The 61265-nt window shown below is 37.3% G+C and overlaps 6 protein-coding genes across 6 annotated transcripts; 1 reads left to right on the top strand and 5 right to left on the bottom strand.

The window, feature by feature from the left end:
• Positions 1–766: 766 nt before the first annotated feature.
• LOC310717088 (GTPase IMAP family member 8-like) lies at positions 767–6985 on the bottom strand (the record flags this gene model as incomplete). The annotated part of the gene is made up of 2 exons (XM_083524765.1): positions 5716–6985; positions 767–2518 (listed from the first exon to the last, which is right to left on the bottom strand). Exons 1-2 carry the CDS (start codon positions 6949–6951, stop codon positions 767–769), a joined length of 2988 nt encoding a protein of 995 aa, XP_083380891.1. The 5' UTR covers positions 6952–6985.
• A 1918-nt stretch (positions 6986–8903) lies between these two features.
• LOC310717373 (GTPase IMAP family member 8-like) lies at positions 8904–15208 on the bottom strand. Its single transcript, XM_083525295.1, has 2 exons — positions 15086–15208; positions 8904–11402 (listed from the first exon to the last, which is right to left on the bottom strand). Exon 2 carries the CDS (start codon positions 11391–11393, stop codon positions 9480–9482), a length of 1914 nt encoding a protein of 637 aa, XP_083381421.1. The 5' UTR covers positions 11394–11402; positions 15086–15208; the 3' UTR covers positions 8904–9479.
• A 975-nt stretch (positions 15209–16183) lies between these two features.
• On the bottom strand, positions 16184–19194 carry LOC310717384 (GTPase IMAP family member 4-like). The gene is made up of 2 exons (XM_083525321.1): positions 19140–19194; positions 16184–18211 (listed from the first exon to the last, which is right to left on the bottom strand). Exon 2 carries the CDS (start codon positions 18200–18202, stop codon positions 16877–16879), a length of 1326 nt encoding a protein of 441 aa, XP_083381447.1. The 5' UTR covers positions 18203–18211; positions 19140–19194; the 3' UTR covers positions 16184–16876.
• A 4136-nt stretch (positions 19195–23330) lies between these two features.
• On the bottom strand, positions 23331–28576 carry LOC310717223 (purine nucleoside phosphorylase-like). Its single transcript, XM_083524950.1, has 6 exons — positions 28424–28576; positions 25717–25886; positions 25490–25593; positions 25015–25190; positions 24694–24884; positions 23331–24032 (listed from the first exon to the last, which is right to left on the bottom strand). The coding sequence occupies exons 1-6, from the start codon at positions 28444–28446 to the stop codon at positions 23818–23820; spliced, it is 879 nt and encodes a 292-aa protein (XP_083381076.1). The 5' UTR covers positions 28447–28576; the 3' UTR covers positions 23331–23817.
• A 13334-nt stretch (positions 28577–41910) lies between these two features.
• Positions 41911–49050, top strand: kcnj10b (potassium inwardly rectifying channel subfamily J member 10b). Its single transcript, XM_083524949.1, has 6 exons — positions 41911–42153; positions 46015–46336; positions 46537–46748; positions 46874–47005; positions 47579–47756; positions 48171–49050. Exons 2-6 carry the CDS (start codon positions 46015–46017, stop codon positions 48557–48559), a joined length of 1233 nt encoding a protein of 410 aa, XP_083381075.1. The 5' UTR covers positions 41911–42153; the 3' UTR covers positions 48560–49050.
• Positions 49051–55529: 6479 nt separating this feature from the next.
• On the bottom strand, positions 55530–57535 carry foxl2b (forkhead box L2b). The gene is made up of 2 exons (XM_083525338.1): positions 57300–57535; positions 55530–57182 (listed from the first exon to the last, which is right to left on the bottom strand). The coding sequence occupies exon 2, from the start codon at positions 57175–57177 to the stop codon at positions 56266–56268; it is 912 nt and encodes a 303-aa protein (XP_083381464.1). The 5' UTR covers positions 57178–57182; positions 57300–57535; the 3' UTR covers positions 55530–56265.
• Positions 57536–61265: the final 3730 nt, after the last annotated feature.

The following is a 61265-nucleotide window of genomic DNA, read 5'->3' as shown; positions in this document are numbered from 1 at the left end:
TATGTTGTCAAGGAAACCAAAAGTGACATTCAATTAATAAAAAATATTGTTTCTTTTATTTTTCATGCTTAAGATATATCAAAACCATTGAAGCCATTTCTACTAAAACATTACATTATATCACACAATATGGTAAAAAGATATGCGAATAAATGTAAATGAGACACAAATGGATTTAAAAAAAGGCCTTTTATTTCAAATTATACGTCTATAAACACATTGAAACACACTTTTGTATCTGATTACTGCAAATATGTACTGATAATAGTAGTATATAAACATAGTATATACTGTAGTATTATATAAACATTAAAGTAATAGGATTACAGTTCTAGTTAATGTAATTTTTTTATGTTAGGAATAAAATGTAAAGTAACTGCTGCATTTAAAAAAAGGCATGTACTAGAGGGTAGAGAATGCAAGCGGTACACTGACTGTGACTAGTACATGCAAAAATGACTAATGAAACATGTTATGAGTATTGATTCTGTATATGCGATATTACCGTCACATAGACTAGAGCAGAGGTGTTAAACTCATTGTACTGTAGGGAACACGCAACATTACATTTAGTCCATTGTGAGGTGGACCAGATTTACTCTCACATACAGAACAAAAGAAATGAAAAACTACTTTGCCCTCTAGAAGAACATGGATTCTACATTATTCGTCTGTGCCGGCTTGACAATCCTGGACTACAATACAGTGACGTTATAAATTCTTCCGAACTTACAGGATGAGAGAGATACATGTATTTGTTTGTGTTTTATTGAATGGAACAGAGGCTAGTCACCAGTGCTGCTTTTGCAATGAGGTACTTCAGAATAGTGAAATATTTGTCATCCAAATACCATTTGCTTTCATCCTCATTGGAAGCTTTTTCTCTCTCCTCTTGCTCTCTCCTTTGCTCTTCTTCTATGATCCATTTTTTTACATCATTTATCTTCAAATCACTTTCCTTTATCCTCATGTCTTTCTCTTCCTCCAGCTTTGTGAGTTGGTTTTCTGCACTCTGTAGAGTTTTCTGCAGTAACTGCAGCCTGTGTTGACTTTCATAATGGTTTTCAGATTCCTTATTCATTTCTGCTGTTAAACGGAGGATTTCACTCTGGGTGTGATGCCTTTGCTGTTCTATCTTTTGCTTGTCCATCTCCAGTGCTTTGTTGATGTCAGCCCTGCGTCGTTCACCGATTTGACTTACTTCCTGCTTGGCCTTCTCAATTGATTTTTCCAGATTTTTCTCTTTCAGCATTAATAGTGCTTTCTCTACAGCTTCTGTTTCCTGGTTGGTGAAGTGACGGTACTCATTCTGTTTGAGCAACTCATCCAGCTTCGTCAGAAGCTGTTTCACCTGGTCCCGATTCTCTGGGTCTTTGTTGTTAAAAGCCAAGAAACGCCCACCAAATCGTGCAATAAGATCCTGGATTTTTTCGCCCTGTCTGGATATAAAATGCTCAATTGTCTCTCTTTCAAGTTCATCTGCTCGGGTAAAGATGATGATTGTGTGACGATTTATGTTCTCCTTGAATACTGCTGTAATCATATCAACAGTCTGCTGCTGCTCCTTTGTGAAGCGAGCGATTGGTATGATGAGCAGAAATGCATGTGGTCCAGGTGAACACATGGCCAGACCTCTTAGCACTTCCTGGTTTATCTCACTTTGCTGTAGTGAAGTGTCAAACCAGCCTGGAGTGTCAATCACTGCTAGGTTCTGCCCCTCAACTACCCCACATTCCTTCTGGCATTGCTTTGTCACTGTGTTCATGCTCAGATTAGATTGGAAACATTTTGTACCCAAGATGGTGTTTCCAGCAGCACTTGTACCTGAACCTGTTCTTCCCACCAGCACCAACCGCATCTGAGTTTTCTGGTAAGTGAAGTGATGGTACTCATTCTGTTTGAGCAACTCATCCAGCTTCTTCAGTAGCTGTTTTACCTGGTCTCGATTCTCTGGGTCCTTGTTGTTGAAAGCCAAGAAACGGCCACCAAATCGTGCAATAAGATCCTGGATTTTTTCGCCCTGTCTGGACATAAACTGCTCAATTGTCTCTCCTTCAAGTTCATCTGCTCGGGTAAAGATGATGATTGTGTGACGATTGATGTTCTCCTTGAATACTGCTGTAATCATTTCAACAGTCTGCTGCTGCTCCTCTGTGAAGCGAGCGATTGGTATGATGAGCAGAAATGCATGTGGTCCAGGTGAACACATGGCCAGACCTCTTAGCACTTCCTGGTTTATCTCGCTTTGCTGTAGGGATGTGTCAAACCAGCCTGGAGTGTCAATCACTGCCAGACTCTGTCCCTGAACATTTCCACATTCCTTCTGGCATTGATTTGTCACTGAGCTCATGCTCAGATTAGATTGGAAACATTTTGTACCCAAGATGGTGTTTCCAGTGGCACTTTTACCTGAACCAGTTCTTCCCAACAGCACCAACCGCAGCGGAGTAACTGGTGGCTGAATGGCTCTGTGTAGCCTGGTGGAGTTTTTGATTTGAGAACGGAACATCTTTGGATGCTGTTTTGAAGAGAAATAAAAAATTTTTTGGAGAATATATGTACATACATACACAGACTTTCTCCCTCAATGTTTTTCTTTATTTTTATTATTTCCAACATTAAAACATCTAAAATATGAAAGAACATGTGTATGGAATTATGTAGTGAACAGAAAAGTGTTAAACATCTCAGAATGTTTTATATTTGGGATTGTCCAAAGTAGATACATTTAGCTTTGATGACAGCTTGGCACACTCATTGCATTCTCTCATCAGATTCACAAGGTGTCACCTGGAATGGTTTTCATTTCACAGGTGTATATTGTTAAGAGTTTATTTATAATATTTCTTTCCTTCTTAATGTGCTTTAGACCACCATTTTCTTGGGCAGAGGAAGAGGTGATACAGAGTCAATATAGCCTTATTAGTGCTACTGCAGCTACAGTACAAATCCATATTATGGACAGAAATGATGCATTCGCCAAAGCCATCAAACACTTTGATGAAGCACACTCTCATAAGAACCGTCCTAGTAAAGGGAGACCAAGAGCTACCTCTGCTGCAGAGGACAAGTTTATTAGAATTCCCAGCTTCACAAACTGCTGATTAAAGCACCTCAGATTAGAGCATAGGTGGCAAAAGTATACACATCCTTCACTTAAGTAGAAGTGCAGATACTCATGTTTTAAAATACTCAGGTAAAAGTTGAAGTATTGACCACACTTTTTTACTCAAGTTAAAGTAAAGAAGTTTGGGCTCTGACATGCACTTATATAAAAAGTAACCTTTATTACTACCAGTTTTAGAACAATTCTGGTAACTGGACGTTACTTTGAATTAATATCAGGGCTGTCAATCGATTTAAAATATTTTAGCGCGATTATTGGCTTGTCACGCGTTAACTCAACATTAAACAAAACTTTATCGTAGATTTTTATCTGTTCTAAATGTAACTTAAATTAATAATTTTCAAGTATAAATATTCTAATCAATATCGGCATGGACAAACATGGATGCTTTATGCAAATGTATGTTTTAATATTAGTAAAACTATTCCCAATATAAAGCACTATGCTCAATATAGAGCAATTTAGAGCAAAACAGTTGAAAATTCCCTTTCAAAATGGTCAAATTCTTGATGGCCTTAATTAATGTAATTAATAGAAAATGCATATAAGTTACTGTAATCATTAAGGTTATAACATGTAACATTTAAGCATCAATTATTTATTTTGCTGTATAGCTGCTTTTCCTTCCTCGAATGCCTTGGTGCTAGGATATGCTCATACTTACCATAAGAAGCAGATACTAACTGTGAAAACTATTTTATATTTAGAACATATACCAGGAAACACCTTAATTAAAAATCCAGTCTGACTAGTCAGTAGGTTACAAAACACATCTCAGGTACAATACGTGACGTTTCTTTTTCATAAGGCCATCTAAGTTGATGTTTGTTGTCTGACTCAGGACAGTTTCTCAGTAAGACTCCGACCAGTTTGACTGAATGGCATGTGGTTTACAGTGGGGGATTTGCTTCAACTTCAACTCGGCTGATTTGATTTATCATTAAACATTAAACAGATTTTAAAAAATCACAGAAAAGAAACTCACCAACTGATTCGTGGAGTATCAGTACTCTGTTTCATCTGCCAGTAGCTCTGGGTTTGGTATCAGCAATTACAAACCTCAACCTGCTATAACGTGACTGGGTAGGGTAGGACTGGGACTGGGCAGTTTTATTTACATCATATTTACATATTTACATTTACTTATGTTTTTAATATGTAGCCAAGGAAACAAAAAGTGACATTCAATTAATAAAAACCTTATGCCGAATAATTTTTCTTTCATTTTTCATGCTTAAGATATATTAAAACCATTGAAGCCATTTCTACTAAAACATTATATCACACAATATGATAAAAATATATGCAAATAAATGTAAATGAGACACAAATGGTTATAATCGAAAAAATCCTTTTATTTCAAATGATACATGTCTATAAACACATTGTAACATTAAAACACACTTTTGTATCTGATTACTGCAAATATGTACTGATAGTAGTATATACTGTAGTAGTATAAAAACATTAATGTAATAGGATTACAGTTCTAGTTAATTTAATGGCTTTTTTTATGTTAGGAATAATATGTAAAGTAACTGCAGCATTTAAAAAAAGGCATGTACTAGAGGGTAGAGAATGCAAGCGGTACACTGACTGTGACTAGTACATGCAAAAATGACTAATAAAACATGTTATGAGAATTGTTTCTGTATATGCGATATTACCGTCACATAGACTAGAGCAGAGGTGTTAAACTCATTATACTGTAGGGAACACGCAACATTACATTTAGTCCATTGTGAGGTGGACCAGATTTACTCTCACATACAAAACTAAAGAAATTAAAAACTACTTGCCCTCTAGGAAAACATTGTTTCTACATTGAAAAATGCTGGACTACAATACAGTGACGTTATAGATACGTCCAAACACACAGGATGAGACAGATACATGTATTTGTTTGTGTTTTACTGAATGGAACAGAGGCTAGTCACCAGTGGAGCTACCTTTGTTGCCACACCCACTATAGGAGCTGCTTTTGTAGCTGCTGCCATCACTGTGGCTGCAAGCTCTGGTCCGAGCAGTGCAGTTAACTCGGCTAACAGACCTACAGGTGCTGCAGGGGCTAGGAAAATTGCAGGTCCCAACAGAAGCCCAGCTCCAGCACCTCCCGCAAAGAAGATGAGGTACTTCAGAATAGTGAAATATTTTTCATCCAAATACCATTTGCTTTCATCCTCATTGGAAGCGTTTTCTCTCTCCTCTTGCTCTCTCTTTTGCTCTTCTTCTATGATCCATGTTTTTACATCATTTATCTTCAAATCACTTTCCTTTATCCTCATGTCTTTCTCTTCCTCCAGCTTTGTGAGTTGGTTTTCTGCACTCTGTAGAGATTTCTGCAGTAACTGCAGCCTGTGTTGACTTTCATAAAGGTTTTCAGATTCCTTATTCATTTCTGCTGTTAAACGGAGGATTTCACTCTGGGTGTGATGCCTTTGCTGTTCTATCTTTTGCTTGTCCATCTCCAGGGCTTTGTTGATGTCAGCCCTGCGTCTTTCACCGATCTGACTTACTTCCTGCTTGGCCTTCTCAATTGATTTTTCTAGATTTTTCTCTTTCAGCATTAATAGTGCTTTCTCTACAGCTTCTGTTTCCTGGTTGGTGAAGTGACGGTACTCATTCTGTTCGAGCAACTCATCCAGCTTCGTCAGAAGCTGTTTCACCTGGTCCCGATTCTCTGGGTCTTTGTTGTTAAAAGCCAAGAAACGGCCACCAAATCGTGCAATAAGATCCTGGATTTTTTCGCCCTGTCTGGATATAAACTGCTCAATTGTCTCTCTTTCAAGCTCATCTGCTCGGGTAAAGATGATGATTGTGTGACGATTTATGTTCTCCTTGAATACTGCTGTAATTATATCAACAGTCTGCTGCTGCTCCTCTGTGAAGCGAGCGATTGGTATGATGAGCAGAAATGCATGTGGTCCAGGTGAACACATGGCCAGACCTCTTAGCACTTCCTGGTTTATCTCACTTTGCTGTAGGGATGTGTCAAACCAGCCTGGAGTGTCAATCACTGCCAGACTCTGTCCCTGAACATCTCCACATTCCTTCTGGCATTGATTTGTCACTGAGTTCATGCTCAGTTTAGATTGGAAACATTTTGTACCCAAGATGGTGTTTCCAGCAGCACTTTTACCTGAACCTGTTCTTCCTACCAGCACCAACCGCATCTGAGTTTTCTGGTAAGTGAAGTGATGGTACTCATTCTGTTTGAGCAACTCATCCAGCTTCTTCAGTAGCTGTTTTACCTGGTCTCGATTCTCTGGGTCCTTGTTGTTGAAAGCCAAGAAACGCCCACCAAATCGTGCAATAAGATCCTGGATTTTTTCGCCCTGTCTAGACATAAACTGCTCAATTGTCTCTCCTTCAAGTTCATCTGCTCGGGTAAAGATGATGATTGTGTGACGATTGATGTTCTCCTTGAATACTGCTGTAATCATTTCAACAGTCTGCTGCTGCTCCTCTGTGAAGCGAGCGATTGGTATGATGAGCAGAAATGCATGTGGTCCAGGTGAACACATGGCCAGACCTCTTAGCACTTCCTGGTTTATCTCGCTTTGCTGTAGGGATGTGTCAAACCAGCCTGGAGTGTCAATCACTGCCAGACTCTGTCCCTGAACATTTCCACATTCCTTCTGGCATTGATTTGTCACTGAGCTCATGCTCAGATTAGATTGGAAACATTTTGTACCCAAGATGGTGTTTCCAGTGGCACTTTTACCTGAACCAGTTCTTCCCAACAGCACCAACCGCAGCGGAGTAACTGGTGGCTGAATGGCTCTGTGTAGCCTGGTGGAGTTTTTGATTTGAGAACGGAACATCTTTGGATGCTGTTTTGAAGAGAAATAAAAAAAAATTTGGAGAATATATGTACATACATACACAGACTTTCTCCCTCAATGTTTTTCTTTATTTTTATTATTTCCAACATTAAAACATCTAAAATATGAAAGAACATGTGTATGGAATTATGTAGTGAACAGAAAAGTGTTAAACATCTCAGAATGTTTTATATTTGGGATTGTCCAAAGTAGATACATTTAGCTTTGATGACAGCTTGGCACACTCATTGCATTCTCTCATCAGATTCACAAGGTGTCACCTGGAATGGTTTTCATTTCACAGGTGTATATTGTTAAGAGTTTATTTATAATATTTCTTTCCTTCTTAATGTGCTTTAGACCACCATTTTCTTGGGCAGAGGAAGAGGTGATACAGAGTCAATATAGCCTTATTAGTGCTACTGCAGCTACAGTACAAATCCATATTATGGACAGAAATGATGCATTCGCCAAAGCCATCAAACACTTTGATGAAGCACACTCTCATAAGAACCGTCCTAGTAAAGGGAGACCAAGAGCTACCTCTGCTGCAGAGGACAAGTTTATTAGAATTCCCAGCTTCACAAACTGCTGATTAAAGCACCTCAGATTAGAGCATAGGTGGCAAAAGTATACACATCCTTCACTTAAGTAGAAGTGCAGATACTCATGTTTTAAAATACTCAGGTAAAAGTTGAAGTATTGACCACACTTTTTTACTCAAGTTAAAGTAAAGAAGTTTGGGCTCTGACATGCACTTATATAAAAAGTAGCCTTTATTACTACCAGTTTTAGAACAATTCTGGTAACTGGACGTTACTTTGAATTAATATCAGGGCTGTCAATCGATTTAAAATATTTTAGCGCGATTATTGGCTTGTCACGCGTTAACTCAACATTAAACAAAACTTTATCGTAGATTTTTATCTGTTCTAAATGTAACTTAAATTAATAATTTTCAAGTATAAATATTCTAATCAATATCGGCATGGACAAACATGGATGCTTTATGCAAATGTATGTTTTAATATTAGTAAAACTATTCCCAATATAAAGCACTATGCTCAATATAGAGCAATTTAGAGCAAAACAGTTGAAAATTCCCTTTCAAAATGGTCAAATTCTTGATGGCCTTAATTAATGTAATTAATAGAAAATGCATATAAGTTACTGTAATCATTAAGGTTATAACATGTAACGTTTAAGCATCAATTATTTATTTTGCTGTATAGCTGCTTTTCCTTCCTCGAATGCCTTGGTGCTAGGATATGCTCATACTTACCATAAGAAGCAGATACTAACTGTGAAAACTATTTTATATTTAGAACATATACCAGGAAACACCTTAATTAAAAATCCAGTCTGACTAGTCAGTAGGTTACAAAACACATCTCAGGTACAATACGTGACGTTTCTTTTTCATAAGGCAATCTAAGTTGATGTTTGTTGTCTGACTCAGGACAGTTTCTCAGTAAGACTCTGACCAGTTTGACTGAATGGCATGTGGTTTACAGTGGGGGATTTGCTTCAACTTCAACTCCGCTGATTTGATTTATCATTAAACATTAAACAGATTTTAAAAAATCACAGAAAAGAAACTCACCAACTGATTCGTGGAGTATCAGTACTCTGTTTCATCTGCCAGTAGCTCTGGGTTTGGTATCAGCAATTACAAACCTCAACCTGCTATAACGTGACTGGGTAGGGTAGGACTGGGACTGGGCAGTTTGATTTACATCATATTTACATATTTACATTTACTTATGTTTTTAATATGTAGCCAAGGAAACAAAAAGTGACATTCAATTAATAAAAACCTTATGCCGAATAATTTTTCTTTCATTTTTCATGCTTAAGATATATTAAAACCATTGAAGCCATTTCTACTAAAACATTATATCACACAATATGATAAAAATATATGCAAATAAATGTAAATGAGACACAAATGGTTATAATCGAAAAAATCCTTTTATTTCAAATGATACATGTCTATAAACACATTGTAACATTAAAACACACTTTTGTATCTGATTACTGCAAATATGTACTGATAGTAGTATATACTGTAGTAGTATAAAAACATTAATGTAATAGGATTACAGTTCTAGTTAATGTAATGGCTTTTTTATGTTAGGAATAATATGTAAAGTAACTGCAGCATTTAAAAAAAGGAATATACTAGAGGGTAGAGAATGCAAGCGGTACACTGACTGTGACTAGTACATGCAAAAATTACTAATAAAACTTGTTATGAGTATTGTTTCTGTATATGCGATATTACCGTCACATAGACTAGAGCAGAGGTGTTAAACTCATTATACTGTAGGGAACACGCAACATTACATTTAGTCCATTGTGAGGTGGACCAGATTTACTCTCACATACAAAACTAAAGAAATTAAAAACTACTTTGCCCTCTAGGAAAACATTGTTTCTACATTGAAAAATGCTGGACTACAATACAGTGACGTTATAGATACGTCCAAACACACAGGATGAGACAGATACATGTATTTGTTTGTGTTTTACTGAATGGAACAGAGGCTAGTCACCAGTGGAGCTACCTTTGTTGCCACACCCACTATAGGAGCTGCTTTTGTAGCTGCTGCCATCACTGTGGCTGCAAGCTCTGGTCCGAGCAGTGCAGTTAACTCGGTTAACAGACCTACAGGTGCTGCAGGGGCTAGGAAAATTGCAGGTCCCAACAGAAGCCCAGCTCCAGCACCTCCCGCAAAGAAGATGAGGTACTTCAGAATAGTGAAATATTTTTCATCCAAATACCATTTGCTTTCATCCTCATTGGAAGCGTTTTCTCTCTCCTCTTGCTCTCTCTTTTGCTCTTCTTCTATGATCCATGTTTTTACATCATTTATCTTCAAATCACTTTCCTTTATCCTCATGTCTTTCTCTTCCTCCAGCTTTGTGAGTTGGTTTTCTGCACTCTGTAGAGATTTCTGCAGTAACTGCAGCCTGTGTTGACTTTCATAAAGGTTTTCAGATTCCTTATTCATTTCTGCTGTTAAACGGAGGATTTCACTCTGGGTGTGATGCCTTTGCTGTTCTATCTTTTGCTTGTCCATCTCCAGGGCTTTGTTGATGTCAGCCCTGCGTCTTTCACCGATCTGACTTACTTCCTGCTTGGCCTTCTCAATTGATTTTTCTAGATTTTTCTCTTTCAGCATTAATAGTGCTTTCTCTACAGCTTCTGTTTCCTGGTTGGTGAAGTGACGGTACTCATTCTGTTCGAGCAACTCATCCAGCTTCGTCAGAAGCTGTTTCACCTGGTCCCGATTCTCTGGGTCTTTGTTGTTAAAAGCCAAGAAACGGCCACCAAATCGTGCAATAAGATCCTGGATTTTTTCGCCCTGTCTGGATATAAACTGCTCAATTGTCTCTCTTTCAAGCTCATCTGCTCGGGTAAAGATGATGATTGTGTGACGATTTATGTTCTCCTTGAATACTGCTGTAATTATATCAACAGTCTGCTGCTGCTCCTCTGTGAAGCGAGCGATTGGTATGATGAGCAGAAATGCATGTGGTCCAGGTGAACACATGGCCAGACCTCTTAGCACTTCCTGGTTTATCTCACTTTGCTGTAGGGATGTGTCAAACCAGCCTGGAGTGTCAATCACTGCCAGACTCTGTCCCTGAACATCTCCACATTCCTTCTGGCATTGATTTGTCACTGAGTTCATGCTCAGTTTAGATTGGAAACATTTTGTACCCAAGATGGTGTTTCCAGCAGCACTTTTACCTGAACCTGTTCTTCCTACCAGCACCAACCGCATCTGAGTTTTCTGGTAAGTGAAGTGATGGTACTCATTCTGTTTGAGCAACTCATCCAGCTTCTTCAGTAGCTGTTTTACCTGGTCTCGATTCTCTGGGTCCTTGTTGTTGAAAGCCAAGAAACGCCCACCAAATCGTGCAATAAGATCCTGGATTTTTTCGCCCTGTCTAGACATAAACTGCTCAATTGTCTCTCCTTCAAGTTCATCTGCTCGGGTAAAGATGATGATTGTGTGACGATTGATGTTCTCCTTGAATACTGCTGTAATCATTTCAACAGTCTGCTGCTGCTCCTCTGTGAAGCGAGCGATTGGTATGATGAGCAGAAATGCATGTGGTCCAGGTGAACACATGGCCAGACCTTTTAGCACTTCCTGGTTTATCTCGCTATGCTGTAGGGATGTGTCAAACCAGCCTGGAGTGTCAATCACTGCCAGACTCTGTCCCTGAACATCTCCACATTCCTTCTGGCATTGATTTGTCACTGAGCTCATGCTCAGATTAGATTGGAAACATTTTGTACCCAAGATGGTGTTTCCAGTGGCACTTTTACCTGAACCTGTTCTTCCCAACAGCACTAACTGCAGCGGAGTTACTGGTGGCTGAATGGCTCTGTGTAGCCTGGTGGAGTTTTTGATTTGAGAACGGAACATCTTTGGATGCTGTTTTGAAGAGAAATAAATTTTTTTTGGAGAATATATGTACATACATACATACACAGACTTTCTCCCTCAATGTTTTTCTTTATTTTTATTATTTCCAACATTAAAACATCTAAAATATGAAAGAACATGTGTATGAAATTATGTAGTGAACAGAAAAGTGTTAAAAATCTTAGAATATGTTCTATATTTGGGATTGTCCAAAGTAGATACATTTAGCTTTGATGACAGCTTGGCACACTCATTGCATTCTCTCATCAGATTCACAAGGTGTCACCTGGAATGGTTTTCATTTCACAGGTGTATCTTGTTAAGAGTTTATTTATAATATTTCTTTCCTTCTTGATGTGCTTCAGACCACCATTTTTCTTGGGCAGAGAAGGAGGGGGTACAGAGTCAATATAGCCTTATTAGTGCTACTGCAGCTACAGTACAAATCCATATAATTGACAGAAATGATGCATTCGCCAAAGCCATCAAACACTTTGATGAAGCACACTCTCATGAGAACCGTCCCAGTAAAGGGAGACCAAGAGCTACCTCTGCTGCAGAGGACAAGTTTATTAGAATTCCCAGCTTCACAAACTGCTGATTAGAGCACCTCAGATTAGAGCATAGGTGGCAAAGTATACACATCCTACACTTAAGTAGAAGTGCAGATACTCATGTTTTAAAATACTCAGGTAAAAGTTGAAGTATTGACCACACTTTTTTACTCAAGTTAAAGTAAAGAAGTTTGGGCTCTGACATGCATTTATATAAAAAGTAACCTTTATTACTACCAGTTTTAGAGCAATTCTGGTAACTGGACGTTACTTCGAATTAATATCAGGGTTGTCAATCGGTTAAAAATATTTTAGCGCGATTAATGGCTTGTCACGAGTTAACTCAACATTAAACAAAACTTTATCGTAGATTTTTATCTGTTCTTAATGTACCTTAAATTTATAATTTTCAAGTATAAATGTTCTAATCAATATCGGCATGGACAAACATGGATGCTTCTTCAAATGTATGTTTTAATATTAGTTAAACTATTCCCAATATTGAGCATGAAGACATGCAAATGTTTTAAAGTAATGTGGTGTTTTTATTTTTACATAAATCATCAGGACATCAAAGGGAACCTTTGATACGGGAGAAACTGTACATCTTCTAACTTTCATAGGGATTTGGTTATTTTAATGACTTTTATTTATGTGTCTATGAGTGTATACAAATAAAAGAAGACTCTTTACCGATTCGAATGATGTATTGCTCTTAGATGTACGTATGATCAAAAAAGTCACAGTAATTTCAGTTCGTTTTGGTGTTATGAGGAAATAATGCCACAAAATGACCCCCAGAGTGTTAATTGTATGCATCGTGGCAGATTTTGGCGATGATTTGAGACTTGCCGCGTCAGTAAAACAAATTTTTACTCAATATAATATTTTATATATATATATATATATATATATATATATATATAATTTAATAAAAATTGTCAAACTGAAATGCATGCGTTAATAAAATTTATGCCGTTTAAATGAATTTGCGTTAACACGTTATTAACGCGTTAATTTTGACAGCTCTAATTAATGTGTTACCTAATGAATGTATCCAGGTTGAACATTCACCATATAAAACACAAGCAGAGAAAATGATGATCAGGTGATCAGGAATGTCTCTGTTCTCAGTTATGTTTACATCACTGACTCGTTCTGTCTAATTCACGTTAAACCCCAGATTTCTTGTTGTTTTCTGTCTGCTCACTGTGAGCTTCGAAAACTAGCTTACATTTGTGGTGTGTGAGAGCCAGGAAAGGACAAGCAACAGGTTGATGGGCTGAAAACAGCACAGTGAGAAGAAAAAATACTGACATTTCATCAAACAGATTCGAACTAAAGTAACAAGACTGCTTTGAAAATGTAAGAAGTAGAAAGTACAGATATTTTTTGTAAAAAAATTTAATGAGTAAAAGTAAAAAGTTGTCTGAAAAGTAAATAGTGACGTAAAGTACTGATACCAGAAAAATTTACAGTATCTAAGTATTTGTACTTCACTGTTCCCACCTCTGCATTACAGCCCATGCAAATGCTTCTCAGAGTTCAAGTAGGCGACTTTTCTCAACATCTACTGTTCAGAGGAGAGTACTTAGCTACAGAGGAGACAAATTTAACTACTTTGGACATTCTAAAATATAAAACATTCTAAAATGAAAAACGTCTGTGTTGTTCAGAATATTTTTGTTTACTACTGTACATAATTCCATACAGCTTCGTTTATAGTTTGGATGTCAACAGTATTAATATACAATGTCCAACATAATAACAAATAAAGAAAGACCACTGAAGAAAAAGGTGTGTCCAAACTTGTATGGACAAATCCTTTGTACAATATTAGTATATAGTGATGAATTTGGACAAGATTTTAGTTTGGACAAGAGTTTATTTAAAATCTACTTATGTCAATAATAAATATCCTAACATATTGTAATTATAAATGAACATCTCACTGAAAATTGAAGTCTTATAAAAAGTATATATCTTCTTCTTTTTTCGGCTGCTCCCATTAGGGGTCGCCACAGTGGATCATCCATCCCCATACTATTCTGTAGTCTACATCTGCCTCTTTCAGACCAACTACCTGCATGTCTTCACCACATCCATAACCCTCCTTCTTGGCCTTTATCATTTCACTCCTATCACTCTTCTCCATCCACTCCACCCTGCCTGCACACTTTTCTTTACTTCTCTAACACACTCTCCATTACTTTGTACTGCTGACCCCAGTTACCTGAACTCCTCCACTTTCACCACCTCTTTTCCCTGCAACTGCACCACTCCACTGCCCTCCCTTTTATTCACACACATGTACTCTGTCTTACTCCTACTGACTTTCATTCCCCTTCTCTGCAGGGCATACCTCCACATCTCCAGACTCTTCTCTACCTGCTCCCTACTCTCACCACAAATAACAATATCATCCGCAAACATCATAGTCCACGGAGACTCCTGTCTAACCTTGTCAATCACCACTGCAAACAGGAAAGGGCTCAGAGCCAATCCTTGATGCAGTCCAACATCCACCTTAAATCAGTCAGCCGTTCCTACTGCACACTTCACTGCTGTCACACTGTCCTCATACATGTCCTGAACCACCCTCACATACTTCTCTGACACACCTGACTTCCTCATACAATATCACAACTCCTCTCTCGGCACAATGTCGTACGCTTTCTCTAAATCACAAATTCACAATGCAACTCCTTCTGACCTTCTCTATACTTCTCCATCAACATTCTCAAAGCAAATAATGCGTCTATGGTGCTCTTCCTTGGCATGGAACCAAACTGTTGCTCACAGATGGTCACCTCTTCTCTCAGCCTGGCTTCCACTACTCTTTCCCATAATTTCATGGTGTGATCTGATCAAATGTATTCCCCTGTAGTTACTGCTGGTCTGCACATCTCCCTTATTCTTAAAGATCAGTCCCAGCACACTCCTTCTCCATTCCTCAGGCATCCTCTCACCTTCCAAAATCTTGTTAAACAATCTTGTTAAAAACTCCACTGCCATCTCTTCTAGACATCTCCCTGCTTCTACTTGTATGTCATCTGGTACTACTGAAGTTCTACTCTGCATCCTTTTAATCTTTTAAGGTAAAAGCTATAAAAGTAAAATGTTAAAACTGCATCTTACCTTAGTACTGAGTTTCAGTGCAGGTCAAGGTTTATGTGTCATCTGTCAGAAAAAAGCAGCATCTCCTTAACAATTTCTCAACCTCTTAATTCACTGTATTTATCACATACACTACATATGATGACTTTCTCAATTCTATTCTTCCCCTTTTTTTCTTCTATTTAATAAGTAAATATACATCACTGAAAATTAATATCATGCACATTTACCCAACCAGTTTTGTCAACAACAGTCAAAACAGTTGAAAATTCCCTTTCAAAATGGTCAAATTCTTGATAACCTTAATTAATGTCATTAATAGAAAATGCATATAAGTTTCTGTAATCATTAAGGTTATAACATGTAACTTTTAAGCATCAATTATTTATTTTGCTGTATAGCTGCTTTTCCTTCCTCGAATGCCTTGGTGCTAGGATATGCTCATACTTACCATACGAAGCAGATACTAACTGTGAAAACTATTTTATATTTAGAACATATACCCGGAAACATTTTACGTAAAAAACCAGTCTGACTAGTCAGCAGGTTACAAAACACATCTCAGGTACAATAGGTGACATTTCTTTTTTATAAGGCCATCTAAGTTGATGTTTGTTGTCTGACTCAGGACAGTTTCTCAGTAAGACTCCGACCAGTTTGACTGAGTGGCATGTGGTTTACAGTGGGGGATTTGCTTCAACTTGAACTCGTCTGATTTGATTTATCATTAAACAGATAAAAAGAATCACAGAAAAGAAACTCACCAACTGATTCGTGGAGTATCAGTACTCTGTTTCATCTGCCAGTAGCTCTGGGTTCGGTATCAGCAATTACAAACCTCAACCTGCTATAACGTGACTGGGTAGGGTAGGACTGGGACTGGGCAGTTTTATTTACATCATATTTACATATTTACATTTACTTATATTTTTTATATGTTGTCAAGGAAACCAAAAGTGACATTCAATTAATAAAAACCTTGAGCAAAATATTTTTTCTTTTATTTTTCATGCTGAAGATATATCAAAACCATTTAAGCCATTTCTACTAAAACATTACATTATAACCACACAATATGATAAAAATATATGCAAATAAATGTAAATGAGACACAAATGGTTAAAATCGAAAAAATCCTTTTATTGCAAATGATACATGTCTATAAACACATTGTAACATTGAAACACACTTTTGTATCTGATTACTGCAAATATGTACTGATAATAGTAGTATATAAACATAGTATATACTGTAGTAGTATATAAACATTAAAGTAATAGGATTACAATTCTAGTTAATGTAATGGCTTTTTTATGTTAGGAATAAAATGTAAAGTAACTGCTGCATTTAAAAAAAGGCATGTACTAGAGGGTAGAGAATGCAAGCGGTACACTGACTGTGATTAGTACATGCAAAAATGACTAATAAAACATGTTATGAGTATTGATTCTGTATATGCGATATTACAAAACATGTGCCAAATCAAACATGCAGATCATGAATACGGATGATCCGCTGTGGCGACCCCCTAATGGGAAAAGCCGAAAGAAGAAAAAAAAAAGACTAGAGCAGAGGTGTTAAACTCATTGTACTGTAGGTAAGAGGCAACGTTACATTTAGTTCATTGTGAGGTGGACCAGATTTACTCTCACATACAGAACAAAAGAAATTAAAAACTACTTTGCCCTCTAGAAGAACATGGATTCTACATTATTTGTCTGTGCCGGCTTGACAATCCTGGATTACAATACAGTGACGTTATAGATCCTTCCAAATTTCAGGATGAGACAGATACATGTATTTGTTTGTGTTTTATTGAATGGAACAGAGGCTAGTCACCAGTGGAGCTACCTTTGTTGCCACACCCACTATAGGAGCTGCTTTTGTAGCTGCTGCCATCACTGTGGCTGCAAGCTCTGGTCCGAGCAGTGCAGTTAACTCGGCTAACAGACCAACAGGTGCTGCAGGGGCTAGGAAAATTGCAGGTCCCAACAGAAGCCCAGCTCCAGCACCTCCTGCAAAGATGAGGTACTTCAGAATAGTGAAATATTTTTTATCCAAATACCATTTGCTTTCATCCTCATTGGAAGCTTTTTCTCTCTCCTCTTGCTCTCTCCTTTGCTCTTCTTCTATGATCCATTTTTTTACATCATTTATCTTCAAATCACTTTCCTTTATCCTCATGTCTTTCTCTTCCTCCAGCTTTGTGAGTTGGTTTTCTGCACTCTGTAGAGATTTCTGCAGTAACTGCAGTCTGTGTTGACTTTCATAACGGTTTTCAGATTCCTTATTCATTTCTACTGTTAAACGGAGGATTTCACTCTGGGTGTGATGCCTTTGCTGTTCTATCTTTTGCTTGTCCATCTCCAGGGCTTTGTTGATGTCAGCCATGCGTCTTTCACCGATCTGCCTTACTTCCTGCTTGGCCTTCTCAATTGATTTTTCTAGATTTTTCTCTTTCAGCATTAATAGTGCTTTCTCTACAGCTTCTGTTTCCTGGTTGGTGAAGTGACAGTACTCATTTTGTTCGAGCAACTCATCCAGCTTCGTCAGAAGCTGTTTCACCTGGTCCCGATTCTCTGGGTCGTTGTTGTTAAAAGCCAAGAAACGCCCACCAAATAGTGCAATAAGATCATGGATTTTTTTGCCCTGTCTGGATATAAACTGCTCAATTGTCTCTCCTTCAAGTTCATCTGCTCGGGTAAAGATGATGATTGTGTGACGATTGATGTTCTCCTTGAATACTGCTGTAATCATTTCAACAGTCTGCTGCTGCTCCTCTGTGAAGCGAGCGATTGGTATGATGAGCAGAAATGCATGTGGTCCAGGTGAACACATGGCCAGACCTCTTAGCACTTCCTGGTTTATCTCGCTTTGCTGTAGGGATGTGTCAAACCAGCCTGGAGTGTCAATCACTGCCAGACTCTGTCCCTGAACATCTCCACATTCCTTCTGGCATTGATTTGTCACTGAGCTCATGCTCAGAGTAGATTGGAAACATTTTGTACCCAAGATGGTGTTTCCAGTGGCACTTTTACCTGAACCTGTTCTTCCCAACAGCACCAACTGCAGCCGAGTTACTGGTGGCTGAATGGCTCTGTGTAGCCTGGTGGAGTTTTTGAATTGAGAACGGATCATCTTTGGATGCTGTTTTGAAGAGAAATAAATTTATTTTGAGAATATATGTACATACATACACAGATTTCTCCCTCAATGTTTTTCTTTATCTTTATTATTACCAACATTAAAACACATCCTTTACTTAAGTAGAAGTGCAGATACTCATGTTTTAAAATACTCGGGTAAAAGTTGAAGTACTGACTACACTTTTTTTAAAGTAAAGTCAAAGTTAAAGTAAAGAAGTTTGGGCTCTGACATGTACTTAAGTAAAAAGTAGCCATTACTACTACCAGTTTTAGCGCAATGCTGGTAACTGGATGTTACTTCGAATTAATATTAGGGCTGTCAATCGATTTTAAATATTTTATCGCGATTAATGGCTTGTCATGAGTTAACTCAACATTAAACAAAACTTTATCGTAGATTTTTATCTGTTCTAAATGTACCTTAAATGAATACTTTTAAAGCATAAATATTTTAATTAATATGTGCATGACCCACAGAGGGTTAATTGTGTGCATCATGGCGGATTTGGGTGCTGATTTGAGACTTGGCGCATCAGTAAAACAATTTAATTAATTAGTTAATTTTCACAGCTCTAATTAATATGTGTTACATAATGAATGCATCCAGGCTGAACATCCACCACATAGAACACAAGAAGACACACTTCTTTCTACTTAATGAAGTTCTACTGTTTAGGTCAGGAGTGGCCAACCAGTCAGAGACTGGATAAGGTGATCACCTAAACCAAACTGTATTTAAAAAGAAGTATAAAATACACTTCAGTAGTCATCACTATGCTCTTGCAGTAGGAACATCTGGATGGTAAAAACAATGCTAGAAGTATCTCAAAAGTAAAAACTTTTAAATATATACTTTTTTTAATCATACAAACATTATTTGTAATGGCACTTAATAATAAGAAAATAAATAGTGTACTTAAAGTACGTACTTTTCTTTAACCACGGACAATACCACTTATTCCAAAATGATGGTTCTCTCTCTCTATCTCGCACACACACACACACACACACACACACACACACACACACACACACACACACACACACACACACACGACCCCCCCCCCCCCTTTTTTTCCTCCTAAATTTCGTTTCTTCACTAATGAATAACGGTACCGCACTGTGGAAAGCCATTGGAGTTTTGCTGGTACAAATGAAATAATTTCTCAAATGTAACCAGTTAAAGATTTTACACGTAACTAAGTACAAATACTTAGATACTGTACTTAAGTAAATTTTTCTGGTATCAGTACTTTACTTCACTATTTACTTTTCAGACAACTTTTTACTTTTACTCATTACATTTTTTCTTTTTACACAAATATCTGTACTTTCTACTTCTTACATTTTCAAAGCAGTCTCGTTACTTTAGTTCGAATCTGTTTGCTGAAAAGTGTTTTTTCTTCTCACTGTGTGCGGTTTTCAGCCCATCAACCTGTTGCTTGTCCTTTCCTGGCTCTCACACACCACAAACGAAGGCTAGTTTACGAAGCTCACAGTAAGCAGACAAAAAACAAGAAGAAATCTGGGGTTTAACGTGGATGAGACAGAAGGAGTCAGTGATGTAAACATGACTGAGAACAGAGACATTCCTGATCACATGATCATCATCATCTTTTCTCTGTTTGTGTTCTATGTGGTGGATGTTCAGCCTGGATACATTTATTAGCACATAACACATGAATTAGAGCTGTCAAAATGAACGCGTTAATTGACGCATTTTATTAACACGCGCATTTCAGTTTGACCATTTTTATAAAAAATATAAATACATTTAAAAGAGGATAAATTAAAATCTTCAATGCGACACGTTTGTTTACGACGTTGTTTCTTTACTCAGAGATATATATTAAAAAACATTTATTCCACCGCTAATTTATTTTTAATCAGTAAACAGTTGTTTTACTGATGCGCCAAGTCTCAAATCAGCACTAAAATCCGCCATCTTCTTCTTCTTTCGGCTGCTCCCATTAGGGGGCGCCACAGCGGATCATCCGTCTCCATCCTGTCTATCGTCGTCACTCCCAATGAACATCTCAACATCTTCAGATCTGCTACCTCCAGCTCCACCTCCTGGCTTTTACTCAATGCCACTGTCTCTAATCCATACAACATCTCAGGTCTCACCACAGTCCTATAAACTTTCCCTTTCACTCTCACAGATACTCTTCTATCACAAATCACTCCTACTATCACTCTTCTCCACCCACTCCACCCTGCCTGCACTCTTTTCTTCACTTCTCTAACACACTCTCCATTACTTTGCACTGTTGACCCCAGGTACCTGAACTCCTCCACCTTCTCCACCTCTTCTCCCTGCAACCGCACCCCTCCACTGCCCTCCCTCTCATTCACACACATGTACTCTGTCTTACTCCTAATACTGTCTTCCCCTTCTCTCCAGCACGTTCCTCCACCTTTTCAGGCTCTTCTCATCCTGCTCCCTACTCTCACCACAAATCACAATATTATCCGCAAACATCATAGTCCAGGGAGACTCCTGTCTGACCTCGTCCGTCCACCTGTCCATCACAACTGGTTACCAAAATCTGCCATGATGCACACAATTAACCCTCTGTTGGTCATGCACATATTGATTAGAATATTTATACCTGAAACGTATTAATTTAAAGTACATTAAGAACAGATAAAAATCTACGATAAAGTTTTGTTTAATGTTGAACTCATGACAAGCCATAAATCACGATAAAATATTTTTAATCGATTGGCAGCCCTGATATTAATTTGAAGTAACGTTCAGTTACCAGCATTGTGCTAAAATTGGTAGTAGTAAAGGCTACTTTTTACTTAAGTACATGTCAGAGCCCAAACTTCTTTACTTTAACTTGAGTAAAAAAGTGTAGTCAATACTTCAACTTTTACCTGAGTATTTTAAAACATGAGTATCGGCACTTCTACTTAAGTGAAGGATGTGTATACTTTTGCCACACACACACACACACACACACACACACACACACACACACACACACACACACACACACACACACGCACCACCTTTTCTACCAAGATTCGTTTCTTCACAAATAAACATCTGTACTACCCGATGGAAGGCCAATGGGGTCCTATAGAATTCTGTTGGTCCTGTATTAATGACATAAATTACTCAAAAGTAAACAGCAAGAGATTTGACACATATGTGGTCCTTCTTCAAACTGTTACTGTTCCTTTTTTAGAAGATTTAGACAGTAAATGACTGGAAGAAAGACAGAACAGGAGATAAGATGTTAGCATATTGTCTTACAGCCACAGTCTAACATGAAGGTGGAAGTTTAAAGGTTTGGAATTGTTTTGGAGCCAGGGAACTTATTCAAGGTGAAAGCAATACTAAAACAACATTGCTACCATTCCATACTTCAGCAACATGCACTTCAATCTGAATTGCTAATTAACTAATTAGAAACGATTTCACCATACCATGACATGAACCAAATGTTCAAGCTCTGTAAACATTATTTAAAGAGCAAACAGTAATCTGGAGTGTTATCTATCGTGAAATGACCTGTTAAGACAGCAGACCTAAATTTTGTTGAACTGCTCTGGGATGAACTGGAACACAAAATACACAAAGATCACAGAAAGAAATATCCAACTAGTGAAAAACATCTTTGGCATGGTGTACAAGATACTAAGTATTTCAGCTGAATGTTGCACACTGTCTGGATACCAAGAGAGTGTAAACCTGTTGTTCATGCTAAGGAAGGATTTTTCAATAAGAAAAAAAATGTAACACAGAAGTGTAACATCTGCACATTTTTATATACGTTTGGTATGTTTGGTTAACCATGAAGTGACAGCATCCCACCACTAGATTGCAGTGTTGCCACATCAGTGACTTTTTTTTTTCCGAATAAGAAATACAAACAATGATCCAAAATTGTCCAGGAAGAGAAAAATTGATGCAGATGGAAGGCCGTTTCAAGAAATATTAGAAGGTGAATATATGTTTGTGCTTCACAAAGAAAAACCGGTATGTCTTTTGTGTTATGAGGCAGTGGCGGTTGTCAAAGTGTAAAATCTACGTCTGCATTTTGACACCAAACACTGAGCTAGGTATGCCAAAGTGAGCCTTCAAGAAAAACAACTACACGTGTCAAAAGTGAGCCTTCAAGAAAAACAGCTACACGTGTCACACATGTTCTTAGCAGCTCACAATTGCTGTCCCTCTCAACTATGAGAAAAAAGTTTTGAACAAAGTTAATGTCATAACTTGTTATTTATCCTTATTCACTTGGATAGTTTGCTCGCTGATTGATGGAGTAATGTGGGTTTCATAAGCTGACAAATGAAAAGGATTTATGTTACAACAGAGCAACAAGCAAACATTTATTTTTACATTTATGCAAATATATATGTAATATTTGTAGGTTCAATAATAAAAATTCGAGCATTATTTAACATAAAGGAGTAGTTGCATTTATTTTACATTCAGCTACAATTATATTGCCTCAAAGTTACATCTGGCCCTTTGAGGGAAACCATTATGCTGATGTTGCCCTCTGTGAAAATGAGTTTGACACCCCTGGATTAATCCAATGAATAAATAAAATATGGGTCCAGACTATCATGTCCAGATTTCATTAAACACATTAATCAGTGCATTATTTGTAGATATGAATATAAAAAATTAGAATTCAGAAGTTCAAGTTTTGGAATTCCCTTCCTCCTGATCTCACCTCGGAAAGGGAATTCTCTACTTTTAAAGCTAAACTAAAGACTCACTTATTCACCAAAGCCTTTGTTGTGTAGTAGAGGGTGTGCTTAGTCGTCTGCTTCTTAACGTTTATTTTAATTGTTGTGTTTTAATGCTTATTTTATTTCTCCTCTCTTTTAAGTTTTCTTACAATTTACCTCTTTTTGTATGATACTGTATATTTTATTATTTTTATGTTAATTAAAATTTGATTCCTATTTTGCACATGGCCTCTTGCACTTTGTTCAGCACCTAGGTTCTACCTGGTAGATGTTAGGTGCAATATACATAAGGATTAATTGATTGATTGAAGAATTCAAGAAACTATGACACACTATAGCACTGCCACTGATGGCCTGAGAGACAGCAAAGAAAAGGTGAAATGGTAAGGATTAGACAAAATACATTTTGCTTTGGCTTGTAAATTTAATAAATGCATCAGAAAATGTCCCACATTACAACATATATATTTTACAAAAATATTAAATGTACTGGGGTTTCTTACATTTTAAAAAGCAAGCAGTGGAAAACCTTTAGAAAATGAAATAAATAAAAAAACATTCCATCTTTCATCACTACTCAATTTAATTTATATATGGAACAGAAATTATTTTAATACATTTAATAAATAATCTGATCAAAGTAGTAACAAATGACAGTATTTCGATAGTTCTTGGTCCCACACACCCTGTTAAAATAAAATGCACTTTAGTGCACTGTTAGTTTTAAGACATTGCACAGGAATGTAACTAAAAAAAAAAAAAAACCATTTTCCCTTGGGAATGTAAACAGTATAGGCATTATATAATCATGTTTTATTGATTAATTTTGAAATTCATGGTCAGGTACATATGGGAGTGTGGGTCGCTATATAGCTGTCGTAGACCTTGGAATTAGAGGTCGTTCGGCTGGTTGATGCGGGACACGATGGTGGAGACCAGTTTAACCAGCTGCTGCGAGCGCTGCTCACCCGTCTGAAGGACTTCGACGTGATTGGCCTTCTCTTCGCTCTCGTAGTCCATCACGGCCTTGTTGGTTATAAGAGAGAGGGCAAAGACTCGCATTCCAGAGTGGCGGGCCACTATCACCTCGTGGACTGTGCTCATCCCTAAGCAGAGCATTAGAGAACAGAATGAATTTAGATGGCTTTCAAGAATGGTTTCAGGTGTCTTTGTGCTTTGGCAGAAGTCCGTGATTTCATTCATTACAACCTACTCTATCAAATTCTAATATAATTCTAATATAATACAATTATCTACTGTACGTATCATATTAAATGATGGTACGGGATTCTGCTATGGATATTTTATATCTCTTACATTGTTTTTGTCTCATCGTTCATACACTGTATGGACAAAAGTATTGGGACACCTGACTCCATAAAGATATGCTTTGCATGGGATGGAGTGAAAGATCTCCTGCAATAGAGCTCTGACCTTAACCCTGTTGAACACCTCTGGGATGGATTAAAGTGCTGACTGCACCCCAGGCCTCCTCACATTCATCAGTACCTCACTGTACTAACGCCCTTGTGTCTGAATGTGCACATATGTCCACAAGCACAAGTCTTGTGAAACATTTTCCAAGAAGAGTGGAGGGATTTAAAGAGCAAATTGGGACTAAATGTGGAATGTGATGCTCAAAAAGCACACACCATACTTATAAACCAATTTACAGATGTACAGATGAGTTCCATGAGAAACATCAGGTTCTGAACCTCTTCTGTGTAACTATTACATGATAGTATAGGTCACTGCCCCCGAACTTACCCACAGCGTCGGCACCCAAAAGGTTCAGCATTCTGCATTCAGCGATGGTCTCGAACGATGGGCCACCGAGCACACAGTACACACCCTCCCTAATGAATTGAGAGTAGCCGAGCTCTGCTGCCACTTCGTGGGCCAGCTGCCTCATGTGCTTGTCGTAGGCATCCGACATGCACGGGAAACGGGTCCCAAATCTGAGAAAAAAACGGGAAATAGAGCGTGAGAAACACTTACACACCCTATAATCATATTAAGATTCATGATGTGCTCTGGGCAAATCACTCACAGGAACAGCGATTATACACGGTGTACTTCCCCCCTTACCTCTCATCATTGTGTCCACACAAGGGATTGTTTCCAGCAAAACCAGGCATGTTGATGTGGTCTTTTATTATCATCACATCTCCAACTTTGAAGTCTTGGTTCAGCCCTCCTGCGGCATTCGTCAGAATGACCGTCTCGACCCCCAGCATCTTAAAGATGCGAATGGGCATGATGATCTAGCAGAAAGAACAAAGCATGATATAACTTCATCATCTAACAACAATTATTATACAGTAAAAGGCAATGAAAGCACTAGAATGCCTGCTGTTATTAGATAGGAGTTATAGGACCATGGAGGTTTCGGTTCATTGTACATTAATCAGGCTGTTATTATTATTATTATTTTTTTTTATAGTAATCCTACAAATAAGTTCAGTTGTGTATAGGTTAAAATCGATTACAATCAATAACAGAAAATTATATATTTATTAAAAAGAAATATTATACTAATTGAAATAAAGTTCCTGAAGTTCACCTGCTGGATGGGATAGCCTTCATAGAGGTGGAAGCGTCCCCGCATGCAAACGCATGGCTTTCCTTTAAGCGTGCCAAACACCAGCTGACCGGCATGACCAGGCACTAGAGGACACACAGAAGTCATTAACCAATCACAAAGACTTAAAGATCAGAAATAGTAGTCACAGCAAACCTATGACACGTTTCTGATCATTAATATCACGATTATGTAATGTGTAATGTCACCTGTGCTTTGTGGGAAATTTGGGATATCCTTGTAACTGTAAACCTTCTGGTCCTTCAGCATGTCGGCGAGGCCACCGAGGCCTGAACCGCAGACAATGCCCACCAGGGGGCGCACTTCAGCCTGCTTTAGCAGCCAATCCACTACTGCTTTGCAGGCCTCATAACCATAACTGCAAGGCAAGGTGGGAAGAGAAAGGTTAACATACCAAACAATAAAACACAGCTCTCACAGTACCTGTATAGTAAAAATGAGTCATGAGGGAAAAAAGGGAGTGGATGAGAGAGTTTCACATGGCATGTTCTTCAGGTTATAAAGGAGAACAAAACACAACATAAACAGGGATAAACAATCAAAATACAGACAGCATTGATTATTCTGTTTAAAGACTATAAAATTACAATCTGGAAATAAAGAATAGGTAAGAATAACTTTGAAACTAGTAGGCTTTTAAAGAGTCACACTTCTGCACTGAAAACTTGTCATTTTTTCCCCACACACCCTCACAAACACCCTCATACACACACACATAGTCAAATACGGTTAACATTTTTACATTGATAAATGATGTTTGCTCAAAACGCACTCACTAAACACAGCGTCGCAGTATTTAACAGGAACTAAAGTCACATGACCAATATCATACTTAGCAGTGTCAAATTCTTTTCTGCACCCTGTCACAAGACTCTTGAAGTGTCCTGATGCACTCTCCTTCTGGTATTACATTTTACACATCAGAGCAGAAATCATAGCACACGTGTCACAAAGCACAGCACTGCCCTTCCCATTCGTATTTCACTGGAATGGTGATGATTTTTATAGAGGAAACACACAGCGTGAAATATGGTGCTGTGAACGTGATGCCGGAACAGCAATATAATACACTAAAACACTGAACAAACGAAAACAGGACAGGGTTTACAATGTACACAACATGAAGATGTGAGGATTCTTATGAGAGAAAACAAGGCATGGACTTGGAATTGAACGTCTACCTGCACCTACGATTAATTACTATTGACATATTATTTTTAAACATAAACTAAATGGTCACCAGCCCATTGCATCTATCTGTACTTTTTGAAACTCCATTCTGGAAACTTTTTTCAGACACAGAATACAAAGAATAATCAAAAATTCCTGTCTTTATGAACAATCAACTAAATAACAAATTGAAAGCAAATAAATAACATTGTTATTAATATATATATTAAACAAGACAAGATTTGTTTTATTTATTTGTAATAAAGATTAATTAACACTGTTATTATATATATATATATATATATATATATATATATATATATATATATATATATATATATATATATATTCCCTTACGAGGGAAATATCAAGGTCCGTGACGTCGGAGTGACGTGGGGCCGCCTTCCCGTGGGCTCACCACCTGCAGGAGGGACCGTAAGGGACGGTGCTGTGAGGATTGGGCAGCAGTCGAAGGCGGGGGCCTGCTTAGACTGCTGCCCCCGCGACCCGAATTACGGATAAGCGGAAGAAAATGAATGAATGAATGAATGAATGAATATATATATATATATATATATATATATATATATATATATATATATATATATATATATATATATATATATATTTTTTTTATAATAACTGTTATATATATATATTGATATATATATATATATATATATATATATATATATATATATATATATATATATATATATATATATATATATATATATATATAAAACTTTTTTCATTAAAACAAATGAATCTTTATTACAAATTAATATTGTAATTCTATAGATAGATAGATAGATAGATAGATAGATGGATGGATGGATGGATGGATAGATAGATAGATAGATGGATGGATGGATGGATGGATGGATGGATGGATGGATGGATGGATAGATAGATAGATAGATAGATAGATAGATAGATAGATAGATAGATAGATAGATAGATAGATAGATAGATAGATAGATAGATAGATAGATAGATAGATGGTGTGTAAAATAAAAATCGAAATTCATATCAGTTTTTTTTTTGTTGTTTTTTTTTTAGCTATTATTACTAGTTACTATTAGATATTAATATTACTAGTATTGTTACGTCAGCAATAAAAAAAATAATCTGTTCAATTGAGTCTGTTTCCTTCCACATGACGTGACGGAAGTCACGTCGCGGCCCGACGATGGTTGCTATGGCTACCAACAAACTACACTAAATTCCATCCCAGGTTATGTTGTGTTCGTTGTGCAATTAAAATGGATATATATATAAACACAAATACATTTATATAAAACACGTTTTTTAAACAAATCAATTTGTTTTTTAGAAGCTTTTGGACCACAATGTGGTCCTCAAATACTCAACCTGGTCTACCGGCATCATCATTCCATCCCCAGAACACAACCTTTCACTACAACATCGAATAAACTGAATTCCCTACATATATATATATATATATATATATATATATATATATATATATATATATATATATATATATATATATATATATATATATATAAAGTAATAAAATACACGACCTAAACATATTCGGTTTTTTAGGAAACGCTGTATTTACACTCGCCACACGTTTCAGCATCTTCCGCATCGCATGGCGGGTTCGGATGCTAGCGCGCGCCCCGTTTAGCTCCTCCTCCATTCTGTTTTTACCTTTTTATTAATCATAAATAATACGGTATAAAAGTGTTCACTTACTCTCCTGAGGATTCGGGAAGCATTGTAGAGCTTTTGTCCGTAAACTCTATGAAACGAAGTCGAAGTGAATTCTGCCGCTGAATAACGTGCCTGTCCGATAAGCGCCTGTCAGAGTGAATGAGAGGAATTTCCGCTCCTATTTACGTTAGGCACTGTCTCGCGCTGTGATTGGCTAATCCGCGGAGGCGTGTCTTACGTCATAGTCTTGCCTTTTTCTGCTAGGGAGGGGGATTTTCTGGAAGTTTGGGCCTGTGACGCACTAATGTCAAAGAAGGGTATTGTTATTGCTCTGCCCGAAACAATGCAATAGGAAGGAAACATTTGCTCAGTCTTTCAGTGTTTTCACTGTGACTTTTTAATGTTTTTCATATCATATCATTGAGGATTTAAGGTTTGTTTAGTCAAAAAGTATGGAGACATCTGAACATCAGACACCTTAGCGTCATACCCATGTACATGTTGGACATCATGTCTATGTGCGTGTTGGACATCATTCCAGATTTTGGAGTTTGGCTGTAAGAATGTATGCTGAATTTGCACAAGTTAGATCAGTAACTGGAGGTCTGTGGTAAAGTCGAGGTTTCAGTTCGCCCCATAGCTGTTCAGTGATGATGAGATCAGTCCTCTGTGCGTGCCACCTTCCACTAAAGCCTTAAAACACACATTTAACCCCCCACCCACCTAAACAGACACACACCTGTGTTTTCATGGAGAACTGTCATGCTAGAACATGCAATGCTATAGTACATAAAGAGGTGTGCTTCCTATTTCTTCATGAAGCAGCAGTTTGGAAAATAACCATACATGGATGTTATGGATTTTTGTCCACATATATTTAATTGGCTTATTGACCTGAACATTATTGTGAAATAAAATTAGCAAAGTCATTAAATGACATCTTATCTGCAACATCATTGATCGGAAAAAACTCAGCTGCAAAATTTTGCAACTTTTGTTACACAGCCGTGGCTTTCGTTCACAAAAACCCACATTGTGTAAACTGTGCATTAACACGGACATTGTGTCATCTTTGTCATGTGATAGGAGATTGTTTATATCTTGACTTCTTATTTTTACAGGTCAACATATAAACCATCTCCTATTTGCCACCTGATTTAGGTTTAATAGCAGATTACAAATATGTAATATCTGTAAAATACCGTTATTACCTAGAATTCACAAGTTTAGCCAATTGATTTGAGTTTACAATACATTACTCCAAACAGTTTCATTAGAATTGTAGATAAACACAGTGCAAAAAATGCAAATAATAAAAAAAAAAATACACACGAAACCAAAAAGTTGGTTAAAACATGAATAAGAAGTCACTTTAGGACATCAACAGCAGCAGCAGCACAGGCCTATTAAAAAAAAAATAAACAAAAGGTCAACTCCCCTGAGTCAGTTTCCTTCTAGACATGTGTAAGCAGGCACGTTGCAGTGCACACAGGCTTGCTATGGCTACAATCGAAAACTCCCCTAATATGGTACCAAATGTGGTGCACCGTTTGAGGGTACTATGTCTCCAGTAATATGTAGAAATGATGATATTACTGGTGAGATCATATATGATAAGTTGAACTATGTAAACTAACCCTATTGTAATTTACGTATGTAAAAAGCGTTTTTTTTTTTTTAAAGGTAATGAATTAGAGTGTAGTAGAAGGATGATGCAAGACCCGATGTAAATTTCACACTGTAGAAAAAACACAAATGTTTCCACACATTTCTGGTTAACGATGCTTGCACCCACCTACATCGCTTCCTACAGTACTCTTTTCATTCTTAATGAAAGTAGATATGAAAAGAGATTGATTTTGAGATATGAGAATCATTAAGAGTTTCTGAATCTCTCTGTACTTGAATAAAACAGAAGTAGGATTTGTAAATAACTCAGAAGAAGCGTCTATTCGATTGTTGTCTAATGTCTAGGAGATATGAACAGAATTTGTATTACAGTCATGTAATTACAGGCTTCTTCTTCCTCTTCTTCTTATTCATTCGGCTTCTCACATTAGTGGACGCCACATCCGTCTCCACCCCCCCACCCCCACCCCACAGCCACACCTGCATGTCTTCCCTCAACACATCCATAAACCTCCTTCTTGTCCTGTTATTAAAGTATAAACAGGAAATGATACAGCACAGTTTATCCAGTCTAATCCAGACTAAAAACTGTAGAAAACACAGCATGTTCCCAGGCAGAAATCTTTATCTTTCTTGCTGCTGCACATAGACAATCCTACTTGATATTCACATTACACAGGTACTAATAATGAGGTTAAAAAATAAAGTGTGAGTGAGATAATTATGGATAATTATTATATTGACTTGGCCATAATCAATAAAAAAATGTACATTTAAAAGTAATTTTTTTATTGACTATTTAGGAAATTGTAATGACTGCAAACGTGCATTATCAGAGATATGTGCTTATACACAGTACATTTATCATTATGTGAGCATTGTGTATTTATGTGTATTTTTTTGTCCTGTAATCCTCTCACACTGTTTGCATTTTATATTATTTTGTGTGCGTTTGTGTCACACCCAAAAACAGCTGTTTTTTTGGCACCTATAGAAGCTGTATAGAAGCCATATAGAGGAATGCAAATAAAAAAAAAACCTGACTTGATTCGACTTGTCAAAAAAGGCAGCAAAACTTACAAGAGTGGTGTCATTTCTGTCTCTTAATCTGATTGGCTCACTGGGAGGAGACCCTGTAATTAGGTATCCTGTATTTTTTTTATTTTAAATAGGTTAAAAGTCACTTCTTTTAAAAAAAAAGTTTAAAAGTCATAATGTACTTTTGTGAGCGCCAGTGTGCTGAACAGAATGTTCTTTTGGGAGGTTTTATTCATTCTTTGAAGCTTAACACAAAATCTACTCTTGACACCACCAGTAGCTCTAGGGCATGACCTTTGCTATTTGGCATAGTTGTAAACAAAGCCATTCAAACCTGTATGTCTGCATAACTTTTTCGTCTGCATAATTACATGTTGTCCTTGAACTTCTTCTCCGTCAACTTTTTAGATATTATAACTATATAATATACAGCTATTGCATCAGTGTATACTGTTGTTCATCAAATTTGGTAAGTAAAACTGAAGTAAATTATAAATGTCAGTGAAATGCCGATGAGAAAGGAACAACTTGCCTAATTCCAGTAGCTCTAATGGCTATTAGAGGCTTTTACTTGCCAGATTTACAACAAATTGTTTTTTTGCATATCTCAACGACAATATGAAGCTGGGGTTAGTCATTGTACAGCACCCCTGGAGCAAGAAGGGTTAAGAAGCGCCTTGTTAAAAGGCTGACCTTTCATTTAGTAACCCAAAACGCTTTTTATTGAAGAGCTTTTTTATTGTTGGTTGGAGAGGCAACATTTATTGCCATCTTTACAGGTTGGTGGTTAAATTGTCACGTTGTGCCATGTAAGCTTTTGGAAAACCCCACAAATTTGTTTTTGTCTTAACTTAACTTAGCTTAACTTTCATCTGTTCGATTGACCATTTCATTGTGTTCATAAAGATATAATCAGAAATCAAATAAATAAATAAACAATAATAATAATATTAAAAAGTCAAAGAAGAAGAAGAAGACAGAACAGAACAGAAGAAGAAAAAATAATAGTTCACAATGATTACCAAAGTCTAGACAAAGAAGTTTTGCATTAACTATTAAATGATACGGTAAATCCAACCAAAAGTCTATATGACTTATTTAAACTTTTGGGGGATGTTTTTTGTCAACAGATAGACCTTATTTAAATACTACTTTTTTTTAAAAATACTACTCTCTTGAGTCACTCTCTCAGCGACAGTATGAAGCTGGGGTTAGTCATTGTGCAGCACCCCTGGAGCAAGAAGGGTTAAGAAGGGCCTTGCTCAAGGGCCAACCTTTTATTTAGTGACCCAAAAAGTTTTTTTTATTGGAGAGCTTTTTTAATTTTGGAAAAAAAAAAATCTAAACAGACTCCTTTGATTAAACATTGCCACAAATTTCATCCTGAAAAAAAAATCCCAGATTTCACACAATGTCCTTAGTGTTGGTTGGAGAGGAAACATTTATTGCCAACTTTACAGGTTGGTGGTTAAATTGTCACTTTGTGCCATGTAAGCTTTTGGAAAACCCCACAGATTTGTTTCTGTCTTAACTTAACTTAGCTTAACTTTACTTTCACTTGTCCGATTGATTTCATTGTGTTCATAACGATATAATAAGAAATCAAATTAAATAAATAAATAAATAATAATGATATTAACATTAAAAAGTCAAAGAAGAAGAAGAAAAAATAATAGTTCACCATGATTACCAAAGTCTAGACAAAGAAGTTTTGCATTAACCACTAAATGATATTGTAAATCCGACCCAAAGTCTATATGACTTATTTCAACTTTTGGGGGATTTTTTTGTCGACAGATAGACCTTATTTAAATACTACTTTCTGTTTGGCCTTGAGTCACTATCAGGGATGACAGGTGCATTAGAAAGACAAAGCAACCCAATCAAGCTGTTAGATAAAAGTTCACCAGCAGAAAGTTCTCATTGCATACTTTTCCCTTCCCTCTCATGTGTAAGCGATTACTTTGTGCATTTTGTCTGAAGGTTAGCAGATAATGGTCATTGCGTTCTTTATCCTCTAAGGGTGTCAAACATGCCTGAGAACAAGCATGCCTGTAAGCATTTATACACATTTCCCAGGTTGAATTGGAACAACCCTAATTCAAAAAAGTTCTCACACTGTGTAAAATGTAAATGAAAACAAAATGCAATGTTTGCAAATCTCATACATTTCTATTCTAGTCACCATAAAACAAAAAATCATATTAAATGCTTTAACAGAGAATACTGTAATTATATATATATATATATATATATATATATATATATATATATATATATATATATATATATATATATATATATATTACTCTTAACCTTATTTATATACTTTTCTTTTTCTATTTTTTTCATTGGACAGTCGTAAAAAATGCCACTACATGAGTATTTGACAATACAAATAAAAATTTGTTTGAATATATACTATTTTAAGGAAAAGATACGGTCATTATAAATTTGATGGCTGCAACAGGTCTCAAAAAAGTTGGGACATGGCCATGTTTACCACTGTGTAACATCATGTACTTGTACATCTTGAACTGAGGAGATCAGTTCCTGAAGTTTGTTTTATATTTTTGATGATATTATGTAATGTAAATGATGAGATACTCAACTGTCTTTTTTTTTTGTCAATTTTATGTTGAGGAACATAACATTCTGAAATTGTTCCACAAATTGTAGGCACAGTTTCACAGATTTGTGAAGCTCTGTCCATCTTTACTTCTGAGAGACTCTAACGCTCTAAGATGCACTATTTATCACTCAATCATCTTACTGACTTGTTGTCAATTAACCTAATTAAATGTTTCTCGAACTGTTTAATTTTAATAACATTTACTTTTTTCAAAATTTTTTCCCAATTTTTTGAGAAGTGTTGCAGCCATCAAATTTAAAATTGCCTTGTTTTTTCCTTAAAATGGTACAATTCCCCGGTTTACATTTGATATGTTTCTATGTCCTACTGTACATAAAATATGGGTTTATGAGATTTGCAAATCATTGCATTCTGTTTTTATTTACATTTTTCACAATGTCCCAACTTTTTTTGTAGTTGCAGTATATAAACGCAATATACAATTCGAAGTATTTATATGCTAAATCTGGACGCATTGTACGTGTGTATGTGTTTGTGTGTCTGTGTGTCTGTGTGTGTTTGTGTGTGTGCGTGCGTGCATGCGTGCGTGCGTGTGTGTGTGTGTGAGTGTGTGAATTGGTGTTTGGTTGTCAACAACATCTGCTTCACCAGCATTGAGCTGAGTCAATAGCAGCTTAACATTAGAAAGACAGTGGAGATGTTGGTGGCTTTCCTCAGTCACCATCCCCCATCCCTTCTTTCTATTGAAGGTGTCAGTGAAGAGCAAACACCACTTCAAGGGTTCAGGTTTTCCAATCTATAGCTATTAGACTTTATAATGAGCCATAACATCTTATATTATTCATTTGTAAAACCTACCATTTTGCTTTTTTTTTGCAAATGTGTAATTATTTATCTGCTTATTATATTAGACTCCTCTAATAATATGTATTTCACCAATTTGAGATATTCAGTGTTTTTGCTGCATTAACACTTTAAGTTCTCTTTAGAGCAGGGGTCGCCAACTGGCGGACTCTGGTCCGAATCCGGACCGCAAAATTCCCCCGGTCGGACCGCAAAGCCTTTTCACATAATCAAATTAATATATGCCAAATGCTATTTTCTAATAAATCCAAATTTGTATCAGGCACATCAAGGTGGGCTCAGTAGAGCTGTTTGGGTCCTACGATGCCAAGGGGTCACTACTACAGTTATTATTCTTACTGTTTCTACGATCAGACTTGCAGTTGAGCGTGCAGTGAAGACAGCAGCGAGAAATGTGCAAAAGATGAAACTTTCAGTGAGTAAAAAACAATGGCGTTCTCAAAAATACGGAAAGTTAGTGTTTGTGTTTCTGAATGATATTGCTTTCGGTATTTTATCAATATTTGTTTTCTGTTTTTTTAACTAGTGAGGTATGCATTCATTACTTATGATCTGGAATCTCGGTTCAGCAGAAACAAAGCACTTTTGCTTTTCCTTTTATGTATTCATTTTTAATGTGTCCATTAATTTATTTAGTCTGTCAAACATCATCAATTCATGTTTTTAGGTATCTAATTGTCCGGACCTCAGCTGGCGAGGAGGATTCATTTACTGGACCTCATGGATTTTCAGTTAAAGACTCCTGCTTTAGAGGTTTGATTCTGTTGGTTCTTCCAGCCTTCCATCGATCTATTGATCCATTCATCTATTTAAAATGTACTGTGGCAGTACGAGCAGCCCCAACACCTGCGCCTAGTGTCCCACTAAACAAGATGGGGCCGCAGGATGATGCCAAACCATTCCTGAAGCTGTTTCGGTGCGTGGCCAGCACTGGGAAATGGGCGGGCTCGGAGTGAACCCTCCACTTTCTGCCGCTCCTTTCAGTGGAAGCCCAGCCCGCCTCGAGCCATCGGTTCAGTCACGAGACAAAACCCTCCGATATGCCCTGGACCAGGTAGGAGTAATCGATGGTCAGCACGTCCAGCCAAATAGTGCACTTTCCTATCCTTACTTTGCTGTTATTAAGGATAAATTATATAAAGTAATGCAGGACACTCAAACCGGAGAGGAAACGCATTCGCGATGATGTGCCTAGATGGTGTGCGGCATGTTGGGAATGTCAGCTGGCCCTCTACCCTTAATCGGGGTCTCCTTCGAAAGAATTGGCATGGACCTCGTCGGACCATTAGAGCGGACAGCACACGGACTTTGCTTTGCATTGGTTTTAGTAGATTACGCATTGCGATATCCGGAAGAAGTGCCCCTCTGCAGCATCTCTGCACGCAGTGTTGTGGAGGCACTCTTCCGTGTTATCTCCCTAGTTGGGATCCAGAAAGAGATCCTGACTGATCAGGGCACGGCTTTCATGTCACGAACACTATGCTAACTGTACGGGTTATTAGGGAATAAGTCGATCTGCACCAGCATATACCACAGTCAAACTGATGGCTAAGTGGAGCGATTCAACTGAACCCTCACAACTATGATCCAGTCGTTCGTACATTGGGATGCACGGAACTGGGATAATCAGCTTAAGCCCCTGTTATTTGCAGTACAAGAGGTCCCGCAAGCCTCCACAGGGTTTTCCTCCTTTGAATTATTATATTATAATTATATTACACGGTGGGTGGGAGACATTGACAATGAGGTGCGGTGCACAGATAGAGGCGATGCACTTCAGGTGTACCACCTCAACCTCCTGAAACCATGGAGGGAGGAGGTGCCTTTGGCAGAGTTGCAACAAGAGTTTGCGTATGTGTTACCCCCCTACCTGGGCGGACAAACCTCATAGAACACCAAATTGAGATCTCCCAGTGTAATGGTAGTCGCTCATACCGGCTACCCGAACACAAAAAAAAAAAAAACGTGGTTTTGGACGAACTCAAGGCGATGCTTGACATGGGGGTAGTTGAAGAGTCCCACAGTGATTGGAGCAGCCTGGTGGTCTTGGTGCCCAAGAGTAATGGGTTAAGCCGATTCTGTGTGGACTATCACAAAGTCAACGCTTTGTCTAAATTCGACGCGTATCCAATGCCTCGCAATCGATGAGCTGCTTGATTGGTTGGATGCAGCTCGCTTTTATTCAGCCCTGGATTTTAAGCAATGGAAATTGGCAGATCCCCTTGACGCCAATGGCAAAGACGGCTTTTTCCACTCCGTTCAGTTTACACCAGTTCGTTACACTTCCGTTCGGTTTGTTTGGGGCCCCAGCGATGTTTCAACGTCTCATGGATAGAATTCTCCGGTCCCATAACGGATATGCCGCTGCCTACTTGGATGACATAATCATATATAGCAATGACTGGCAGCGGCATTTGCAACAACTTGAAGCGGTCCTGAGGACCTTGAGGTGGGCAGGGCTCATGGCAAACCCAGTGAAGTGTGCGATTGAGCGGGTGAAAGTACGGTATCTGGTTTTCCACTTGGGTCATGGGCAGGTGCGCCCCCAAATTTATAAGATGGCAGCGATTACAACCTGTCTGAGACCTAAGACCAAAAAGGAGGTGAGACAGTTCCTGGGGCTGGCTGGGTATTTTCTGAGGTTTGGCCCTATGTATTCAGACGTCACCAGCCTGCTAAAGAATCTCACTAAAAAGGGGACGCCAGATCCGGTCCAGGGGACAGAGTTGTGCCAACAGGCTTTTTTGCGAGTTGAAGCTGCATTCTGTGGTGGTCCGCTTTTACATGCTCCTAACTTTTCTCTCCCCTTTATGTTACAGATGGATGCATCGGACAGGGGGTTGGGGACCGTGTTGTCCCAGGTGGTAGAGGGGGAAGAGCGCCTGGTGTTGTACATCAGCCGTAAATTGTTGGTTGAAGAAAGCCAGTATAGCACCATAGAGAAGGAGTGTCTGACCATCAAGTTTTATTTATTATATTATCTGTTGGGATGGGTCTTCACCCTCTGTTTGGACCACGCCCTGCTCCAGTGGCCCCATCGCATGAAAGATGCAACGCACGGTGGTATCTGGCCCTTAAGCCGTTTAAATTTGAGGTAATCCACAGACTAGAGCGCAGGCGGTCGTGGCCGACTTCCTCTTATGCCAGGGTGGGAGTTGGTAGGGTTAGGGTATGTGGCAGCTTGGGCATGGCCGAGCGCCAGTTTGTGAATAGAGGGCGAGGCCGGGAGCAGGAAGGTGGGGGAACAGCACACCTGAGGGTAATTGTGACTAATTAATGTTCTCTCTCTTGCAGTGATCAGGGGGAGCATTTAAAGAGGAGCGAGAGGGTGTGCCAGGGTGTGTGTGTGTGCCTGGTAGTTTGAGACTTTGTCACTGATCACTCAAAAATCAACTATTTTATTTAGAACTGGTCCTATCCTGAGTGGTATTCCTTTCCCCAAACCGTCAGCTCTCTCACAGTAATAACTGATTCTGCACTTCGTTCACAAGACATGGTGCTGAGCTGACCCATAAGGTTTGCTTTGAGATTGAGGTTTGTTCAGCAAATTTGTATGCGGATAACCACATTCTTATTGATTTGCTTTTTTGCATTTCCTTGTTTACAACTGTTGCCTGGACATGTGACAGCAAGACAAGTCTTAGTTTGGATCATGCCTGATCAATTTAATGACTGAATAACTAACTGACTGAGAAATCTATACAAAAAGTTCTCTTTTGTTCATTTAATTAATTATTTGTACAATAGTATTTCATTTGCTTTGTAACAGACCTAGTTTTTAAAAAAAAAAAAATAATAATAATAATAATAATGTGTGTAAATCATAATGTGTGTGATGACAATAGTTAGCAACTGTTAGTAATAAATTGTATATTGATTTATCATCAACCAAAAGTGTATAGGAAATAGGATGATGACATGCTGTTAAAGAAAAATATTGAATAGCATGATGGTATAATGATGGTTCAACATAAAGCAGAGTTACTGTAACCACCCTGCAGTTTATTAAAACTGGGGTCCTCAACCACTGGGTCGTGGATCATTTAAAACTGGGCCACACAAACAGAATACAACTTTTTAGTTTGCTTTTTGTTTCCATTTTATTGATTTTTGTGGTCTGTAGTGTTTGTTTTATTTAAGCAAAAAAGAGACTACTTCCTCCTATATCAATTCAATTTCCCACTTTTCAACTTTCAAGCCGCAGTTTTTTTCAATGCATCGATAAATGAAGCTTGCATTTGTTTTGTTCTTCTTGTTATTTTTTTCAATTGTAAATTCGTTAATACCTTCACTTATTTTGCACTGAATAATGAAGCCTTTTCCTGGCCTTGGACACCCTGAGATGAGAATGCTACTATTACAGAAGTAAATTATATTATTTTGCCAAATATTTAATGAATCATACCAATAATGATCTGCCACACAAAGAGGAAGTTATAACTGAGGACCATGTTAATTCATAGCTAGGCCTTTATGAGCCATTAATAATAAAAAAACATGTAGATATTACATTCTCACACTGTTCATCTTTAATGTATAAAAAGTACTGTAGCCCTCACATCTATATTTACTCAAATTAAGTGTAAAATAACTTGGCTGTGTAATGTATAGAAGCCATGTCCTGAGACTGACTGGAGACTGTCCAAGGCAAACACAGTGGGGAGTTATGTGTATGTTTAGCCAAAAATGTTTCCACCCTCGAAGACAGAAAGCTATAAATGAAATGTATATAATTTGCATCCCTGTTATTTCTAAGGAATCTCTAGTGAGCTTTTGAAAACAAGTTACAGCTAATACACAAAAACCCTCCATTAGAAATGTGTGGAGGTGTGGAGTTTTATTTGTTTTATTGCCTAGATGCATTTGGAAAGCAGTTGTAAAGCATTTTTTTAAGAGCATGCACCATCATTTTATAGTTCCCCGTTGGGAAATGGAGCCTTTTTGGTTCATGTGTAAAATGTGTACAGTATTTGAAATACAAAGTACTGTTTTTTAATTGATTTTTAATTACTATGTAACGTTAGTACAACTTGTAGTGTAACACTGCCCCCTGGTGGGAAAGATTTACTTGACGTAATGGAGTGTTTTATACTGAATCTTGTTTAATAGTAGTTTTAGTGTGAGAGAATGAAATGTAGGTGCTGAGGTTTAAATAAATTGCAACATATCTAGCAATGATAATGAACGACAGACCAATGAAAAGATGTTTTCGGTAATTTATATAGGAGTCTGTGAAGTAGAGCTTATTTATTCTTGAAACAGAGTCAAAAATAGACATTGCAGTAAGCAAATGTTGGACCAAAAGTAAATATTGTGATGAAAAAATAATAACCCTTATATATAGCGAAAAGGATATCCAGAGGCTTTCTTCTTGCTTTTTAGACATATCATCTGCTCAAACACTTTGCTTAAGCAGGCTTTCTGCTGCTCACAGATTGTGTTGCTTTTGTTTAGTTCTGTTTTAAATGTTCTGTTCTGGGAAATGAGGTTGGGAAGAGTATCAAGGAGAGCTTTAAAAAACGTCTGGGAAAACTGCACAAGTGTAATGTTGCCTAGTGCTCTAAACAGTCAGTGTCTTAAAGTACCATTTTGTATGAAGGGGTGTTTATAGGATTTGGTTTGTCATGTGGCCTGCCAAAATGGGAGCAACTGAGAGGAAACCAGTTTAGACCGCCACCTAATGGTTATTTGGAGTATTGATACAGTTTTTTAGTTTCTGTATATTTAACATGGCTTCATTGGCCTAGGGGTGCTATTGCACATTTGCACTAAGGTGACCCCCTTTTCCTATTAAAATAATGGGTAAATACAAGAATGCACTGCAAGTCAAGTCAAAAAGCTTTTTATTGTAATTTCCACCACATATACTGTAGCTGACACAAAACACAATGGAATGAAACAATGTTTCTCCAGGACCCTGGTGCTACAAAGAACAACATAGAGCAACATAACACAACGCAGAGCTGAGGACTTAAAGTAACTTGTCCTAGTTACATAAAGTACATCGTGTGCATCCCAGTACAAACAGTGCAAGACAAAAGACAGTACAAACAGTGCAAGACAATACAAAACAAAACAGTGCAGAACAGATACACAAAATACACAAAATAGCGCCGATCAGTATACATTCTTATCATTGTGCATTGTACAGTGTGCAAATATAAGAGAAATGGATTGTAAATTAAAAGGGTACTTGTAAACATATACCCTTCTGTATAGTAGCAGTTGTGTTGGGTGGTGTTATAGGTGTGGATGTATACGAATTGAAATTTTTGAGTGTGTGTTTGAGTTCATGTTCCAATTTCAAGTTCCAACGTATCGCATACACTGCATATCTAATGTTTGCGCCTCTGCTTAGGCCTTCTGAGTCAAAGAGTAAAACTAGGGGAAAAAAGAAGCATAGCCAGACTTGGAGATTTGATCTGGTCAAATATAAAAGCATTTAATAGAAGTGGAGAAGAAATTATATTTAGCATAAGATAAGATAAGATATACCTTTATTCATCACATAGTGGGGAAATTTTTCTGTTACAGCAGCAAAGAAAAAGAAATGTGCAAATATGTAAAGAATAAAATAATAATAAAAATAATAATAATAATAAAGTATAACATAATACAGTATATAGTATCTACACAACACAATGTTTAAATACAAAAGAAGAAAAACAAAGACCACAAGTCTCTCTCGTCCGTCTTCATAATGTTCACCTGAGCACTGACCTGAATGGTCAATTGAGATTAAAATTATATGATATTCTACATGATAAAAAGCCATGAATCGCTAAATATCATTTACAACAACTACTCTGGGTTTTATGTTCAACAACTGAGCAAAATAAGCTAAACACATTTTCAAGAAAACCCTCCAAACATTTCCAGCAGACAAAATATAATTTCAGAATCTGGAATAAAAACGAATGTATTATGAAATTATATTCATGTACATGGACACAGCACACACAGCACACACAGCACATACACACACACACACACACACACACACACACACACACACACACACACACACACACACACACACACACACACATCATAAATATTTTCCAGTCTCAATTAAAACCATTTTCTCATTCATCATCATCTCATCCATCCCTCTGCCACTTAGAGAGCTCAGCAGGCTGTAGTACAATGTTTTGATTGTTGTGATTATTGATTTGGTTGTTGATTGTACACAAATAAAATGTGTCCCTTCAGCAGTGTGTGTGTGTGTGTGTGTGTGTGTGTGTGTGTGTGTGTGTGTGTGTGTGTGTGTGTGTGTGTGTGTGAGCTAAATATGTGCTACAGAGTGTGTGATTGTACAAATGAGTTGCTTGAGGGAGGGGGGGTGGTGGGGGAGAGAGAGAGAGAGAGAGGGGGGGGGGGAGTGAGTGAGAGAGAGAGAGAGAGAGAGAGAGAGAGAGAGAGGGGGGGGGGGGGGGTATTAGAAAGGGAGAGCTGCTTCAATGCTCTTCCTCATGATCGGAAGCTGCTTCATCTCTGATTGTACCGCTGCTTGTGGTTGTAACTGTGTGTAACTGCGCGTGTAACGCGGTATGGTATGAAGTAACGAGCGCGAGTTGCTGAAACGCCACTGGATGCTGGATGGTCGTTTCTGCCGGTGTCCACCGACTCCAAATATAACACCCACAAGGTACAGCTCAAACACACTCTTACATGTTGCTTAATTTTCCTAACCGTATACATACATTATTATTGATTGTTTTTGTAAACAAAAACGTGTTAAACAACAGAATATGTTTTATATTTTAAATTCTTCTAATTAGCCACCTTTTGGTTTAATAACAGCTTTGCAAACTTTTGCAATTCTCTCAGTTAACCTGAATAAGGTATTCACCTGGACTGGATTTCCAACAGTCTTAACAATTTTCCAGAGGTGTTGAGTGCTTGTTGGCTGCTTTTCCAGCCCTTTCCAGTCAAACTCATCCTAATCCATCTCAGGTGATTTTGTAGGCCAGGTCATCGGACGCAGCACTCAATCATTCTTTTGAACAAGTAGCTCTTACATAACCTTGAGGTGTGTTTTTTTCCGGTCCAAGCAAGTCTCTTTTGCTTGATGTTCTTCCAAAGTAATGGTTTCTCTGCCGCAAATTGACCATTAAGTCCTCACGCATGCAGTCTCCTCTGGATGTTAAAATGTTTGCCAATTGAACTCCGAGAAGCATTTATGTAAATTGGTGATTTCTGAGGCTTGTAATTCTAATAAATGTATATTCTGCAGCAGAGGTAGCTCTTGGTTTTGAAATTTCTTGTATTGACTGAAGGTAATAATGGGACTTTTTTCTCTTTAATTAATTAAACCATTAAATTGCCATAATATGAGTTTTTCGCAGTACTTATAGTAGCACTAACTAGCACAGTTGTAGTAGCACTAGCTAATTAAATTCAGAGTAATTACTCTTTCTTTTGCACAAGAAAACTAATGGTCTTATGTAAACCAAGCAGGCAAGAACTGTTACAAATTTGTTAATAGTTTGAATGTCTTCAGTAAAGACAAAAAAGCTGGTCTTTCTAGGAAGCAGTTTCCATTCACATTTGCCAAAAACAGTGTGGGCTCTAGAGCTAACCTGGCTAGCAGAGAGAGCAAGAGAGACATTTGATGGCAAAAGGGATGCTAAAGAGAGGGATCTTTTGATCTTAGCCTAGGGGGGATTATTATCCACTTTGAATACTAATGAAAGCCTTTTGACTTTTTGGTCATGTCTTCTTCAACCCTCTCCTTTTTCTCTCAGTTTCTCTGTCTCTGTATCTGCCTGGTTGAGTTTGTGTTTTGCTCATGCACAGACTACAAAAATATGTTTGTTGTTGATCTGTTGTTCTTTTCATCAGTGCCTTCAACAATGCAATCCATTGTATTAGAGCAAGAGAGCAAGAAAGAGCTGACCAGGAATGAAAGTGCTAGAAAGAAAGGGATGGCAAAGATCTGAAGAGGTGGCATAAACTTTGATCCTGTAACTGAAGAAAGTGCAGAGAGATTCCTCATTCATTAGAACGTCTGGATTTGTGGGATCAGAGTGGAAAGCGTTATATCCCTATATCACATTTGGTAAACAAAACTATTGTACAGATAGATAGTTGACAGAGTGTAAAAGAGATGAAATGAAATAAATGAATCTCCTCCTATATTAACTACTCTAATTATAAATCCTGAACATTACATAACTGCACAAAAATTGCCAACATCAGTTTATGTAATGACAAAAGACTGACAGTTTCAATTATTAGTGCTTGATTAGAGGGCTAGATGTACTGAGTGTATGTGTTTTAATGTGGAATTTATTCTGGATGTGAGAGTTAGTTGACCATGCTTGTGTCACGAGATCTGAGCGGTTGATATTGCCTGGCCTTTCTTTGACCTTAACATTTCCAAGATATTTCCAAGGCAAAATTTCACCAGTCAGTGTGCAGTTTTGCGAGTTTATGGAAGAATCTGTTTTTTCAGCTAAGGTTTTAATGCCTGGAAATTGTGGTGTAATTACAACGTTTGGTATAAGAGACCACAAAAACTTTACAAATGCTTTTAAAAATTTACGAGTGTTTGCACCAATCCTTCTTGTATCAATCACTCTCAAAAACACACCACCACACAGAGGCGGAATAGTGGAGCGGAGAACTTATACTGGATAAGAGAACAGCTGAGAGGAAAGGGTTGTATGGTAAGAAGCAGCAGGAGGACATGTACAAATGGAAAGAAAAGATGGGTGAATAGCCTGGGAATTTGGAGAAAGTGACTTTTCTTGGTCATTTAATGCCTCCCTTTCATGATTTTCTTTCTTTGGTACAACAAGTAGCCTCATTGTGTGTTTAAGGTGGCTCTTGTGTAAAGCAATACTCGTTCCTGTTTTAATTTATCAGTTAACTCAGTTCGCCAGGTGCTTTTACTTCTTGTGGCTAAATAAAACTTTTTTATTTATACAAAAAAAATTATACAAAAAATAAAAAACGCAAAAAGGGCTCATGAAAAAGCTTAACAACTGTTTTGAACTCTCTTTTGGACAACTTTTCCTTACAATGTCCAGCTTTTCACAAACAGTCCATCTTGTAAAAAATCTATTTCCTGTCCTCTGTCAGCCATTATAGAATAAAAAAGAACAGCTATTAAATCCACATGAATATATTTGAGCTTGTGCAGTTTGCTCAGACGGCCTCTGACCATCAAATCAAAGGGATGTGAAAATGTCCAAATAATTGCATCTGATTGGTTAAAGCAACAGCTTTAATCAACATGAAACTTACACTAAAAAAACACTGTGAAGGCCTTACGACAGCTAGATAACTTTGACCCTGGCAGTGTTGGACAGTAGAGAAGTAAATGTAATTTGTTACTTAGGTAGCCTTTTTTGTGCATCTGTACTTTACTGAATCTGTTTGGGGAGACTTTTACTTGAACTTCACTACAATTTAAATTCAAATATCTTACATTTTTCTCAAATACATTTTGGAAAATTAGTCATTTATTTTTATTTACAAGTAGATAAGTTCAACAGCAAATTAAATATTTTTAAGGAAAATAAATGATGCCAATCAGTGTTTAAATCATTAATATCATTATATTAATCGATCAATGTGCTGAGAGTTACATTAGAGTCTTTTCACATGAACTAAGTTGATTAAGCAAAGAGTTTTGTGACAAAAATGATAATTGGAACATTATATTCATAATAAATCATAGTACTTTGGATACAAATACACTTGAAGGCAAATACTTTTGTACTTTTACTTTAATAAAAGTTTAAAGGGAGCAATTTTATTTTTACTGGGGTAATATTTTACTCTGTGTACCTCTAGTTTAACTCAACTACTGTATATGGTTTGTGTACTTTGTCTACCACTGGACCCTGGCAATACCTGATGTGACAGCTAAAATCTGACTGGATAGAAACTTCTGAACTAACCTGAACTTGCAGTAAGTTGAGCTGCTCCTTGAAGCAGTACGCCCGAGAAAAATGCTATGAAACGTTAAAACAAAACTATTGGAAATAATTTAATACATATTAAACTTTCTTTCGGCTTCTCCCATTAGGAGTCGCCACAGCAGATCATCCATAGTCATGATCCACATGTTTGATTTGGCACATGTTTTTACACTGAATGCCCTTCCTAACGCAACCTTCCCCATTTATCCGGGCTTGGGACCGGCACTAAGAGTGCACCGGCTTGTGCAACCCTAAAGGCTGAGGTTGGTTCCCTGACCGAGGATCGAACCCAGGCCGCAGGGAACAATTTAATACATATTCATGGACAAAAATAAAAGCAGCAGATAAGGCCGGCACACAAGGCCCTGGATTCTAGCATACTTGTATAACTAGCAGAACTTGTGGACAGTATTTAAATACTATCATGCTTAACTACAATCTTATATATAAATATATTTTGAAAGATTTTAGCAATACAGTTCAAAACTGGTGTTATAATAGAGTTAATGAAGGCAACAGTCATTTGAGCTTTTGGGTTCTTACATCTGTAAGATCTCTGAAAGATTGTTTTTTTTTAGATGACATCAACACTCCATGGGCAGAAGGTATGCCACTCACAGACACAGACAGATGCCCTGAAGCCACTACTCGGAGGGACAGGATGCGAGATCGAAGCACTACGCCTCCGTCGGCGCCTCATGTCCAAAGATGGACGTAGCAATGTGCGTGTGGAACATGTGAGTGGGCAGCATGCACTCTACCTCCGTGACCCGTGGACGACCTGTGTGGACATGCAGTGGCGATACAAGCTGCTCATGTTCAGCGCCACTTTTGTGGGTACCTGGTTTGCCTTTGGCCTGCTGTGGTACCTGCTGGCTCTTGTGCATGGAGACCTGCTGGGTGAGTGGCACACATACCCAACATATTTAATGTAGGTGAATATCATGATGGCTGAAAAAGGAAAGGAAATTACGAAGGTCTGTAAAGATGATAGTAATGTTTAGGAGGCAAAAAAGGAGCATTTATAGCCAGAGTGAAGACACAGGTCAGACCAAAGTAAATCTGATGTGTTTTTGTGTGTTCATTCTCTTCATCTTCAGAGTTCGATCCTCCAGCAAACCACACATTGTGTGTGATGCAGATGCAGACACTAACAGGAGCTTTTCTGTTCTCCCTGGAGACACAGACTACCATTGGCTATGGTTTCCGATGCATCACAGAAGAGTGTCCTTCTGGCATTGTACTTCTCGTCATCCAGCTTCTCATTACCACCGGCATGGAGATCTTTATCACAGGAACCTTTCTAGCCAAGGTGCTCCATCTGGGCAACATTTATACAATATTGGCCACTACACATAGCACATATTAATAGTGTGTATTGGCTAAAAGGTATTGGAGGAATCTTTCTTTCTTACAGTTTGACGCACTAACTTTTAGGTCGCTCGTCCCAAGAAACGCGGGGAGACGGTGCGTTTCAGCCAGCATGCCGTAATTGCCAATCACAACGGGCAGTCATGTCTAATGATACGGGTGGCCAACATGCGCAAGAGCCTACTTTTGGGCTGCCAGGTAACTAACTAGAGGAGGGGATTGTGTTGCATATATTAAATCATATTGGGTCCCCGAAATGTGGATGAAATGACTATTCAATATATGATTTAAATATATATTTTTCAAACCAGATACTTCCTGCCCTATTCTTTTGTAGAAGGTGTGGTGATTGAAATGATATGAGAGAAATAAAGTTCTTCAGCGTTTCTTCAAAAGTCTTTCTTGTAAATATCCTTATAATTCCACAGCCATCGTTGAATCAAAAAACATCTCTTAAATCCACATGGATGTATTTGGACTTGTGCAGTTTGCTACAGATACGATTTGCGAGGTCTGACCAGCATGCTCTCTGACCATCCAATTACAGGATGTGAAAATATCAGTGTGATTGGATGCATTCTGACTTATGAGAGAATCATGTGTTTTACAACAACTATGGCAACCGATACATGCTATGATGAGGAAATCATTTCTATACTGTATTTCTATATAAATCTAATATAGATATATTGTTTGTATTATCATTTAATAATATAGAAATGATATATTTCTATATTATGTGTCGGAGTGATGCTAAGATGCACTGTACAGGTCACTGGAAAGCTGCTCCAGCGGTGTGCACCTAAAGAGGGTGAGACAGTGCGCCTAGACCAGAAGAATGTCCCATTCAGCGTGGACACAGCCAGCGAGAGTCCCTTCCTTATCCTCCCTCTCACCTTCTACCACGCTATCGACAACGACAGCCCTCTCCGAGCGTGGGCTGCCAAGGGTACACTTACCACTGTAACTGTAAACTGACAACGACATAATGGCTTTAATATCTTATTTTTTTCCAGTATATAAGGACATATTTGATTTTGCTATATTTTTTGCATGTGGATTCTTTGCAAAACATGAATTTTATGTTAGTGTATGTTTTGGCATTCATCTGTTTCCCTGAAGCACTTTGGATTATGTAATTGTGCCTTCTTCAGAATTTAACTTAACTCAATTTTTTGCCTAAATTTGCCTCAATATTTGCAAATCATTTGCATCAAAAATCGGCAAGAGTATTTTAGCACATTCTCACACACTGCAACTTTTTATTTGACTTTTTACTAGCCTAGCCTAAAATCATTTGCGCTATCACCATCACCATCTCTATCTTTCTCTTTCTGTTGCTCTCTTTACCTCCGCATCTTAGGTGTTGGATGGACTGAGCCAGAGCTGTCTGATTTCGAGCTCTTAGTCATGATGAGTTCCACGGTCGAGCCAACTTCTGCCATGTGCCAAGTGCGCACGTCCTACCTGCCTGAAGAGATTCTTTGGGGCTACGAGTTCCCACCCATCGTCTCGCTGTCTCCAGTGGGGAAATACGTTGCTGATCTTGCATACTTTGACAAGGTCGTGAGGGCCAAGACCCCACCCATATTCAGTGAGTTCTCACCCACCACCCAGCAAGGTGACCATAGTAGTGGAGAAGGAGGAGACCCAGAAAAGATACAATTGGAAATAAGTTATAGAGAAGTAGCACAGGAGAGGGAAAGGGGGAGAGACAGGAGTCCATCCGGAGTGAGAATAAGTAATGTGTAACATATACACACAAACAGACAGTGGCATGCTTAAAATTTACGCCCAACAAATGTCAAGATATTAGAAAAGTAACAAAACAGCGCAATGCTATTATAAAAAGTGTGGGGAGTAAAATCTTGTTAATGTACTCATATTACTGGGACACCACCTTCTTCTTCTTCTTTCGGCTCCTCCCATTAGGGGTCGCCACAGCAGATCATCCGTCTCCACACCCCCCTGTCCTCTAAATCTGCCTCTTTCAACCCAACTGCCTGGGACACCATATTGTAGGAAATAGAATGGCGTTATGTTAAAATTGAAATAGTCAGAAATGTCTCAGTTGAAATGTCTCCCTCTAGTGGCTACACTTGTAAATATGGCCGCAAAGAAAGATGCAAAGTAACTTGTTTTCACTAAACCTTTATAATTTGTCTGAACACTGCATATAAATGATACAGATACAGATTATCACGCAAAATAAACAAGAAGTTTTGATATGAACAAATTGTTCAGTCATTTCTTTTATGTCTTTTTGTGTCTTGTTTCTGAACTAGAATGAATTGTAACTGAACTAGGTGGCATTATGACGCTGTTTATTAAGAGTACATTGTGACATTGTGAGTCTTTTTATAATACATAATATAGAATGAAAGCAATATGAAAAATATGCAATATGTTTGCACAAACAAACACCACACACGCTTTTAGTTCTCATTGGGACTAAAATGATCTCAGTAAGCTTCCCGAGAAAACCACCGCACGATATTATTACAAAATATAATATTCACAAATTTTTGTTTAGCATTTTGAGTTTACCCTTATCCATCTTGTTTCATTCAAATTTCAATATTACTTTATACCAAACTCATTAACTCATTTTATGTGATATGTCAATATTTCTTAACCACAAGCCAGTAAAGAAGGGAATACTATACCACACTCGTTGGTGCACTAAAAGTTTTTATTGCAGGATTGAATCAAAAGGAAAGGTAAGAAAATATCCAAAATGTCAAAAAGGCTTCACCTAAAAAAAAATCTTGAGTTCCTCTTTTTTGCAACACCTCCATTTTAGCTTGCAAATGTTATTCAGAAAAGGAGAAGTGGATGGAATGACAAACAGGTTCTTCTACTTTTAGGAATTAGGTTTGCACAGCACATTAACTGTAACAAATATTTTTTTCCCCTTTCATTTATACGTAAAAGGTAACATCAGAAGAGGGGTAATTTTTTATTTTTTTTTAATAGCAGACAAAATGGGTCAAATACAATTAAGTTCTGACACATAAGGGGCTAATAAGGTCAAGCCAGTCAAGTCAAGTTTATTTCTAGAGCGCTTTTCACAACAGACATTGTCTCAAAGCAGCTTTACAGAAATCAACAGTCAAGGTGAATGGTGTGTATTTATCCCTTAAGAGCAGCCGTGGCGAATGTGTCAAGGAAAAACTCCCTTAGATGTCATGAGGAAAAAACCTTGAGAGGAACCAGACTCAATAGGGGAACCCATCCTCATTTGGATGACATCAAGAGTATGATTATAACATCAAGAGTGTGATTATAACATCAAGAATGTGATTATAAGGTGATACCAAATGTATGAGGTGCAACAGTAAGCAGCTGCATTTTAAGGTTTAACAGCAATTGGAAAAGTGGTCAGGAAATGGCTGAAATGTAATAAATTCCAGTGCAGTCTTTCAATACCTAAAGCAGCCCAGCTGTAAACATGTAGTCACTTCAACACTGAATGATAGCTGTGTCCTGCAAGCCGGATTTGCCCGAAATTCCCCCCATCATTTTACAGTACAAGCAGTAGTTGAAGTGGTCATTAACGTGGCATTTACTTACTATTAGAGTTCATTGGTGTAATCAGAAGGCTGTGAGTTGAAATTCTAGTGCAACATCTGTCAGTATGGAAAACCTTAACACTTAGTAGTTCACTTTTCGAATTGTGTCTAAAGAAAAATAAAAATGCAGGAAATGCAATGTTTTAGTGCATTTCCTGCTATCCTGCTTTCTTTCAATTTTTAAGAAAAGATTTCAATGCTTACTGCATTCAGCAACATTGTGTAGATGTTAGATTTCCAGTGGTCAGAGCTGATGTGTGACCCATTGAGCAGCAGCCAAGATAACAAAAGTTTCATTCATTGTAAGGAAGGTCAACTCCATCATAATTCCTGGTGATATCAGGTGCTTTATCTGGATAGGGAAATGAATCATGCTGGCTTAAGCCTGTATGCAAAAATGGTCAGTTGTAGGGATGTTGAGAAACATGTCTACATACATATATTATTGAGTATTGTTTTATATGATCAAATGTTTCATTCATGAAGTCACTTTGTCCTGGTTAGAGACAAACTGTACACTGTTTTGGTTACTGTAAAATGTACTACGTTTCAGTTCTTCGAATTATATGCCAATGAAAACACTTTCCCCCTTACCATAGTGAGATTGTTTGCAGTTTCTCTTAAACCCATAGACACGTGGATTTAATTCCATGGATTTCCATTAGTTGACATGTTTGGGAACACCTTGGCGTTCCTGAAGTGCCAAAAGAAAAAAGTTTACGGGAATTTTGTAACGAAATCACTTTAACCCAAATGGGGCAGATGAATAAATTTAAATTAAAGAGGGTCAGATCTCTGCTTGTATTTATTAATAATGAAATTGGAATAGAGGTCACTTTGTTCTGTTTATTTCTATAATTTCTTAACAGTAATAAGTCAAAGATTTTAGGCAATAAGACCTTTAAGTACAGTATCACCGCTTGGGTAACAAGTAATAATATTAATGAAGAAGAAGAAGAAGAAGATTCTCTGTAGTTGAACAAACATTAAAAATAAGATTGAGACATTAGAAATGACTAAAAGCCTGGAGATATCAGCTCACCGCAAGGCGGAATAGACGAGTTTCTCACCGTGGTCACTGATCTAAAAAAAAAAAAAACGGATCTCACTAAATGCACATTTTCACTCAGTTAAAACTAAAATTTTGTTTTATTGTCATTGCTGTCATGCACATAATAATGGGAAAAAAAACAATAATAAATAACTGATTATTGTCTTTAATGACACGCAGCAGATATTGGTTTGGGTCTGAATTTGCTCTGGTGTGCGGGTATATAAAAAATCCATATAATTTTTTAACCGTTTTTTATATTTGTTATAATTTATACCGTCGTTTTAAACGGAATTTTCCCTAAAATTAAATTAACCCAAGTTTCATATAAAAAATTACAAAATATATTTTTAGATATATTTGATATATTATGTATTTATGTAGGTGTGAAAGCAAACCTGTAGTAGGTCTCTTTAGTCTAGGAAATAATTTTTGCTTATTAAGCGAATAAGCATGAGGTAACACACACCTGATATTCCTGTATGCGCTCAAAGCTAATTAGGAAAGTCACTATTGTTATAATTGTTTTATACTGGAAAAGAAAAAGACACAACGCTGTACAGATCTGCGACCTCCAAAACCTGCAGAAGTTGAATTAGATTATTTAAATGAAATGCATTTATCAATCATTACGATATTCATTGGGGTATTTTATATATATATATATATATATATATATATATATATATATATATATATATATATATATAGTTATTCAGTGTAGCAGATGTTGTTTGTCAAATCGGATGTGTTTCAACAAACAAAAAGATTTAGTTGACAGTTTCCCTGTAATCATACTGTCAAGAAACTCCAGAATAAATAAACAGAGACATAAATATAAACAAAAGGAGACATAAAATAAATTATGCAGGCTTAATAATGAGATCAAATAAGACAAAAATTTTTTTTAAATGAGGTATAAATATATTAAATCCGATTTTTGTTTTGGTAGCCATTTCTAGCCAAAAGAAACCCATAGAATATTTATTTTTATCTCACTTTTTTGTTTATTCACTTTGTATTAAATTGTATTTATTTATTTTTCTTTCGTTTTCATGGGTATTAACCCGGGAAATTGTGCAGTTTGCAGCATTTGCAAGGATTAGCGGCAACTAGCGGTGAGAGAGGTGAAGTGCTCAAAGGTGTACCGTTTGTGCAGGTTTTTGCAAAAAGATTTCAAGTCTGCAAATTTGTAAAATCTCTAATAGTCAGTAGGTTTTATCAAACATCTGAGGTCGCAATATTGTTTTACAAATAAAACAGAAAAGAAAACCTTCGAATGATTAAAATTACGGGTAGATTCGGTCGAGGTTATTAGTAGGTGTGATCTAGATGCTGTTTTAGTCTAAAAAATAAAATGCAACAAATAAATATGAATTAAACTATTTTAATCGGAAATAGATTTGGAGCAAATAAAGCTGGAAAAGGTAGTGTTCTGTCGTAGAAGAGGTGAAGAACATTTTTTATGAATTACATTTTTGCTAATATATTTCAATGTTTTATTATTTTTTTTATTATTAATTTTTTATTTAACTTTTTATTAATTACGAATTTATTACTGATCAAGTTACTTTGTGTGTAATTATATGTATTATATTTGAATATTTATAAGTACATATAATAATAAATATAAGAAAATTTGAATATTAATTTTTAGAAACATGTCCAGTGTTTGTCCTGGTGCAGTGATGATTCTGTATCTCTCAGTTTAGCTCGGGGTTAAGTATGACCCTAAGCTCATACTGTTTTGCTTATATAAGCAAGATTTGTGCATTTGGTACAAACTGTACAATTTAAACATTTTTGAAAGTAATGTATTTAGCAATAGTGAACAATTCCCGGACGTACAGAATCCAGGGAGAAGCCTACATTCCGACCAGGTATTTACTGGACTGTAAATACTGATGACCCTCATTCTTTCATTTCAATGGAGTCTGGGTGAAAGATGCAGAGTTCAACTCTATTATAATTCGATGCCAATCCGAAAGGAAAGGAAAGGGAAATAAATCGACTCTGCTAAACTGAATATAAATATTGGAAAGTTTTATGGAAATAATAATTAAAAAATATATATACTGCAGTAGCAGACTAACGCGTGTTGTATATTATTGATTGATTTTTGCATTGGATTCTGGGACGCATTTGCAGTGGTATATTGATATGCAGTTTTGATTTCGGGATACTCAAGATAAAAAAAACACTCTATTTGAAATAAATATAATTCTATAGTAGCAAGACATAACCGTGGACCTTTTTTTTTTTCTTTTTTTTTTACACAAATTCACAATGTACTTTTAAATAATTTCCACAGTTCTTGCCATTTTTACATCTGAATGTATTTTTTCCTACGAACGTCTTTACAGTAGATCTTCTTTAAGACACTGTAGTCTGTAGATGTAGAAGATAATATGTTTGTTTGGAAAAACACTGTCCGTGGAATCATTTTGCTTTCATAAGAAGTGAAAAGTAATTACGGTGAAAAAAAAAAGGGCATATTAGCAAACTTCTGACCTGAATAAGGTCAAGCGACTACACGTGACTATAGGAATAAATATCCAATTCATAAATCCCTAAAAAACCTAAATAGATAAAAACTCCCAAAAACCTGCATTGGGGTTCGGATATAAACTCTACAGTTTTAACTCTGACATTTTGTTTATGTAAAACGACTTAAAAAAATCAAATAGCATAAAATGCGACAAAAAACAAACTTTCCAAATGATTTTCTTTTACTAGAAAATAAGGGACCCAGTAGTGAACTTTGACGTTGACCTTGAGAAATTTTGAAATGCCGGGTCTTTCTTTCTTTCTTTCTTTCTTTCTTTCTTTCTTTCTTTCTTTCTTTCTTTCTTTCTTTCTTTCTTTCTTTCTTTCTTTCTTTCGTTTGTCCCTTATATATATTATATATATTTTTTTCCAAGAGACTTTATAATTGCAGATTATTCTAAACCTTATAGAACAACAAATCTGCAAGTAACATTTAGTTTATAAAGGGTTAATAACTTATTGATTACCTTTTTTTTTTTTTTTACATATTCCTGTCACGTTTTCTTCATATTCTTATTCCAAATTGAAGTAGAAATTACTTTTATCTAGAGTTCATAACCGTGTTTTTCTGCTTATAATGCCACTTAGTTATGCCTTGTCTATATCATTACTTTATTTATTTATTTTACACTGAAATATTCTGTACAGGACGAATACAATAATATCTCTGTGATATGCGCTAAAACTTTTATTGTCCAGATCGTATTTAAAGGCCTGTATTTGGATTTGTTTGGAGTGTGTCCTTTAAGTCTATAGCTTTTAAAAAAGTATTGTCAGTGCATAAACCCAATTGGAGATGATTTTCACTTAAAGTCTTGTATTTATTGCACGATTAACCGCCAGGCAAATCAATTATGTAATTATTGCTCCAGAAATATGACAATTTTATTTATATGTGCATTGTTTTAGCATCAAATTTGAGCCTTTTTTATTTACATCCTCCGATTTGTATTATTTCTCAACGACGCCGAAAGAACCGAAAGTGTGGATCATGTTTAGATTGTAAAGATAACCATAGACCAAAACTAAAACGATTCATTCATGAATTGAAGAAATCCAAATTGATTTATCACAGATTAAACCCTCACCAAAGTATATTGTGTATTTTTAAATATCTAACATTTTAAAACAATGCACGTATTTTTATATAATATGAACTTTTATTTATTTATTTATTTTATTATATGCGAATTTATTTATCTATTTATATTGTATAACATGTCCGGTTTAGGCTGAAAGGTCAAACGATTAAAACAATTATTATTATTATTATTTTTACTAATAGATTTTACAAACTGAATGATTGACAGCAATCTGCAAATTTCCAGGATTTGTTTTTTCAAATACGGCATTTTATTAATATTATTATTATTATTATTATTATTATTATTATTTTTTTTTTTTTTTTATTTATTTTTTTTTTTTATGCAAACCTTCTTAGACTTTTTTGTCTCCTTGTTACACATTAAATTACTATTTTTAATAAGACTGGCCTGGTGGCTATTAAATATTTTTGCAAATTCATATTATTAAGCTACAAAGAAAAAAAAAATTCACCAAAGTATTTTATTTAAAGTAAGTGCCGATTTAACATGGTCCCAGCAATATTTCAAAAAAGTATAAAAAAATATATGAACGAAAAGAGGTCTCGTCTGGTAATTTTTTTATAACACAATTTTTATCTAAGATCTATCATGTCAGTATTCTAAATGGGCTAATCTACATTGAATGGAGTAAACAACAGACTGGGGATACTTTAGGGCTCACATTAATTATAGAAAGACACTTAGCTTCATCAAAACAAAACAAAAAATCAACACTGGATAAATTGACACAGTCCGAGATCTTTTTAACATGATGGCTTATGGCCTGTGTTTGTCTTGAATGAACCCACACTGTGCTCATCTGGACTCAGACAGGCTCTGCAAAAGTATATTAATTTTTGTTGCGGTTCAGTAAAGAATGAGTTTATTCTGAGCTGGAAATGTTAAAAAATAAAAGCGTAAGTGAGACCCCTATAAGGGAGATCTGAACAAACATTTCAATTGTTATAAATCAACATCTGTGTGCATCTGTGTGCATCATTTGAAGCTCTAAAAGACATAATCCAACCCAGGGGGGTTTTCTCTTTTTTTGGCTTTCTTCAGAGCTACCCAGTTTCTATTCCCAGTGCGTCTGGAGAGGGAATGAAATGTAAAAAATATAATAAAAAGACCTCCCAGGCGGCCTAGAAAACGTTCACAACACTGAGTGGTCAAGCAGTTTCCAGTTTTATGTTTTGTTTTCGCCTAAATGTCAATCCGAGAGTGCAGAGCTGAATGCTTGGCTTCGTGGTCCCAGTACGAGTAGAGGTCGCTGGGCTGACGCGCGGCGCAGGCGAACTGGAGACCCGCTGCACTGTTACCCGGTACGGGCGAAGGCGCGGGCGGCGCTCCGCTTAGCTGCTGCGCCTGGTGTTGGTGATGGCTCACGCCGTTGTACGAGTTCATGACGCTCGGAAGGCTCATGGCCTGCATGCGGGAGTACGGATTGTAAGGCGCGGTGGAAAGGCCTTTCATGTTGATGGCGCTCACGTCGCCGCTCGCCATCTGGCACGACGCGTACGACGACATGGGCGGCGGAGGCGGCGGAGGAGGAGGTTGAGCGAGCGGCCAGGCGTTGTTCATGAAGCTCGGCTGGATGTATTTGGGAGGCGACAGGTAGCCGTAACCGTCCGCGCCAAACAGAGACTTGCCGGGCTGGAAATGTGCCGCAGGAGGCCTGAACGGCCGCTTCATCCGCCGCCTGCGCCGGTAATTCCCCTTCTCGAACATGTCCTCGCACGCCGGGTCCAGCGTCCAGTAATTCCCCTTGCGCTCCCCACCGCCTTCGCGCGGCACTTTGATGAAGCACTCGTTCAGGCTCAGGTTGTGGCGGATGCTGTTCTGCCAGCCCTTTTTGTTCTTCTCGTAAAAGGGGAACTTGTTGATGATGTACTGGTAGATGCCCGACAGTGTCAGGCGTTTCTCCGAGCTCTCGCGGATGGCCATGGCGATGAGGGCCACGTAGGAGTACGGCGGCTTCTGGGACGGGTCCGTTTTCTCCGAGCTCGCTTCGGTCCGGACCGGCTCGTCTTTCACGAACTCCTCCGTCTTCACCGCGTTCGTGTCGTGCACCATCAGGGCCATTGCGTCACCCTCTAAGCCGTGGTAAGATGCCATCGCTCCTGAAACATAACAAAAACAAACCAAAACATCAACACTAAACACAAATCGGGACAGGTTTACAATAGAGATAAAAGGCACGAGCCTGCACGGGGACACACTTCTCCATGCGCCCATACCTGGTAATTTAGGAATTATGTCCTCTTTAAAGCATGCCTTTTGAACGTGCTGAGCTACTGAAGCGTCATGAAGATGGTAAAGAAGTTCTCCCGGAATGTATTTGAGCCACTCACGACTCCTGAGTCCTCAAACTCCAAATTGCGTGCTTCCTCCAAAAAAGTTAATGCGGCGTTTTCCTCTGCGTTTTGGCGCATCCTATTCGCCCACAGACCTGCGCTCTGACTATGCCCTGGGTTCCGCTTTCGTCACTCTCTCTCTCTCTTTCTCTCTCTCTCTCTCTCTCTCTCTCTCTCTCTCTCTGACTCTTTTCTTTTGAACCAAACCAGGAGTATCAGTTTCTTCGTTTAACTTAAAGCCGGCCGAAGTCTTGGATAAACATTGGAGGAAAACTCTGGACACACCTTCCTCTCCAAATATGAAGATATGAAGATAATATGATTTGGATATGATTGGAATATGATTTAAATCCAGTGAAATCCAGTGAGATCAGGTAATTAGCCTTAGTGTGTAGCTCTTGTTTGGTGAATAGTTTTTTGAAAGGCAGATCTTTTTGTTGGCAGTTTGGAGAGGAGAAGAGGAAAGCTGTTGTTTTTCTGGACCAGCCTTGAAACAAGAGGCTCAGTGGCTGACTGGTGCAGGTGCAACAGCATTGTCCTGTATGTCAACACCCTCCAGCCACTCACCTCCTTTAAGACTGACCATAAAATAGTAATAATAGTGGCTTAAAAACAGTAAACAAACAATCACATAAATAAATAAATACATAAATAAATATTAATAATAATATTGTAATAATAATATTGTAATAATAATAATAATAATAATAGTTATTATTATTATTATTATTATTATTATTATTATTATTATTATTATTATTATTATTAATCTTTTATTTATTTTACAATTTCTCTTCATCTTTTCCCCATCACCCTGCATGAAGTGTAACTTAAAATCTTTAAAGCACTGAAAACTACTCATGGTCCATTCATATATCATAAATCATTACCAAAAATATCATATTCTCCTATTCCAGAAAAATAAATGACATATAACATTCATATGACAAAGAAAAAAAATATACATCAACTAATATGTATTTCCTCTTAGCAATAATACTTGGCTATTAATGAATATTCCATTATAAAATCATATCACGATTTCATATCATTCCAACAAAAGTAAAACAGTAGACTTCAGTGAATAAAAAAGCAGCGTTTCAGATTCACAGCCAAAGAAGCCCCACGTTGCAAAAACGTCATTTCTGAATCTCTTCAAGCAAAGTGTGATATTTTGGGGAGATTTAAAACGGTTTTTAAACTTCCTGCCTGCTGCTTTGAAATGAGGATGTTTACGGTTCAGAGTGCAGGAATGCGGAGGGATATGAGCTCTGCAGGTCAGCGGGACAGCACACATCTCCTTCATTTTATTTAGCCCACACTGCACCATTCAGCTCACCATTCAGCTCATAGGCTACAATTAAAAAGCCATAGCAGGATGGGAAGATGGCAAGCATAATGTCTTCATCAATATTGTTTAGGAGCATATGAAATCATGACTAGTCTATGAGATTCTTCTTTTTGCTGTAGTAAATATTATTTGAGGTAAGTGAACGTTTGTTGTAATGGTATATCATGGATGACTTGGGGTCGGTGTCTAATCGTGTCTTTATGAACCTGTAAATGTAATTTTTTATGATAAAATAGACTCTACATACTGAACCTTTGTCCTCTTCATGGCTTTCCTATTACAAGCACTAATGAAATGACAGGCGCTTCCTCACTTTGTAAAGCCCAGGATTGACCTCTGCCTTAAATTACAAAAGCTGTACAGAGCACTGCAGCTCTTCCTGAAGGTGCTGCTCGGTGTGTCTGCTTCGAGCATACACACCATGTTTACCGTTCTTATCAGCGACAGGAAACTTATGGGAAGCTCTGAGCCCTTCTTCCAACAACTCGCCTGTCAAATCACGATAATGCATTGCAACTTGGAAAAAAAGAAGACATTGCGCATCCATAAATCCTTAGCACACTTTATGTGGGAATGACATAACTTCAGCCTACTTCATTTATTTGATGAATATTCCATAACGATCACGAGATTAAAGATAACAGCAGACGTGGCTTTTTCTAGGTTCCTAGAACGAGATCCTACACTGTATGTAATTGTTTTTAAAGCTGGAAGGGGGTTATAGAAATATGAGCTGCAGTCAGAGTTCAGCTACTCCTGATAGATGTGGTTTTGACAGATGCAGTAATTGGTTTGACAGTAATGCAGGCTTTTATATTCTTGTAAAACTGAACAATGTGACCCAATACAGCAAGGTTGTTCTTAGAGAGACCAAGGTCAGCTTATATAATTTATCCATAGTGCAAATGCAGAAATCAGAAATCAGCTTTCTGCATCTTCATGGCAATGAGTAAAAAGAATATAGCACACGTGTATATGTGTATACGACAACTTGGCTCATTTAATGTATAGGAAAACTTTGCAATAACTGCACTATTTATTTTATCATCTCAGCCACCCATGCAATATATGGTTTAAACCTGTCAGTTTGAACCTTTCTTTCTGTGAACTGATGTCTGTGGTTAATTTAGCCAGCTAACATATGACTCAATACCTCCAGAAACTAAGCACATATTCCAACTTGTCTAATGCTAGAACATGTATTAAGAGTGAGCTGAAATGGCATTAAATGAGGTTACGTCACTGGGACATGATTTGTCGACACTTTGCCAATATTAGCTGAAAAGGTCCGTGTGTGTGCGCCATCTGGAGATTCTTTCATCCTTTCAGATTGGGAAGATATCAAGATGGGATTGGAATAAGTAATCCCTGCAAGTCCAACACCCCATCCATCCCCCTCCCCATCCAAAAAAAAAACCCAACAAAAAAACCCAATGGAAATTCAAATCTTTTACACTTCACAACTGAAAGAACCACAGCACCCTGTGCAATTAACTCATAACAATTTAAATTATGTATTCCTTTACTTAATTCACATTGGGTTTTAGAGCTATAATAGTTAATCAGTATATCTGATTAGAGAAGCAATTTATTTCCAAAAGACAAACATCAGGCAGAAGCTTCAATTTCATCTTGTATTTACTGTAATTCTGACATAACGTGAAGACACAATTCGATTTCTTTTTTACCGTTGGCCACTTACACACACTCTCCATCATCATTAATTAATTTTGCTATATTTCTGCTGACTCATGAAAACAGGGTATTACTTTATGCTACAGGAATAAAAGGTTTCCAGCCATATGTGGTTTTCCACAAAAAGTTGGAGGAATACAATTAAATAAGATGTCTCTGGATGCAGTAGCATGAATTTTCCCCAAACCTGTTCCAGCATGACAATACCCCTGTGCACATAACCAGCTCCATCAAGATATGCTTTGTATGGGTCGGAGTGAAAGATCTCTCGCTATAGATCTCTAACCTCAACACTATTAAACACATTTGAGATTATTGTGGATGCTGAGTTCACCCAGACCTCCTCAACTCACCTACATCAGTACCAGACTTTATTAAAACCCCTGAAGCTGAAGTCCAGTTCTCCACAGGCACACTTCAAAATCTAGTGGAACATCTTCCCAGAAAAGTGGAGGTTATTCTAACAGGAAAAGGGGACTAAATGTGGAATGATGTTCAATAAGCACAAACGTTTGTTCATATACTTGTAATTCTATAATAATATATTTTTGAATACATTTAACACAATTTTTTTTTTTACATTTTGTACATTCCTACAAACATCTTTTTACAAACATTCCAAAAGCTGAAGTGTATCATTAATAATACAGTCAGTCATTCAGGTAAACTTCCTTGCTCATTCATAGTTGCTTGTTGGTGTGGTACAAAAAACAAAAGGCATGAGATTTGTGTAACCACAACTAAAATGGCAAAGTTTAACCTACAAACATCAGTGTCACTCTCAAAAAAGGTTCTGCGATACA

Source organism: Silurus aristotelis (genome assembly GCF_946808225.1).
Source record: "Silurus aristotelis genome assembly, chromosome: 22".
In the NCBI taxonomy this organism is placed as follows: domain Eukaryota; kingdom Metazoa; phylum Chordata; class Actinopteri; order Siluriformes; family Siluridae; genus Silurus; species Silurus aristotelis.
Note: the sequence above shows the minus strand (reverse complement) of the source record. Positions and strands in the feature narration are given on the sequence as shown.

Coding starts and splice junctions, on each gene's coding strand:
- LOC310717373 (XM_083525295.1), bottom strand. CDS start 11,393: ATGTTCCGTTCTCAAATCAAAAACTCCACCAGGCTACACAGAGCCATT.
- LOC310717384 (XM_083525321.1), bottom strand. CDS start 18,202: ATGATCCGTTCTCAATTCAAAAACTCCACCAGGCTACACAGAGCCATT.
- LOC310717223 (XM_083524950.1), bottom strand. CDS start 28,446: ATGCTTCCCGAATCCTCAGGAGA. Junction 25,594..25,716: donor AAATTTCCCACAAAGCACAG/GTGACATTACAC, acceptor TGTGTCCTCTAG/TGCCTGGTCATGCCGGTCAG. Junction 24,033..24,693: donor TTTGGGTGCCGACGCTGTGG/GTAAGTTCGGGG, acceptor TGCTCTGCTTAG/GGATGAGCACAGTCCACGAG.
- kcnj10b (XM_083524949.1), top strand. CDS start 46,015: ATGACATCAACACTCCATGGGCAGAAGGTATGCCACTCACAGACACAG. Junction 46,749..46,873: donor CAGGAACCTTTCTAGCCAAG/GTGCTCCATCTG, acceptor ACTAACTTTTAG/GTCGCTCGTCCCAAGAAACG. Junction 47,757..48,170: donor CCGAGCGTGGGCTGCCAAGG/GTACACTTACCA, acceptor TCCGCATCTTAG/GTGTTGGATGGACTGAGCCA.
- foxl2b (XM_083525338.1), bottom strand. CDS start 57,177: ATGGCATCTTACCACGGCTTAGAGGGTGACGCAATGGCCCTGATGGTG.